The 61369-nt window shown below is 41.7% G+C and overlaps 2 protein-coding genes across 2 annotated transcripts; one reads left to right on the top strand and one right to left on the bottom strand.

Moving 5' to 3' along the window:
• The first annotated feature begins 6 nt into the window (after positions 1-6).
• Positions 7-15416, top strand: TFAP2E (transcription factor AP-2 epsilon). The gene is made up of 6 exons (XM_011357963.1): positions 7-136; positions 720-771; positions 10275-10497; positions 11852-11970; positions 12564-12705; positions 14490-15416. The coding sequence occupies exons 2-6, from the start codon at positions 723-725 to the stop codon at positions 14770-14772; spliced, it is 816 nt and encodes a 271-aa protein (XP_011356265.1). The 5' UTR covers positions 7-136; positions 720-722; the 3' UTR covers positions 14773-15416.
• Positions 15417-20987: 5571 nt separating this feature from the next.
• PSMB2 (proteasome subunit beta 2) lies at positions 20988-49032 on the bottom strand. The gene is made up of 6 exons (XM_011357964.2): positions 48818-49032; positions 44360-44482; positions 42061-42131; positions 24732-24894; positions 23229-23278; positions 20988-21220 (listed from the first exon to the last, which is right to left on the bottom strand). Exons 1-6 carry the CDS (start codon positions 48906-48908, stop codon positions 21113-21115), a joined length of 606 nt encoding a protein of 201 aa, XP_011356266.1. The 5' UTR covers positions 48909-49032; the 3' UTR covers positions 20988-21112.
• Between the last annotated feature and the right edge of the window lie 12337 nt (positions 49033-61369).

Raw genomic sequence — 61369 nt, forward strand, 5'->3', positions numbered from 1 at the left:
CCTCGACCCGCGCCGCGACTACGCCGCCGCTGTGCCCAGGCTCCTGCACAGCTTGGCCGACGGCGCGCACGGTCTAGCCGACGCGCCCCTCGGCCTCCCCGGGCTGGCGGCGCCGCCGGGCCTGGAGGACCTGCAGGTGAGGCCCGAACGTTCCGGGATGGGCCAGGAACGACCGCGGTGATTTAGGACTCTGGCTGGAGACAGAGTGACGAATGCAGGAACTCGACTTTTTCCCAACCTGCCACTTCTCACTCGTGACTCCGAGGATGTGTCCCACGACCTAGGTTAGATGCTCCCTGGCCATTAAGGCGTCCTGGCACTGAGTCCGTGCGCGGTGCCTGGATGGCAGCAAACCTCAGCGGGATAAATGGGCAGGGTCTAAGGCACTTCTCTCCCTCACCGCTGGGCCACGTAGGGCATTTGTGCCCAGTCCCAGGCTGTTGGGGCAGCCTGTGTCTGGAGCGAAGAGAGGCAGAGGAGTTGCCGGTCTACGGTTTACAATTCCCTTACTGCACGGTGAGGTACCCAGGGCCCAGATCGGCTGCACAAAAGGTGCGGAGCCTCGGCGAATCCTGGTCCCGCCCGTCGCCGCCCCGGGCAACGGTGGTGCGCGTTGGGTGGAGCAGACAGGACAGAGACCAGGGACAGACAGGAAGGGCTGGGAGAGCGACAGGAAACTAGATCCACAAGCGCCCTTACCACCCCGCTCCTATTTGCAGGCCATGGATGAGCCAGGAATGAGTCTTCTGGACCAGTCCGTGATCAAGAAAGGTAAGGAATGGCGTGTATCTGCCAGGGCAGAACCGGGCGAGATGGTGCAGGCCCTGGGCGCACAGATCAATTTCTTCTCCATGGAGCGTGCCTTGTGCATCGCCCGGCTCGGTAGCCGCCTGCACTCTTCCTTGCCCGGTAGAGGGGCAGTGAAGGCTGGGGATCCTGGTCGGTGCTTGGGCAGCTGCCCTCGTTGGTGAGTTGGCCTCAGAGCCTGCGGCCTGGGATGGTCCCGAGTCCATCAGGGCTCACTAGGCTGCCCGGGCCAGCCAAGCCGCTCAGGGACCAGGCCTCTCCCTACTGAGGAAAGGGCACTCTTGTGGATCTGGAGTTCATCTGCAGAACGAGTTAAACCACTTCCCTGTTTCCTAAGAGGTGGGAATGTGGGTGCTGTTCCCACGGATTTTGTTAAATGAGTTCCACTTTACAGAGCCTTACCATGTGCTAGCCTGACAAGCAGTTTCTGCCCCTTCCTTTCCAGCCTTGGGGACCTTGCGTTTCCCTGGAGAATTTTCTCTCCAAGCGGGAGCCTCCTTCGCATTTAGGATTAGTGGAGCTGGTGCGTGAATATCCTGTTAGGCCCTGTGCAGGACGGTGGGGGCCCACCTGCTCCTGGGTGTCTGTGTGAGTTCCGGGTCTTGTGCATGTCTGTGTGTTCCTTTGCTAAGTGTCTTTCTGGTATTTTGTGCTTCTGTTGCTGTGAGTGTGTGTGACACGTTTCTATTATGTTGGTGTACATTTCTGTGTTTTGGGGGGGTCTCTCTGTGTGTGAGGGCCTTCGTTGTGCCCCAGGATTTGTCCTTTGGTACTGATGATCCCTAAGCATGTGAAGGTTGCTCCTGTGTATTTTGGGGGTCGGGGGTGTTTGTGCCTTTGCAAACAGAGATTTAAGACCTGCCCTAGAGTGGATTTTCTAGCCTGAAGACTGAATTCTGGCTGTGCCAGGGAAAGGTGAGAAAAAGAGAGACAGAGACAGAGAGAGAGATCCCGAGGGGTCCAGACGTTGGGCAGGCAGGCTCCTTAGATTTGGGGCGGGTGCGCAGGAGGAATTCGGAGGCGCAGACAAGCCCTCGGTGCCTGGGGCAGGCGTGGCTCCTGTGGGATTTGGCTCCAATTGCTTTTTTTTCAACAATGAATTCAAGCCCGGGCTCTGTTTTCGCTCCACGTGTTCCCAGGGGAGTGGGGGTGGAGGTGTGCAGTTCAGAACCCAGCTCTTCGGGGTCGGCACTGCCTTTGGCTTAGTGGACTTTTTTGAACCCATGGGAAGGAAAAGCAGTTGGCAAAGAGCCTGCAACTGAGATGTATCCACCGAGAGATGTGATCATGGTCTCAATCTCCAGTTTCTGACTCCTGCCAGGACCCCAGGGGCTGGGGAGCCTAGGCTCACTGACTCCATGACCCTTTGGGGGAAGCAAGTCCCCTCCCTGCATTTGGGGACCTCTGCCCTGGGGAAGGGTGGAAAGATCACCTGGGGCTCTGAGTACCTTAAACCCCAATCCCCAAATCAGAGCCAGGACAGGAGACTGGTTACTAGGAGGGACTGGAATTGCCCCAAGCTGGTTTCTCTCAAGGGACATCAATTTCCGTAATTTCCAGATCCTGAATGTGCTCCAGAATCCCCAAAGGTGGTCCCAAGGAACACACCTGAGTGAGGCCAGGACTGCCGGGAGTGCTGCCCACTAGCTCCCTGGGGGGCAGATGTGGGTGCGGGTGCGGTGCGTCGCGGGTGCGGTGTGTCGCGGGCGCGGGCTCGCACACCAGTTGGATCACGGTGTCAGCCTGTTGGTACCCGAGTGCAGCGAGGTGAAGCGCCGGCGATCTGAGCTGGGGACTGCGCCCTGGACACCCTACCCTAGACATCAAGTCAAAGCCCAGAGCGCTGCGGAAAAGGTGGGGGATGAGAGCCGGTGGCTCCCTGCGGAAGGAAGCGCCTGGTTCCCGAGCCTAGAGCTTGGCCTTCTGCTGGCGCGACAGGCCTGTAGGGAGGAGAGCGGGTAGTGCCGGAGCTTTCAGGCTTTGCAAACGCGGAAGCAGAGCTGATCGCCGGAGGTCTCGACCTACGGGATGCATGGTGGACGACCGAGTGGAGCCTTTGTGGCTAAGCAGGTGGCCCAGCTGGAGCCCTGCTGGACTCTGGCCCCTCGCGGGCCGTGAATTAGCACCCTTCTTCACTCTCAGGCCCTTCAGAAGGCATCAGGAGCCCATGTCGAGTCCTGAAGTCCTCTGGCACCTGCCGGGGGCTGTGAGGAAACACCATTCGAGCCCAGGCCCTAGAATTCTGGAAAGTCACTCACTCTTGGCTATCTGAAACATCCAATTTCTCCAGCTCCTCCTGGCCCTAGAGGGAGGGGTGGCTGTGTCCCCTGCAGTTGGAATCCTGATTGCGAATAGCAGGCAGCCCCAGCCCTATCCCAGAAGCATCCTTCCTACCTCCAGGTGCTGCCAGGAAGGAGAGCCTGGAAGTTCTCTGAGCCCAGAACTCTTGTCCTGGAGGGGAAGGGAGTACCCTGCCCCACAACACTCTTCCAGGCCCGCCACCGCTTGCAGCCACGGTGTGGGTCAGGGGATGGCAGATGGGACCCACGCGGACCTGAGAGGAAGCAGGAGCCCTCCATTTTTTTTTTTTTTTTGCCCACATTTGTTACCTCCAGTTTTGCGACCTGCCCAAGGAGCACAGAAAGCAGGCGGAACTGATTGGGGAGACAGACCTGGACAGGAATAGTTTCCAACGGACAGAGGCAGCGAGTGGGTCTGTACATGTCCTGGTGGGAGCTCAGAAGAGGAGCCGAGAGAGCGCCTGAGGTTGGGAGGCTTCCTGGAGAAGAGACCTTAGAAAACAGCTCCATAGGCGCTCAAGGGGTGTTTGTTGAATGAATGATTGATGGATGGGTTTTGAAGTCTCATTGCATTGGGAGAGGGGGTGTAGAAAGGGTCTAGCTGCTTTCGCCACACTAGGTCCAGCATGTGCAAATGCCCTCACCTGTGGCAAAGCCTGGCAGGTTAAAAATGTTCCTGGGTTTCAGGTTAAACAGTCACATCTGGAAGAGTGTTTTGGGGATGAGAACTGAGATGCCCCTCCTTCCCTTGGAGGAGAGTGGGTTACCTTGTTGGGGGCAGGGAATCCCTCTCTGCTGGGCTCTGCCTCCAGTCTCAGAGCTTCTGGGGGGCGGGGGGAGGGTGGCGCTGATGTGAATCGCCATCCTCTCCTCTGCTGGAGAAGGAAAAGGGAGATGGGAGGGTCTGGGCTTTCAAGTGAATCTTCAAGCAGGGCCAGGCCTAGGGTGAGGTATTTGCCTTCGAGGCAAGATTTGGATAAATAATATATCCAAAAATATATATCTTAATGTGATATTTTAAAATAAAAAATAATGCAAAAAATCCATGATAAAAAATATATCAAAATTTTACGTGAAGACCTATCTGACCCTGTATTCTCACACCCCTGCCTCACTTGCCTCCCATGCAGGTCACTGTCTGCCCCATAAAGAGACGGAGCAGTGCCTATGCAGATAGAGTTGAAGGGTACCCGAGGGCAACAGAGAGCAGGGGAGTGAAGGGTAGGAGCTATATTTCAAAGAAAGCTGCTGTTAGTGAGAAGGAAACTGAACCAGCAGGCCCCACTGGGGGAGATGTGGAGACTCAAGTGGTCTGGGAAGGGGGTCACTATCCCTCCTGGGTACCTTCCCGGTGCTGTCCCCCAACCCCCAAGGCTTTAGACCAGTTGTACTCTAAGTGTGATCTAAGGAGCCATGTGCATCAGAATCCCATGGGGGGACTTGTTTGAAAATGCAGATTTCCTAGGCACCACCCTACATCTACTGAAGGAGAATCCCTGGAATGCCTTGGAGCACCCTGGAACTTGCGTTTTTAACGGATTTATAGAAGTAACATTTACATACTCAAATTCACCCATTGTTAAGACTATAATTTAATAATTTTTAGTAAATTTATAGAGTTGCATAATCAGATCCACAATCCATTTTAAGACATTTCCATCACCTCCCCAAAACTCCTTCATTCCCATTTGTAGTTAATCCCCCTTCCCACTCCAAGCCTTAGGCAACCACTGATCTGCTTTCTGTTTATAAATTTGCATATTCTGGATATGTTGTATAAATGGAATATATAAATATTCAGACTTTCACATCTAGCTTCTTTTACTTAGCAAAATGTTTCAGGGTTCATCCATGTTGTAGCATGTATCAGTAGTTCATTTTGTTTTTTTATTGTTGAGTAGTACTCCATTGTATGATGTAACACATTTTGTTTATTCATTCATCAATTGGTGGACACTGGGTTGTTTCCACATTTTAGGCTATTATGAACAATGCTGCTATGTTCATTCACATACATGTCTTTTGTGTGGACATATGTTTTCATTGCCCTTAGGTAAATTCCTAGGAGTGGAAATGCTGGATTTTATGGTAAATTTGTGTTTATTTTTTTAAGAAAATGCCTACCTGTTTTCTAAAGCAGCTGTTCTACTTTACATTCCCACTAGCAATGTGTGAGGGTTCCAGTTTCTCCATATCCACACTAACACTTGACAGGTCTATCATTTTTGTTACGACCTTCCTAGTTGTATCTCAGTATAGTTTTAATTTGCATTTCCTTAATGACTAATGATGTTGAGCACGTTTTTCATGTGCTTATTAGCCATTCACATATCATTTCTAGTAAAATGTCTATCTACATATTTTGATGATTTTCTAATTAGGTTATCTTATTAGTGAGTTATAAGTTCTTTATATATTCTGGATACACATCCTTAATCAGGTATGATTTGACAAAATTGTCTTCAAGTTTGATTGTCTTTTTATTTTCTTAATAGTGTCTTTTGAGGTATAAAAGTTTCAAATTTTGATGAAGTTAAATTTATCATTTTCTTTTATGGATCATGTTTTTGATATTGTAGCTAGGAACTCTTTGTCCAACCCAGGGTCACCAAGATTTTCCTTCTATGTTTTCTTCTAGAAGGAATTGCAATCTTACCAGTTTCCTGGGAGAGTCTGTTGTATACGCTCCAGATTCAGTGGTCAGACCGTATATCTACCCCCTACAGATAGAGTGTGTGAGAGTCTTGTCTAACAGGTTGAATAACTGGGAGCTTTTGTATCTGTAGGAGCACATAGTATATGTGAATGGCTTCTGCTTGTGTGACCAGGGGGACGCCATAAGTAGACCACTTTAGCTTCAAGAGTCACTGTGGTTTGGAAGACAAACACCAGTGTCCCTGCTTTGCAATCTGTGCTAGCTTAATTTCCATCTCCATGACTGTCCCTTCCCCAGACTACCTGCTTCCCTTACCTTGAGTTCCATCCCTCTTACCATTTTTGAGGGAAGAGGCCCTGAGGAAAAGGGGAAGGACAAATGGGGAAAACAAAAAAGCCGCTCATTCATATACACAAACATGTGTACACCTGTCACTTACCCATACTCAGCTGCACCTATGTTTGCATAAATCTGAGATACACTATATTTAAATTTATCGACAGGAGCAAAAACACTTGCAGATATCCCTATGCATGCTGCCACATTCCTGCAACACTCAAGGAGGGCAGAGATTGTCTGTGTGTATAGCTGGGGCTCAGTATTTGCTGAGTAAGTGTGCACATGCACAATCTCACCCTCATTATTCTATGACAGAGCATACAATTTTTGTGTAGTCATTTTCGTGACACACATATGCTCACCTTGTCTCTGTCTGCACACATACAAATAGCCTCACGCAGCTTTGGTCCTTCCCTCTCACACAGCCTGGCCTCAGGGGGCCCCAGGTTGTAATAGAAGTTGGACAGAAGAGGCTGCTGGAGGAGAGAAGAAATCTCTGTTCCTCTGACCGCTCCCTCTGGCTAGGAGTCATGGGAGGGAGGACAGTCTTTTTATTTTTAATTTAATTGTCGTTTTATTTTTTAAGTTAATTGTAAGGTATAATTGACATACAATATAGTTCACTCTCTTTTTAGATGTACATTTCTATGAATTTTGATAACTGTAAACATATATATAGTCATATAACCATGAAAACAATTAAGATATAGAATAGTTCTATCACGCCCAAAAAAATCTCCTCAAGGCAGAAAGACACGGGTAAAAACGAAACTCATGCGCAGGCCTGGGAGACACAGAGTGGGAGGCAGGGATGGCTTCTGCTGCTTGTCCAGTGTCAGTGTATCTGTGAGTCAGGACATCCTTGCTCCTTGCTCTGGGGGAGGGCTGGGTTTAGGGTAAGGTGAGTGAAGCAGGGTTGTGCAAGAGCAAGATCAGAGCCTGTGGCTGATTAAAATTTGGTATTTTGTCATCATGGAGTTTTTCATTGATTTTTATTTTTTAATATTTTATTAAAATACTATTTATCTTGATTACCGAGGGGTTTGTTGTTGTTGTTGTTGTTGTTGTTGTTGTTGTTGTTGGGTTTTTTGGTGCCTCCTTAAATTTTGCACCCAAGGCAAGTGCTTCACTAGCCTCACTCTACTTTTGGTCCTGTTCTGGGGACAGGGAACCGGTCTGGGGAAGGGTGTGTGTGCTGGTCATTCTCTCCACACCCCCACACCTCCACTTCTCCCACTCAACCCCCTTCCATGACCTGAATGCGGACCCAGGGAGAAAGGGCAGTTTCACTATTAGGTGCTAACAAAGGAATGAGGCTGCCCAGTGCCACCCCACCCCCCAAATCTGGACTGTGGGCCATTACTCTTTTTCTCATTTCAGGTTTCAAGGGCCCTTGCTTCACTCATTTATTCCACATTCACTGACACTCACTTGTGCGAAGACTCTGCCCTCAAGGCACTCCTAGTTGGTGGGGAAGATGGAGTTGGAAGCAGATGTGAAGGTTCAGTGTGTAAGGACAATGATGGAGGGTGAGAGGGAGCTGGGAGGGGGGGCCCAGGAAGCTTTGCACCTGGGATGGTACCTAAATGAGGCTTGAGAAGGAGGGAGCTCAGTGAAGTGGACAAGGGCCCCTGAAACAGGCAGCGAGCAGTAAAGGGGGCTCACAGAGCTCACACGCCCAGGCGGCGCTTCACACGTGGTCTGTTTGGTCAGCACTGGGTTTTTAAACATTTGGATCCGTTGCCAATGTTTAAAAACAGAGAGATTTCACACAGAAATCCAGAATCCTTGTCTCCCCAGGAAAAAAAAAAGAAAAAACAGGAGTTCTGACAATGTCGGTGTGTCCTGCATGATAACACCCAGTGAGTAGTGGCTTTACACAGGCCAGTGCCAGTCACCAGTCCCCCACGTCCTTCGGATTTATGTCTCCTGTTGTGCTCTGCCTGCTTTGAAGTCTAGAGCTGTGCTGTTGTTGTTCACTGGGGGAGCCACTAGCCACCTGGAGCTATTGGGCACTTGAAATGTGGCCAGTCTGAATTAAGATGGGCTGTAGCATAAAAATACATTGAATTTTGAAGAATAAGTACAAGAAAAGTATGTAAAATAGCTCATTAGTAATTTTTAAAATGTCGATTATGTTTCAGTGATATTGGGATAAATAAAATATTAAAATTAACCTTACATGTTTCTTTTTACTTTTTTTAAAAATGGGACTATGAGAAAAATGGAAATTTACATCTGTGGCTTGCAGTATATTTCTAGTGGTTAGTGTGGGTCCAGAGGCTAAAGGACAAATGGGGGATGAGGCAAGAGGGGTGGGCACAGCCAAACCACAGGGAGGAGAAGGGAGGGCATGATGATGATTAAGGATGTGAACTTTGGAGCCCACGACTGGAGGTCGAGACCCTTTTCTACTCCTTATTGCTGTGCCATCTTAACCTGTTTGAAGTTTTAGTTTCTTCATTTTGAAATGGGGCTGGATAATAGACCCACTCCACAGAGCTATTGACGTAAAGCACTTGATATATATATATATAGTCGGCACTCCCTGAAGGAGAGGCGATATTCCATCCAGCTCTGAAGCTGGAATGTGGTTCTCAGGGAACTGACCAGGCACTGACTGGTTTTAGGCTGGGGAGTGATACAGATGTTTCAGAAAGATCCCTCTGGAGCAAGGCAGGGAGACCAGAGCAGGGGCTGTGCTGACATTCATGTGAGAACTTAGTGAGCTATGTGTGCACACACGTGGGGAAGTAGCTGCATGCAAGGCATGTGGAGAAATGAGGGCCGTAGGACATGGTAATGGATGGATGTGGTGTGAGAGGGCAGTGTGGAGGGCACATCACTGAGGTTTCTGGCTGGGTGACCGGGTGGAGGGTAGGGATGAACATCCAGAGAGGCAGAAGCTGGAGGGGCTCTGCCAGGCCAGGGACAGGGTCAGCCAGCCTTGCCTTCCTCTGCATTTCCAAGGCCTAGCACAGTTCCTGGCACACAAGTGTTCAGCAAATATTTGCTGAATGGCTGATGAGCTAAGAATGTGCTGCCTTTGGGACCATAGTCCAGGGCTTGCGCCTGGTTCCAAATCTATCAGCTGTATAATGTCAGGTATACTACTTCATCAATCTGGGTTTCAGTTTCCTCATCTGTAAAATAAGAATAATAAATGTAGCTCCCTTGTGGGTTGTTCAGAGGATTCAGTGAGGTTGTTGGTGTCAGCACATAGTCTAGTGAGTGCTCAGTAACTGTTGGCCCCAGATGCCCACTTGATCTCCCCAACCAACACACACAGAAGGCCTGCCTTATCTACCACTTTTTTGAAAGAAGAGAAGCTCCAGGGAAAACAAATGCCTTAATTATTCTCCCTTTCCCCTGAGGCCGAGCAGGAGGGTGGAGGTTAGACTGCAGGAAGAACTCTTTTTTTAGAGCCACGAGTGGGTTGTAGAGAATCAGCTTCTCAGATTCCCTTCCCTGCCCTTCATAGATATTAGAAGATAATTAGAGAGCACTTCAGGGAGGGGGCTATTAAGTATGTCTCTTTCTTCCTAGTCTCCTAGAGCATCCCAGAATGACTTGGCAGGAAGGGGCCAGGGAAAGAGGCTTAATGGAGCCATAATGTCCTTGTCCCCGGGTTGTGAGAGTCCAAAGCCCCCAGGTCCCTCACTGATCTGGGGGTGGGGAAAACATGGGGATCACAGTGGACAGAGGTGAGCTGGGGACTCCTTGTGACTGTGCAGATCTGTTTACAGAGACCGGGAATCTTGCCTCCAGCTCAGACTCCATTTCCTCTCTGACTGCAGATGCCTAAACTCCAAGGCTCTGTTGAAGCTGTTTGAGTTTTCACAGAGAACTAGCCTGGCTTAGTGAAGGGAACATGGGTTCAAGAGCCAGACAGCCTTGGGTTCAATTTCCACCACCATTAGCTGAGTGAACTTGGGAGAGTCATGTTAACCTTGATGTGCCTCAGTTTCTTCCTTTGTAAAGCATGGATAGTAGAAACTTCCTCTGAATGGTGCTGGGACGTTGAGATGTGGCTGTGTGTGCCCAGGAAGTAGCATGGTGCCCTGAACACAGCTGGTACTTTATCAGTGTGCTCACTCCAGAGCTGGCTAGTGGTCTGTGGTCCGTGGCTCATTGTTCTCTCTCTCTCCCTTGCTCTTGCTTCTGCTCCACAGTCCCCATCCCTTCCAAAGCCAGCAGCCTCTCAGCCCTCTCACTGGCCAAAGACAGCCTGGTTGGCGGCATCACAAACCCCAGTGAGGTCTTCTGCTCCGTGCCAGGCCGGCTCTCACTGCTCAGCTCAACATCCAAGTACAAGGTGACAGTGGGGGAGGTCCAGCGGCGACTCTCGCCTCCTGAGTGCCTCAATGCCTCGCTCCTGGGAGGTGTCCTTCGCAGGTAGGAAGGCCTGCTCACACTCCCTACACAGTGCCTGGGCCAAAATCTGTGGTCATTTCAGATCTTCTTGGTGGATTGGTGAGGGGCCAGCCTCACTCCGGGCCATAGAGCCATCATCTAGCCTCAGATTCCCTGGGGGATTATGCTGCTCTGAGGGCATGCCCAGGCCCCAAGCAGCAACCCCAGGTCTGTGGGCTTGGGATAGGGGAGTGAAGGAAGAAGCCTGAGCACAAAGAAGGGTTGGAGGATTCATCCACACTGGGCAGGATAGACAAAGCTGGTCTGGAGAAGAGAGAGTGCCATCTTCACCCCCTCCCCCAGAAAAGGAACCCCAGGACCCAAAGCCCATTCCCTAAGGAGGTCTTTCTGATGTGTATATGTTTAGGTCCTTGGTTATCTTCATAGTTGTATATCTGTTTCTCTTTGTGCATGTCCTTTTGCCTGGGTAGGGTATTTGTGCTTCAGGGCTATGCGTTTTGATGGTCTGAGGATGGTGTGTGCATGTGTGCATGTGTGCGTGTTTGTGTGTATGTGGTGTAAGGGATGGCCAGGAGGATACGTTTCCATGAGTGTGAGTTTCCTGTGTTATTTTTAGTCGCTGTGTTGGCTAGAGTGTGTCCTACTCTGTATATATGATCGCATGTCTATCTGGAGCCAGACATATGTATGTTTACATGTCTGTGTCTCTGTGGTGCAGTTGCATTTGTGCAAGTGTTGGAGTATCTCCTTATTCCTGGTTTCTTTGAGCACCGCAGAAGGGCTTGTGTGAATCTGTGTCTGTACAATGTACCTGGGATCCTGACTTAGCGCGAACATGCGTCTCTGTGTCTCTGTGTCCTTATAAGTCCCTGGGTGTCTGAGGCTGTGTGTCTATGCATATGTGTGTCTCTACTGGGGTATGTGTTTATTCTTGGCCCTCAGTGTGTGTTCATCTATGTGTGTGTATCTATGTGTACCTGTGTCTCTTGTGCGTGTCTGCCTGTCCCAGAATCTCTGCGTAAAGGTCTATGTGTATGGCCTAGCTGGCATGCTAAGGTAGAAAAAAGGACCCCAAGTTTTGACCTATACTGTCCCACCCTGGACTGTTCCTGCTGTTGAGAGGATTAGGGAGAAATGAGGGGGGGCCCTGGGGCTGGATGCTAGGCCCTCTGCTCCCATTTTGGCTACAAAGCCAGTGAAGTTAGGAAGAGGTTAGGAAGAGGTTAGAACAAGGCTGAAAGAAGTCCCAGAGTGTCCCCAGGGCCAGGCCCAAGCCTCAGCAGGAGTTGGTGGAGGCAGCAAGGTCACTTAGCCTACATGCTTCTCTCTTGTCTTCATAGTGTGTGTCTGTCTGTCTCTCCCTGTGCATGTGAAGGGCCAAGTCCAAGAATGGGGGCCGGTGCCTGCGGGAACGGCTGGAGAAAATTGGGCTAAACTTGCCAGCTGGCCGTCGCAAGGCGGCCAACGTAACACTGCTGACTTCGCTGGTGGAGGGTAAGTGAGGCCTGAGGGTGGGCATTAGCGTGAGCACGAGGGGACCCGTGTCATTAGTATGACTGTGTGTGACTGCCTCTAATGCAGGAGGGTGTGTTTCGTCATGTATGTTACCTGTGTGTTATGTATAAGTGAGTGGTGTGTGTAATACGTGCATATAGTAGTTATGTGTATGTGTATCGCATGTGTGCATGTGCTTATGCAGTAGATAGAGTGTGTGTGAGCGTGTGTGTGTGTGTGCATGGGGGGAAGAGCGGCCAGTGTTTGGATGTGGTAAAAGGGTGAAGGCGTGAGAGTCCTTTCCCTGAAAATTGGAGACTCTGGGCTTGGTCATCTCGAGTCAGGCTCTGGGATATGTGGAGGGCTCAGCTCCCACCCCTGAGCTCAGGGCCCATCCCTGGTGGCCCCAAGAGAGGGCAATGAGATTGTGGCAGGAGTGGGGCTAAGGAGAGAAATCAGAGCAAGGCATCTATATAAGCAATATGAGACAGATGGCCCCTGGCCAGGGGTTCAGAGGTTCAAGTCAGTGCTCCAGGCTCAAAGGTACACCTGGCCACAGTGATGGCTTATCTCTCTACCTCTCCTCTCCCCAGGAGAGGCCATACACCTAGCCCGAGACTTTGGCTACGTCTGTGAGACCGAGTTCCCGGCCAAGGCAGCTGCTGACTACCTGTGCCGACAGCACGCTGACCCCGGGGAACTGCACAGCCGCAAGAACATGCTTCTGGCCGCAAAGTGAGTGAGAGTGCATGTGTGGGTGCTTTTGGACACCATGGTCAGGCTGTCATGGGTGCCATGAACAGGCACACGTAGGTGCAACGCACAGACACAGACACACACATGGGCACAAGTGGCACCACACATGGCATACCGAGGCTCCATGCTGTGCTGCCAGAGGGCACACAGGGACATATGTGAACATATCTGGATTCTATGAATCAGCAAAAATAGTGTCACAGACAGGCTTACACAGTCTGTGCCACACCCCTGTGGCATCACCAACCCCAGTCTCATCATGGGTCTGAGGTTCTGTGGTCTTACTCCCCTTGCCTGAGCCTTGGCCATCAGCCATTCTGCTCTAGTGACTTCCATCAGGGCACAAATGCCTACCTAGGCCCCAGGTTGACTCTCCCTTGTCCTTACTTCACACTTAACCGCTCTGCCAAGTCCCATCAGTGCCACCCTCACTACCATTCAAATGCTGCCACCTCAACTCTGGCCTCTTGATTTCACTCCTGGGCCTTCGCCCCAGCACCCCACAGTTCCCTCAGACTCTCTGCACATGCACTGACTGATCCCCTGCCCAAGAACCTTCAGTGGCTCCCACTGCTACTGCATTGATTTTCAAACAGATCTGTGGGGATGCCTTGAGGTCTATTTAAAAAACCAGCATTCTAATAAGATTTCATCTTTAGAAAGGATCCCAGAGAGAGAGAGAGGAAAGATTTTTTTAAAAAAATTGAAAATCACTGATCTGTATGGTAAAGTCCAGATTCCTTTAAGGGCCCCACAATCTACTGGCACAGACTATGCCTATTCCAACTGATCTACTTGCTCTCTCCTGCCCGCTCATCCTCGGGCTTGCTCTTCTGCTTAGAATACTATCCAGTCTCCCCATCTAATGCGAATCACAACCCCATCCTCCCTCCTTTGAGGCTTCTTCAAGTTCTCTAGGCAGAAGTGGAATCACAGACTCCAGGGACTGCCATGACTCATGGGACCTTTGAGGCTGCTCGTATGGTAGCTGGAGAAACATATCTAGGACAGGGCTCATCTCACTTATGAATCAGCTAACTCATCAAGCACTTCCTGGGTCCCAGTCATGTCTAAGGTGCTGACTGGGTTCCATGGTGATATAAAGACACGAGTGATTATTCTGCCTGAGCCATATGCAAGATGCACAAAGAAATGAATAATGGCCGCAGACTGGAGCTACATTCAAATCCCAGCTTAGCCACTTGAGTAGATCATCTAACCTATCCGAAACCAGTTTCTTCCTCACACGATGGGGATGATCATAGCAGTATAGATTTGTTGTGAGGATTAAGTGAGATGATGCACACAGTGTGCTTGGCACACGATCTAGACCCCAGTTTATGTTCACTACTAGCTATTATTTCAATTATTCAAGGCAGATTCTGGATTGTTCCCTAATAATTTCAAAGACAAAGCTCTGTGAGGCACTGGGTGTTTGGGATGGGAGTAGGAGTGGGAGAGGGGATCAAGGAGAGTCTCCTGGATAAGGTAGTGGGGCTGGACTTCCAGTGTGTGCAGGACGTCCACAGAAAGAGATCATAGGGTATTGGCATATACTGTTTACCAGCTATGTAATATGGGACAAGTCAGATAATGTCTCTGAACATTAGTTTTATTCTCTGTAAAATGGGTATGATTATCATTTGCAGATTATTGGCAGGATCAGAAATCATACATATATATAAAATGCCCAGCACATGGTGGGCCCTTCTCTGGGCTCAGAACTTTGTCCTCTAACCTCTGACCCTCTTATCCCCCATCAGGCAGATCTGCAAGGAGTTTGCGGACTTGATGGCTCAGGACCGCTCACCACTGGGCAACAGCCGCCCAGCCCTCATCCTGGATCCAGGAGTGCAGAGCTGCCTGACACACTTTAGCCTCATCACCCATGGCTTCGGCGGGCCAGCCATCTGTGCTGCCCTCACTGCCTTCCAGAACTACTTGCTGGAGTCACTCAAGGGGCTGGACAAGATGTTTCTAAGCAGTGCGGGCAGTGGGCATGGTGATACCAAGGCTTCGGAGAAGGATGCCAAGCATCATAAATAACCACTTCCCTGCCCCATTTTTAAAGGGCTCCCAAGGCCTGAAACGAGGTCATATAGCTCCTGGGGGCAGCTACATCGGAAAGGATTGCAAGGTGGGGTTGGAGTCAGGCCAGAAAGAGAACATTCTTCCAGAAACCCCTCAGTTAGGGATCTGGGTTGGAAAGGCGAGGGTGTCATCTCTGTGATGGTTTATTGCTAAAGGCCAAGGTGTCTGCCTCACGTGTGCAATTTTCTGACCCTGGATTGCTGAGAAGTGCTTGGACAGGAAATTGGCTTTGAAGAGCCTGGTTCCTGGGGCTGAGCCCCACCCGTTAGGATGCTCGGGCAGTGGTGGATGCCCCTAGGGTCCAAGGCCTTCTGGTTTTAGTGATGGCAGGAGAAAAACTTAAAAAACCAGAGATACTACTGAGGAGTTGGTGCCCTTCATCCCAGAATCTCCTACCCCGAGAAAAGGGGTGCTAGTAGGAAGCCCCAGTGTGCTCCTTGGACCCCTCCCACTCTTTGAAAAGTGGGGGGAAGGGGCCCTCAAGGAACAAAGAAGACAAAGCACAAATTTCAGAACTTGAATCCAGGCTGCACTTCACAGTCCTGTTACTGTCTGTCCTATTTATTTATGTGTGTTATAATTAAATTCGAAAGTTTAAAGATGTCTGGCGCAACTTATTTATCTCAATGAGTTGAGGACTCTTGTTGCACTGTTTTCTGCTCATGCACCAAGATGTCCAGCTGGACTGTGATGGAGAGGGTATTTTTGCTCACAAAGGGCTGGTTGGGGGTGGGAGGGAAAAAAGATGTCAGGGACCCTGAGGTTGTCGCTGGGATTTTGTATTTACTGTTATTTCTCTTGACCCTGCAGTTGATGTACCTTTCCCAACTCTCAGATTGCTCTCTCATTTCTCTTAATAAAACCTTTTCATTGGATGTGAAGCCCTCTCTGTCCTTCTTCAGTCCAGGCCTGGATTCACCTCCCAAGAAGCCCTGGGAATTAGGAAGGTTTGGAGTGGTCAGGAGCCTCTAAGGCAGAATCATAGGAGGGGGCTGTGGGCACCTGTGTGAGAGGGGGTGCGGTGCAGATGGTGGGTCTATCTGGCTTGTCAGTGTGGCTTTTAGTTGGGTGTATGTGAAGTGACTCTTGCGTGTGTATATTTAGTTGTGTGTGTGTGAAGTGACTCTTGCGTGTGTATATGTGTTATTGTGACTTGGTGGGCCCGTGTGTGAATGTGTCTGGTTGTTAGGCCTATGTGATGTGTTACCATTGGTGGTAGGTTTTTGTGTGTGTGTAAATGATGGTGACTGTGTGCATGCATGTGTGTGTGCGTGCGTGTGTGTGTGTGTCTAAAGGCAACACTAATCCAGCACTCTTATCTTCTAGTGGATTTCACTCTTCAGGCATCTTTTCTTTCCTGTATCATCAGTCCCACCCCCTTACTAAATAGTCTACTGGATCATTCCCCAAAGCACACGTATTCTAGGGTCTTACCTTACAAAACAAAATCCTTTCCCCATTTCTTTCCCTTACAGTTTAAGTTTTTGAAAGATTGTTACACCCTTAACTCTACTTCCTCACCTCCAATTTACTCTTCAACCCATTTCAATCTGGCTCCTATCCCCACCAGTCTATGGAAATCCACTCAGCAAGGTCATCAATGGCCACAATGACAAATCCAAAGGCCTTTTTTTTTTTTTTTTAACTTAGCAACATTTGCATTGTTGACCACTTGCTCTTTTCTGAAACACTCTCTTCTCTGTTACTCCCAACTTTTGGTTTCCTGATCTTACTGGTTCTAACTCTGGCTCTTTCTCCACTTGGCCTCTAACTGCTGGCCTTCCTTGGGGCCTTCTCCCTGAACTCCAGGTTTAGATGAACAACTGTCGGTCTGATGTCTCCACTGGATTGTCTAACAGGCATCTCAAACTTATGTCCAAAATGGAGTACCTGAATCAAGTACTCAAATCTTGACCTCCCCTACACTTCCCTTCTCAGTAAATGGCACCACCCTCTACTACCCAGTTGCTCAAGCCAGAAACTGGAAAGTCATATTTGATTCTGTCCCTATACTCAATCCATCAGAAACTCCATCTTCTTCTATCTCCTCTGCCACCACCCTAGTCCCCTGGACCACTGCAAGTCTTCCAACTGGTCTCTTTTTTCAGTGGTGCCCTTTCAAACTAAGGCCCTGCAAGGATCTGGACTTTGCCTACTTCTTCAACCGTATCTTAAAGTATTCTCTTCATACTCCCTTTATTCCAGCTATACTGGTTTCCTTTCTGTCCCTCAAATTACCACTTTATTTTATGCCTCAGGGCCACTGCACTCACTTCTCTTTACCCAGAATACTCTTCCCCCAGTTCTTTGCAGGTGTGCTGGCAGAGACAGATGCTGAGCATTCTCCAGAAGTTAAGGGAATATAGGGTCTAGGCATCATCTCCCAGGGTAAACGTCTAAAAATGTGATTTCTTTTCCCAAGAAGCTTCACTACCTCAACCCATTCATATGAAAGGAGGAATGTAGGAAAGCCTGGAAGTATGCTCTGCTTTAACCAAAGCTTTGGGCCCAGCAAAAGACATTCAACTACTAAAATTATTTTAGTCTATGGAGAGTCGAGAGGATTAAATGAGATAACAGACATACAGCATTTAAACAATGCCCAGCACAGAGTAACAAATCAACAAATGGTTGTAAATATCTCTAAAGTGAACAAGGAAGAAACTAGTTTATCATGATCTAGTTTCTCAGTGCTGGACAACTTTCCCTAAGTTGACCATGCAGTCCTCACCAAGTCCTATACTAGAGATAAGAAAATTATGGCTCAGAGCAACTTGCCAAAGGTCACAGAGTAGTATTCACACAGATCTGATTCACTCGTCCCTTCATTTCCATGGCACTCATGGCTCCTGCAGAGGCTCACAGGCCTGAGCCCAGCGAGGGGAAGCAGATCCTCCCAGCCTTTCAGGCCCCGAGGTTCTGCTCTAGTATAAGGTCAGGATCATAACAGTGCAGAGGCAACAGTATAGTGTGGAGACTATAAGTGGTATAAGAAGCTTCTAATGAGGTCTCAGCATTTAATTTTCTCAATAAGTTTTTTTCCCCCTATAGCAAAATAGTGTTTTAGCCTCTGACTACCTAGGTTTAGTCCTAATAAAAAGTAGATGATAATTAAAGAAAAAATACACATGGGTAATTTGCATGGCTTCTTTTTTGCAAAGCAAGTAGTTGCAAATTAAATGGAGCATATTAGGCTGGGTAATATGATTTTTGAAGTTTATACTCATTAAAAAAAAAAGACTTTCGTATTTTTAACAATCATAGTGCTCCAGGAGAAATAAGGTAAGAGCAGCCTTTGAAAACCTTCCTTCCCGCAAACCTCATGAAGGTGAGGCTGAGCTACGGGCCTTTCTTCTCTCAAACACATACACACACAGGAACTAAACGAGCAGCAGGCATTTAGAAAGGATCCCGACAATGTCCCTCTTCCTCCTGCTTGGGCACAGCTGCTGCTTCAGCTAAAGAACCAAGGCAAGGAGACAACACAAGAAGGACGCTGGGCTTTGGGCATGAACCAGGATTCAGGCAGAGCAGGCTCAGCCACTGTTGCTCAACTAGCAATACAGAGAGCTTCTCAAGCTACTTCGGCACCCTCTTCCATCTCTTAGAGGTTCCTTGTCAACCTCCCTAACATCTTTACTGGTCAGGGCTTAGCTTCCCTAATCTGAGGCAAAACAATTGCTCTCTTCTATCCCCTCTCGCCCCAAGCCTGGGAGGAATAAATTGTTTTCTGTCTTAATAACCTGAAAGCAGATGAAAACCAATTAGAAGACCACTCTGAGTAGTGTTTGGCTAGGAGTGTTATAGATTCAGTGCATTCACAGTGTTTTTCAAACTTCAGGAAATCAGTTTAGGTCATAGCTGGCATTAAACAAAATCTGGTAGAAAAAAGCATTAGAAAGTATCAGTGCACTGCATCATGACTCACACACACACATATACATATCTAGGAAGGGAGTTCCATGAAGCAATGCACATAGGTGTGAAGTCTAAATGTTGGCTGAAGCCATATAAATTCAGTTGGATCATGAGCTTTAAGAGGTTAAGGGGAAAGGGAAATTGGGGAGCTAGGGTGGAAGAGGACTATGAAATGCCTAGCATGTCAAACCAAAGAATTGGACTTTATAAGCAATGAGAAACCATGAGAAAGTTTTAAGTGAGGAGAGTTTTAAGGATGATCAAGTTGTCTTATAGAGAGAAAGGACCAAGGAGGGAAGAGATTAAACGTTGAGAAATTAGGAGGCTATTAAAAGTCCAAGAAAGAAATGATAGGGGATAAATCAGAATAATAGGAATGGAGATTATGAAAAGAGATTTAAGAAGTGAAACCACCAGAACTTGGTGACTATGTGAAGGTAGAGAAAGAAGGCAAAGAAAATGATGCCTACCTAAATGCAATGTGGTATCCTAGAACAGAAAAAAGACATAGTGGAAAACTGGTGAAACCTGAATAAAAGCTGGAGTTTAGTTAATACTAATGTACCAAGCAATGTTGGTTTCTCAGTTTTGACAAACGTAGTGTGGCTATGTAAGATGTTAACTTAAGGGGAAACCAGGTGAGGGGTATAAGGAAACTCCATTATCTTCGCAACTTTTCTGTAAAACCAAATTTTTTCCAAAACACATTTATTAAAAGTAAATGATACCTAGGTTTCTGGCTTGGGCACTTGGGAGCCAGGTGGCTCTGATATTCTAACATGGAATGCTGTAGAGGTCTGGAGCAGGGCAGATGGTAAGGCTCAGCATCAGACATGTTGAGTTTAATGTCCCTATGGCTGGAGGATGAGATACTTAGGAATAAGTTGATTTGAGGCTCAGGAAAGAGATCTGGGTTAGAGAAAAGACACTGGGAGTCAGAGTGGGCTGATGGGCTTGTCTAGATTGTCCTGGGGACACTTACATTCAAAGGCAGAGAACCATTTCATTCCTGGGGAGGCCCAGATGCAGAATAACTTGTTTACCAATGATGATATATTTACTGAGCACTTATGCATCCCAGGCCCTGTTCTGTATGCATTACCTCATAGAATCCTCATAACCACCTCCATGGGAAAGGTACAGTTTTGACCATTTTTCAGATGAGAAAATCATGAAGCAGGCCTGCCTATGCTTGGTAGTGGTACTCAACTAGAGCAGTTATCAGAATCACATGTGGAGCTTCAAAAAATAGATGCCTTAGAAAGAGATTTAGGAATCTAGCCCAAACCTACACATATTTATAGTGGTACTGGAGGTTGAACCAGCTGTGGTCATATGAATCATCTCTTTCCTCTCATTTACCCAATGAGTAACTTTCTTCTTATGGTATAAAGCATTTACCATTGGGGTGCTAAAAAGTGTCTGAGATTAAAATCTGATCAATACTGTTAATACAAATGTTCGGAACTGTAGGTAGTATCCTAGAGATATATCACTTCAGATAAACCGAAAACCTATCTTTATGTGTTATTAAGAGTAGTACAGAACTGGATAAAGTAGGGCTTACCTTACTATTGGAAATGTTAGAAATGCAATCTCAGGCCACACCTCAAACACCCAGAAACTACAGGGGTAGGACCCAGTAGGCTGTGTTCCAGTAAGCTTTCCAGAGGATTGGGATGTATGCAAAAGTGTGAGCGCCAGTGCTCCAAAGAAACTTCAATTCAGTGGTCCTCCATCATGTCTGAAGATGAGAATTACTTGCGAACCTTTAAAAAATACTGTGTCCCAAACCTACTCAGCTGGAATCTGGAAGTGAGTGCAGCCTTATTTTTAAAAGGCGACGAGTGTGTATACACACATGCACATTTTATACATGAATAGCATATCTTTTAAAGGACAAATAACAAATCAGTAGCTGAAGTTCCCTCTGGGAAGAGAAGCAGGTGATCAAATTATAGGAACAAGAGAAACATTTCTTACCATGTGTCTTTTACATTTTTCACTAAGTGCATGTATTACCTATTCACATTAATTTTTAAAATTTTAAGCTTATGGGCAAAAAGAACCACTGCTTTAGCGGGAATTAGACATGAGCAAGCTAGCTTTATGAAAGAGCTGAACGGGAAGAAAGCTGGGTGGTGAAATAGAATGTAGGGCTGTGGGCAGAAGAAAGACAGTCCTGGCAGATAATCCTCCCTCCATCTCCCTCCTGAGGTGATGTCAGGTAAACTGAGACTCAAACTAGAAAGTTCAATTTATTCATATTCAGTTTTATTCTGAATTAAGCATCTATCAAGAGTGCACGTCAAAAGAGTAGAAAATTAAGGACCCCATCAAAAAAAGTTCCCTGGCAAGTGGCAGAGAGTGCATAATGTTAGGAACCCCGTTTAGGGAAAGAAATGTTGTCCAGGTCATGGATGCCATTTTTGTCGATGATTCGAACACTGAAGGTTGGCAGATTCAGGATGAAGCGTTTCTGGAGCTGCAGAGAGACATGGAGGAAATCAGTGATCAAATATTCACTCAGCACCAACTATGGGCCAGGCTCTGTTTGAGGCACTGGGCACAAAAGCAGATAAAAATCCCTGCTTTTGTGGAGCTTACATCCTATTGGAGACCGTTGGTACTAGGACAATAAGGAAAGCTCAAACTGCAGCTGAAGGCTGACTGGAAGGTAGTGAGAACTGGGAGATGCAGCTGGGAGCTCGTCTCTGGTCAGTCAGCTGATGAAAAATGAGACACTCCAATGCTCTATTTCCCACAGTCTGCTACCAATTAGACTGGTAAACACAGACTTCTCTTTTAAAGTGGTTCAAGGTAATAAGCCAACAAAAGATTGCCCTAGGAATAAGCTTTGGACCAAAGCGAGGTGCTCCTAGGTCCCAACGATTTGCTCCAGTCACTCTCCCATGTTAGAAGGACTGTGTGATTGTGTATGTGTGTAGCTGGTGGTGTGGTGGGAAGGACTGTCAGCAAAACTGCTCTTGGAACAACCCCTGCTTCTGTCTTCTCCAATATAAGCTGCCCTGTCATTAAAGTAACATCTCTGCGCTCTCGTTGACTCCCTGCTTGAGAGGGTGTTCCGAAGGAGCTGTGGTCTACATGCATGGAAGCAGACAGCCCCACAAACCTGGCTGGAGATTACTAAGGAAGAGGCTGGAGGAAATCTTTGCTTCTGTGGCTACCCTTCCTGGATGCCTCACTTATACTCCAGAGAGAAGGCACAAAGCTCCCTACCTGCTCCTTTAGGAGCATATCCTGGAAATGTCCACCTCTCCAGGCCTAAGCCCTCCCACCTTTGACGTTCCCTGTCTCCTCCCAGCTCCTTTACTGCTGAGGACTGAGCAGCAACAACCCATTCACTTCCAGAGACTTCTCTGGCTGACACTTATGTTCAGAAACAAGCTCCAAGATCAAGAAAAGGTGACCATAAGAAAATATGGGTTTCTAAAATGATCATCTTTTGGATCTATGAGGAATAACCTCAAAGCACTTGTATTCCAGTGGCTTCTTCCTGGCAGCCCCTTGCAATACTTGGGGCTGCCAGACTAATACGGCCTCTCAGCTAAATGGTTAAGAAAAGCACATGAGTTTATTTTCAGCTTCTGCTTTGGAAAGGGGATTTACAAACAAGAGGAAGAAGGGGGCACTGTGGACTGAAAATGATGGGCCTGTGTAGAGGTAAACTGACATTACGTCCAAAGCTCCCCCTGCTCTCATCCTCCTACTCTCTGACTAGACCATAAATTCAAGTTAATCCTTAGGCCACAAGAACAGTAAAAGGATAAAAAAAGGCTAAGGGAGCTTTCTTTTCCTCCTCACCCTCAAATCATACCCCAAAGCCTCTGACTTTTAGTAGTACTAGAATGGGTGGGGTCCATGTTCTTGGCCTCATAAACTAAAGGATTCTCTCCCCTTCCACCTGAAGCTTCCTAGTTGCTTTCTATAGCCTCCTGAATTCTCAGGGGAGGCTTTCTCTCCTGGACTCATGTACTGTTAAGGTAACAGACAGTATGGCAACTCTAGGTGTCACAAGAATATAGCAGGTATAAAGTCTAGGGCAGCAGTTCTTAAAGTATGGCCCAGTTACCACCTGCAGCAAAATCACCTGATGGAACTGATGGTTAAAATATCTTAAGGCTCTACATCAGAACATGTGAATCAGAAGGCAGCAGGGAGGCGGGTGCTGAATATGTTTTTGGTTTTTAAACAAGAATCAGATGATTCTTATACATGCTAAAATTTGAGAACGACTAGTCTGCATGAACCAAAAAGAAATTAAATTGTAAAACTGACATTGATGATGAGGTGACCCATGAGAGGAAAAATAAGCTCTATCTCTGGTAGCAACTTTACATCTGGTTAGTGGGTATTTATTACACGTTCTGGCAAGGATCAGAAAAAATGCAACCGAGGAACTAGAACAATATTGGCAAACAGAGACAAAACATTCTTTTCAGTCCTTTCAGGATCCCATGGGGGCTACTCACCTCCTCTAGACATTTCCTTAGAAGCTCCACTGCCCTCTCACGTGAGATAGCTGAAAAAGAACACAGAGGCCAAGCACTCAAAGGTCTGCCATTAAATCCAACTCTCTGCCACAACTTTTAAGTTTCAAACTTCTTCAGGTCAGTGTGTCACACAAACGGAAAAGACAAAAAAAAAAAAAAAAAAGTCTAGCCTTTTAGCTTGCAATAAACTTATTCCATATGCAGTCGAGGGTGCCCCAGACCCAATGCTCTGGCAGCCACAAGCCATTGCAAATTGATTTGCTACAGAGAAGGGTAAGCATGACGGAATTCTGCCTCCCATGGCCAGGGCCTGCCTCTAGAGAAGTCCAGCGGCCTGCCTCTTTTTTTATAGCCCATCCCCCCACCCACCCCCACCCGGACCAGGGCTTAAACCAGTTCCATCTGCCCTGGCCAGCTGCAAATCAGGGAAAGGGAGGACAGAGATGGAGTTTCAGCCTCATTTTCCCAGCTGGGTCTTAGTTTAACAATGGAAAGAGAATTCATAGGATAAGGCTGAGCCTCTCACAAAATAGAAGCCAAAGGAACTGTCCATGGGCATGGCAAACGGGGATGACATATTATGCAGTTAGGCTTCAGGGGTGGTTGGTGGTTATTTTGGTGGGCAAAATGAGCTCTATTATCGACAGATGCCAAATCAAGAAAACAGTCACTAGGAGGCCAGGCTAATTCTTTTCAGGATGTGGCCTGGAGCTCTGGCAAAGCTGAGGTTGAGCAAGAGGGCAGCACCAAAAAAGGAATGAACAAGCCAGAATTTTACTATACTGACAGGGAAGAATGGAATGTAAGAGAGAAGTGGTCATCTGTGCTGCATCTAAGGACTGTAAAAGCTAAGACTCCCAAATATCTAGTGCTCACAGTGGCTAAAGTTGAGGTTGGGACTGGGGTTAGAAGATAGAACTTAGCAGAAAAGCATCCCTGTGCCAAGCTGGCAGTTTACGGACAAGTAGAGAGCAAGCTTTGTCTTGCAGGAGGGGGCAGTCATTGGGTGATAAGAACCAAGGAAAAGGTCTAGATTTGTGGTCTTCAAAAGCTTTGCCTTTAAACAAAGAAGTCCTTAGTTGTCACGCTGGGGACCTGTTCACCCTCACAAGCTCAAAACAAGCACACAAACCACTTGGTTTACTTGTTCATTCTCAATAGCTGATAATAAGCATGCAGGCAGAGCAAAATAAGTGAAAAAATTGACCATTTGTAACTGAACAATTATCGTTTTACTCACTACTCAACCCCCATTTAAAACAAAATAAAACACAAATGCAGTATCTCATTTTGCCTGGCAAAAGAGGGACTTTTATCAGCTTTTGAATAACCCACAGGAGAGAACAACTTCCAGAGAGTACTTGCATGTGCTTCTTAGGCTCCAGCCTTTATTCAAGTCCTGGCCACCCAACTCCAAAGGGTAGTGCACAAAACTGGGGAGCAGCTGAGGATGGGACTCTCCTACTGAATGCTAGAACTTACTTGGTGTATAGTATCGATCCAGGATACTGAGTGTCAGGAAGGCACCATAGCCATGGGCTGCAAATGGGGCCTTGGCCAAGGCTGCCAGGTAGTCCATGTAGTAGAGCGCTGGACCCTCATGCTCATCATAGCCAGCCAGGAGAAGGTTGACATGATATGGGGTCTGAGAAAGAAAGATGTTGACAAAGTGATCGTCAAAGCAGTAATACCAACACCTCTTCCCACAGCATATGGGAACATTCCAACTCTTGATGAATAAGAAAATAGCAGCAGCTAAGTCAAGCATGATGAAAGTAAAAATTTAGAGAAATCTAAAGAACCTAGAATGTGGTGAGAGGTAATGGGAGGTCGGCTTGCTTTCTTTGAACAGAAGACCACTTGGAGCACTTTAAGGTATATGAAAAAGCTTTCTTCTTAAAGCCTATGGACCAGAACCTGTTACAAATGCATTTCAAAGGCAAAGCATGGGTGCTCTTATGTCTCTTCAAACTGCTGAAACCAAAAAAAACACAATTCTGAGAGTGTCAGGCCACAGACTAAAGAAAGCAGCAGCTCCATCCAAAATAAACAGGCTCAGTCTGAGCACCTGAACCAAAATCTTAAGTGGTTAACAGTATGCCCCACTATTAAGGAAACAACTCAGGGTGGGAAAGGATAGTAGGTCTCAAATATCTAAGTAAAATTACTAAACTGTTAATGCAGATAATAATGATGGAACTCCATGAATACTAAATCTACACAGAACTGTAGATTTAGGTGAAATGCTAACATTTTCCTAATATAACTAGGTTTCCCTAAGATAACTCAGAAGTAATTTTTATAAATGAGACAAATAAAAAGTAAATATAACTTGGATTTATAGGTGGTCTTCGTTTTATCTGCAAATCTAAGAATACAAGTTCCTACAGAGAACCTTGACTAAGTCTGCCTTGCTCTTTAACTCCAAATGGATGATTTTTTTTTTATACCAGCTGGGCCATTTTCCATATTAAATTCAGTCTGTCTATGCCCCCGGGCATCAGCAGTGAGATTCCCATTTTACATGGCTTCCCTTTTCTCTGCAAAATGTGTTTTCCCTCTTGCATTTGCCTGACTGGATGGGTATTGAGCAGGCCTTGCCCAAGGTTATGTTACCATCCCTAAACTTAAGTATTCAATTTAGTGCACATGAAATGAAATCAAATACCTTTATGCCCCCTGTTACAGAGCATAAAGTAATAACAGCTAATGGTCTTAAAAGTGACATCTTACATTCTTTGAGCACTGATTAACATGGGCACTTAGCAGCCTGAAGAAACTCATGTTAGAAGAACACATGAAAATATTATACTTCCCTGGAATTCCAAGCCAGCTGTGCTAAGTAACATCTCCTAAAGATTACAGAGTAGCCCTAACCTGCAAACAAGTTTCTGCCTTGGGGATAAGATGGTGGATATTCTTAGAAGAGTAAGAATTGACCAGCAATAGTCAAGTCTTCTGAGAAAATAATTACCTGCCTATCACATTTCTCAGTGGGTAGTGTGCTACACTCTGCCAGGCTCTGGAATTCTCTGGGGCATTCTGTGACTACAGTCTTAGTAAGTCTAACCCTAGGAAAGACATTTAACCCCTATGAGCTTCTGTTTTCTCATGTGTAAAACTAGCTTAATTAATCTTTACCCTTTCTATCTTCTAGGGACTATGGTGAGAAAAAATAACAGAGGCGAGGCATCCCCAACTCTGAAAGAAAAGATGCTAAGTTCCCTATTATATTATCTAGACTCCAGTTTCCTTCGGATAGCTTACCATTTTAAATGACAACAAAACTTTCAAAATTAGATACAGATAAAAAATATACAGTATAACTGATAGTATTTTTTAATGTGAAAACAGTACTGTAATATCAGGCAAACATAAAAAATCTTGGTGTTCTTATAGTTAAAATTAGAATAGCTAAAAGGATGGGGAGAGAGGGAGGGAAAGAAGAAGAGAGAGAGAGGAAAACAGAGATAGGGAGAGAGAGCGAAGGAGAGAGGGAAGGAAGGACAGAGAGAGAAAGAAGGAGGGAGGGATGAGGAGAGAAAGGGTATCCTAACTGGTCTCCCTCCCCAAGAGATTTAAAAATACAGACTCCTATCTATCACAAAAATAAGTTCATTTTTTTGCTAAAAGGATAACTCTACTCTTCTTTATCCACTGGCTAAAACACCCATTGCATGGTTAACGAAAACAATTTTATCAAGTTGCAATGGTATATTAAGAATCCACCCAAATATCCAGAGACCTAACCAGCAGAACCCAGATATGTTCTACTTCAATGAGGATCTTGCCCATAGTATAAGATCAAACTGTTTAATATAATTAATGTGATTTTAAAAGCCACCACCAAAAGATTTTACATGAAACTATGTCAACAGAATTCCAAAAGTAAACTGTCTTGCTTAATTGGTCTATATAATATCATTTATTTATGCTTAAGCATCTGACACACACACTTGTCAAAGTTGGTATTCAGAAGCTACAACACGTGGTATAGAAGATAACTCACAAATTATTGTGTGACTTCGAATTACCAACTTCGCATGTGTGAGATGCTTAAGCATAAATAAATGGTGTTATCTAGACTAATTAAATCAATACATCTGTGTAACAACTTGCAGTTTCTGAAATTCTTCTGACAATGCTCCATCAAAGATCTCTGGCTCACAATAGTTTTTTAAAATTTTAAATAAAGTCTTGTGTACTGTCACTCTCTCACTCTAAGAATCATGGCATTCAAAATGACTAAGCCATAGTTACAGGTTTCTTGACTGTTACATTCCTTTATAGTCTCAATTCATTAGTGTTTTCTTAGATTGAGACAAATGTCTGGCTTGTTCAATGATGTATAAGCATATAGTACATGCAAAAAAATATTTGCTGAATAATAATCATACCAGAATGCATTATATGTTTTTATATGTGGCTAATGCCTAGTGTCATAAGATTAAGAAAACCATTAAACAAATGCCAAAAAGTTATAGGCCCTACTTTTGAGAACTGGTTCAAGTTTTAAATCAACCGCCAGTTTCTCTTTGAGTATATACATATTGCTGCTTTTTGCTAGACTCCTGGGTCCTTCTCTTTGACCTCCCTTTAGACATGGGTTGCTAAGTAAAAAAAAAAAAATTAGGATACAGGTTAGGTGTTTAGAATTAAATAAAGGGAGACAATAGCATAAATATCTCAGGAAGAAACAGCTGGGCTACACTGCAGAGTTAGACCTGAGTTTGAAATTTGGCTCTATTACCAGATGTGTGGCTTTAGAAAAGTTAGTCACTTAACCTCTCTCAATTTTAGTGTTCTCAGTGAAAACATGCAATAATACCTACTACAAAAGGGCTGCAGTGCAGATTCACAGAGATATACATATAAATAATAAGCACGGTACCTAAAACATAGTAAAGGCTCAGAAAATGCTAAAATTATTACTAGAGAAACACCATCATCTATGAAGTTCAGAGTGCCCATGAAATAAATAGGGCAAGTACTCAGGAGAAGCCCATCTATTCCTGGCACTGAAATACAAGATAAATTCCTCCTAAATGTCTTCATAAAGGAATACGAAGAGATGTTTACATAAGTGCCTGGCACACTGCCTGACACGTGGTAAAATGCAGTAAATGATAGTTTCCTCCTCTCTCCTTCCCAGACTCTTTCTGGGGCCCTACGGTGATGGGGTTTATTGTTGCAAACGTTCACACATGAACACTTAGAATATATCTGCTTTATAGCCAACCCACTCTAACCTATCTTGAGATTGACAAAAGCATGAAGACAGATTTTCTGGAAGCCTGAAAAAACAAACCAAAAACAAATCCTATATCCAGATTTGGAGAGTAAATTACCATTAAGTAGCTTCATGCTGTTTCTATCCTTACAGATATGTCCATCCTGAATGCTGAATAGCTTTCCAGCTATTTTTTCATCTTATTCCCCAACCATGATCAGTATAACATGTGAGAATTTGCCAATTATTCTGGGGAAATGGGAACACTAATCAATCATGACCAAATTTCCAGGAATCCTCTTTTACCAAGTAATCCTTATTCTGTGCATGATATAATTTAGTCTTTGCCTGTGTCCCCTATTCTAATTGTTTAGATAGCAAATCTAGGGAATAAATAAAGTTATGAGGTCACCACGGGGAGGGGGAGTATCTTATTTATCTAGGTATCTTCCACAGCAGAGGCCAGGACTGAATATCATTCTGAACTAACATAAACATCCAAATAACCAGTAAATGAATCCAAACATTTAGTTGAGACACTCTGTCCAATGGCCTTGAGGATCACCAACAACTGTTTGCAGTCAAATGCCAACAACGCTTAGTTTTAAAGTTGTATCTAATTGATGTGCAAAGGAAAAAATTTAAATGAACCATCCAGGGAACTCAAAATGAATTTTAGCTTCTAAAATAAGGTACCACCAAAATTTTGCCTCTTTTTACAAGAGGGAAAAAAAAGAACCTAGACAAATGTGGTTATCTTTTCTTCCCTTAAAAAATACACAACATAAGCTTATTTTTAAAGCAGAAAGCTTTAAGTCATTTTGAGATTTCCTCATTTATAGAACAGGGATAATAACAGTGTACATCATTATAGAGCTGTGGCAAGGTTTAAATAAATGTGAAGTACTCAATGTAATGCTGTTACTAATAATATAGATTAGTTATTATCACCACCATCGCTACCACCTCCATCATTTTTAGGATCCTACTACTACATTATTTAACAGATCTGACTAGATAATAAGAAGATCAAGATGTACCACAAAGAGCCAATAAAATTATCTACCTTTTTTGGCTTCTAAAAGGGATAAAATTAAGGCCAGGGAATTAGCCAATGAGCGTATCTTTTATGTACTTCTCCCTGGGATTGAAATGGACTTCCTAAGTACCTCTGAGCCCTACGGAATTGAGTTCAGTTCTACTTCGTACATTTGAGCTCAGTTCCCTTGTACATCCGGGAATGAGAGATGTACATGGCACACATACACAAACTTCCCTTAAGTTAGATGGAGTGTTGCCCTCCCTCCAACTCTTGCACATACAACTCCTTGTATATTTCCTCTCTCATGAAAAAGAAACACCGTAGTGATTAAGAAAAGTGTGAAATTCCATAAATTTTACAGCTAAAGAGAACAGTTGTGATAAATACACTGAAACAACAAAATCAGTGACGAGAGTTTGGGCGGTGACAAGCAGCGGTGTGACATCTGGCGGAAGCCAAAGTCACAGCAAGGGGGAGAGAGGTGGGCGTGAGGAAGCATCCTGCGGAGCGTGGACACAGAAAAAGAGAGGAAATGACAGTCTTCTTTTGGAGCCAGGCCAGCCTTTGCCACCTCTAATTGAATAGGATGATGTCGCTATGAGAGAGATGCCTTGGTGGTACAGTTTCTTTTGCGATGTGCTGCACCTTGGTACATTAAGCAGTGTGTGAAGCACACTTCCATTCCTGGAGGGTCAGTAATTTGGAAGGAGATGCAGAACCACCAATGAGACAAAGGAGTTTGTCTAGTGATGACAGTGTTTTAATGGATTTCTAAATACGCTAACCAGAGACTAGGCTTTGAAGGAAACAGTGCCTGCTATTTCTTTTAGTCCAGTTGATTGTCAAAGCTGCCTAAAATTTCATCTTTGGCATTGAGAGTATTTCACAAAAATGCAGTTATAGAGTTAGCAGAGATCTAAAAGCTCAATTAGTTTATCGAACATTCCTTTTACAAACGTGGGACTCAGGTTCAAAGAGGAGACAGTGACTTGCCCTAAACCACACCGCTAATTAGCGTCAGAATCAGGACCAGAATCCAGGCTTCCTGATTCCAAGTTTTGTGTGCTTTTCTAGGAAACCATGCTGCCTCCACAAAATGGAAATTAGTGTGAAAATATGATTCAGTATGTAAATGTCAGTTTCACACTCAAATATTTCAGAATGTACTATTTTGCATACCAGCATCTATTGTTCTCTATTTCACATATCACATCTCATATGACCAATAATATTTTAAGTTTCAAAAGGGCAGGTTTAACATCAGACCATTATGATTCCTCTAAAGGGTCTAAATCTATGTAAGACATGTAGTAAGTACTCAAAAAATACGTGTGATAACAGATACCAACACCTTAACTGATTTACCAATGCCCAAATTTTCAACTTCATTAACAAATAAAATGGATCAATTATTATTTTCTTACACTGTGCTCTGAACTCTGAATCAAGAGCTTGTTCACAGAAAATAAAATTTAGAAATCAAATGGAAAACATTCACTTAAAAAAAAAGAGCTAGTTTCCAATAACCAACATAATTTACTAGCTAGCTCCTTTGGGTGGGTTTGGTGGTATAACTTGCAATGTTCAATATTTTAAACAAAAACTATCTCAAAAGATTTCAGCAACTTGCCACTGTCCTCATGATCTAAGAACCCTTTCCAGCTCTAAAAGATTATGGTTCTATGAATGAGGATGAGGCTAGGGAAGAACTATCCATCCCTAATGCATGAGCAATATAGAATCATTTGTATCCTCATTTTAATCCTCTTTGACACAGGCCTTTTTAAGGAAATCATCCATTTCTTTTTCTAATAACAATGGTGACTATGCCTTAATTATAAATGTACACAATTTACAAAAGTTATCAACTAAGTCCTGCGAAAGTTCTCGAGACTACAACACAGGATAATTATGAAGTGGGAGGGTGCCCCAATCAATTTCACTTTGCATTTAGAATGTGAATATATTATAAATTCAGTAAATGCTATTTAGCCTTAACTCTGTGAGAAGAATTGTGCCAGGTGATGAAGATGAAAACCTGAATCTGGAAGGAGCTCACAAGGTAGATAGGGGTAGGAAGGATTCCAGATGGAGGAAACAGCCTATGTGAAGGCAAATAAACATAGAGAAACATGGAATGTCTGGGTATTGGAGATTATGGGACACATGTACCTAGTGAATTAGGAAATTTTAGCAGGAAGCAGAGAGTAGGAAATGGAATGATAGGAACTGGAATGATACTGTCATTGACTTCGTAGACTAAAGAATATGAACTTCAGTATATAAACCATGGACGAGCCAGTAAAAACCACTCCCATTCTCCTGTCAATCCAATCCAAGCCTTTTTCTCATCTCGGAACATTGCAGAAGCAGTAGGAACAGCAGGGGAACTGTAGAATATGAGATATATTTGCAAAGTAGAACTGACAGAATTATTAACTAGCAGACTACAAGATGAGGGAGAGAGTTGTTAAGAGAAACCTCAATAAGGGGAAAGGTGGCAGAATAAATGTAATTTTAGATCCAGTGAGCTTAAGTTGAGCTGTCTAGAGGCAGCTGGAAAGAAAAATTAGTATATAGCTGAGATCATGAAATTGAATAAAGAGCCAGCGAGTCGGGAGGCTTTATTTACACAAACACACATTCTATGCTTACCTGTGGAAGACAGTGAAGAAAACAATTGTGACAGGACAACATTGCAGAGGTATTTCTAGGTTCCCATGAGAGCACAAAGAAGTTGAGGGTGACGTGTATGTGTTGGGAAATACAGAACAAGTTTCCCTGAAGATTGCTGAACTGAGTCTTAACCAGCAATTAAGAGTTAGCCATTTGGAAATGTGGAAGTACATTCAGGGGAAAATGACCAGCAAAGTAGTGAAGTAGGCAAAGGCAGAGATACAAGAGAGAACCATAGAAAGCTAGGGGAAGTACAAGTGATTCAGTATGAAGAGGAGAATGTGACTGAGAAAGGGATGAGAGGGAGGTCAGGAAACACAGCAAGAGAAGAAGTGAAAGAAGAGAGATAAAGCAGAGAGGCTAATCTCTAAGACTGTGAACTTGAAAGTTTAAGAGAGTAGTTCTGGGGAGCTGCGGAGAAACTGGACTTTTTTCTCCTTCATGATCACAAGCTGGGACCAGTCCTATTATCTACTGTTGCCATTGGGGAAGGGGAGGAGCTAGGAAGTTGAAAGGTGAAAACAGTTTCCTTTTAATCCTGTGGCTGAAAAAAGTATGAATTTAAACTGCTCAGAATACTAAACTGAGCTTCACAACAGGGATGTTAAACTGACTGCCTGATTTTCTTGCTCTCCTCTTTCACATTTATCTTTTGTAGCACTAAAAAACAAACTGGACAATGTTTATAAATTCTCACACTAAACTGAGAAATAAGGAAGCAGGTGTGCCTCAAAAGAAGCAAATCTTTGATTTTCAGAAGCCCAAGACAAAATAAAACATTACTTTGAAAGTGAGACTGTCTAACCGAGATTTCCTTTTCCTTTTCTCTGAAAGGGTGGTATACCTGTCTGGTGTTGGTAGACGCAAAATCATAATATAAAAATTGTCTTCATTTTCTGTTAATAATGATTACCTCATGTCCAAATGTTTCTGCTTAACACACTGGCAAAAATTCTTATAACAGTTGAGATCTTATACACTCAGGAATGTTACTGCTAAATTTAGAACAAACATTTTAAACTATAAAATCAAAATACCTTTTAAATTGTTGTTTGAATAAACTATGATTTTTAGTGCTGTAAGTCATAAGATAGGCATGTGCGTTTGTGAAAAAAGCAATAAAGATCTGAGATCAAATGTGGCTTTATCACTTTATATTTGTGTTACCTGAGACAGTCACTTAGTCTGGGAGCCTCAAGTACCCTATCTGAATGTAAGGATAGTAGTACTGCTTGCCTGACAGCTGTGAGGAATGAAAAGTTGTTCACTGTGTTAAAGTTCCTGGAAGAAGGCCTAGTAAGTAGTAGGTGCCCAATAAATGTCAACTGCATCTGAATTTCAGGAGGAGAAAATTTAAATATATTGTGTATTTCAGTTTTTAGCAAAACTAGATTTTAAAGTCCCTCTTCAATAATTCCAAAATTTCTATATATTTTACTTCTCTAACGCCACCACTAATTCCAAGTTTGAATGATTCTCCTATTAAAGTGTAATCATAGTAATTAGAAGTTTAGAAATTTAATGAGTTGAAATGCAACATAGCACAGATGCCTTATTATACCAACTAGTTAACACAGTATTTGTTTTCTACATTAATTTTACTTGCTAATCAAAAATACTGCTTTCTCCCAAATAACATCAAAATAAAATTGCTGACTGTGCAATGGTAAAACCAACAACACCATGTCTGCAACAAGACCACTTGAATTCTTTTTTTTAATGAGCTGGCAGTTTCTAGGGAAAATTTAAGACTCCATATACCTTTAAGTCAGTTCTCAAAAATTCAATGCAGAAGCCATGCTTTGTACACAAGCACATATTAAGTTGTACATCCTAAGCATGTCCATAAGTATCTATTCATGTTGAACATCAGAGCTGATTCATTTCCCTGAGTTAATAAGTCTGCTAGAAAAGACTATTTAGGACTAGATATGGTTGTATATGTTTTTAGGGGTCCATAGCAACTAATAGAGAGTACTCAGGAAATCCTGCGAAGCAGACTATTTAGGAGCCCTTCTATTAGAACATAGTGCTCCCCATTAGCAGCCTAGGTCCAACACGTTACTCCTACCTCTTCAATGGACATAGACGCTCCTCATTGGTCTCCCTGCTTCTTTCTCCAAATGCTCAACCAAAAAGCAGCCAATGGTCTAACCAAATCTCATCTGATCATGTTAACCCCCTCTTAGCCAATGAGCTTCCAGAGAACTCCACTGCTTTTAGGATAAAGATTTTTCATTAAAGTTTTCATAATGTGGACTACCTCTCTAGTTTCAATCTCTTACCAGTCCTCTAAAAACCTCACCTGTATTTAATAAACTACTTTGGACTATATACATATAGTCCACTTTATACACTTTAGAAAGTATATATACACTTTAGAAAGTATATATAAAGTGTGTGTGTGTGTATATATACATATATATACACACACACACACACACACACACACTTTAGATTGTGGACTCTATATATATATAGTAAAACTATATAAAGATACTTATATTTGTTTTTCAATCAGTAAGCCCTAACTTATATACAGTACTCCACTAATTAAAACGGATAAAAAATTAGGAGTAGGAGGCTTAGAGAACTATTTGTCGCTGCTCAGAACATCATCAGAAAACCACTGGGCCTAACCTAACATATGCTCTCACACACCTCCTTGGTCTGCACTTCCAGTGCTCCCTTGTTTCATCTTTGCCTTAATGACAGCTGGTCCTTCAAGGTTCAAGTTAGGCTCTGTTCCCAGAGCACCTATCTGTATGGCTACTGCAGCACTTGTCACTCTGCAGTGCAATTGACTGCTTACTTCCCTATTTCTCCATTTGAAGGCACACACTGAGCTTTGCATCTCTGCTTCCTCAGCCCCAAAGACAATGCAGGCTATAGATCTGCTAAATGAATATCAGCGCCTATGGCACTTCTCAGCTGTAGGAAATAGCACAAATTAAGAGTCATTAGAAAGGTAAATATGGAATTCTGGAGGGTTATTTCAGTTTATAAATATTCCTCAATATTTATATAAATTATATAATTAAATTATATAAATCATATAATAATTAGATTATTATTATTATTTCCTCTCCTTTCTTTTTTCTTTCCAATCTAGTTAATCCGATTTGCTCTGTTGTCTATACTCAAGAGTAACGGTAAATCTGAACCTGTTTTTTTCATTTTTAACTTTTCAAAAAAATGTGCTTTCCTGCCCTTTTAGCCTTTTCCTTAAACTTTTTTTTAGTGAAATAATACATATACATAAAAGTGCATAAGATATACGTGTAAAGCTTAATGAATAAAGTGAATACATATGTAACTACTTCCCAAGTCAAGAAATAGAACAATCAACTATTTCTCCATCCAAAGACTTCCCACTGTCTTCCATTTTAGATTACTGTTTTTAAGGAGAGAAATAAAGAAAAATCTCATGGAGGTTTTGGGATCAGCCCCTAGATTCATATCGCTACATGATCTTGTGACAGGGCAGATAAAGAGGCACTAAGATGCCAGGGTATATGTGTATGTGTATCTGTGAGTATGTGTGAGGACAGGCCCACACATGCCAGGGCACTGGTTTAAAGCAATCTTAAAAGTTGGGGGAAATTGGCACTTCTGATGGGAAACATTTTCAGAATAAAGGGATATTTTTACCTAGCAGACACAGTACTCTGCTGCTCATGACTTAAACCAAACCTTGATAGGAAACCACATAATTTTCAAGACATAGTTTTAAAACAATACAAATTTAAACCAATTACCTATACTGCTTCACCGCCATTGTGGGTAGGAAAGATGCTTTAAGTGAAAAGTTGGCATTATGAGGTTGTACAATCCCAGCCACCCAATAGGCTTATTCCATTCAGCCAGAACAGGGGTTCTCTCTGCTCACAGCAGGCATCCAACAGGGTAGCACATATATGCTCTCTGAGTGAGAAAGCAACACCTTCTCACATACAACCCCCTGGAGAGAGACAGGGACGGGGACGGGGCGGGGGGAGGACTTTACACCTGCAAAACTCCTAACTCTATCAGCACTAGGGCTGGGAAAAACAGCACATATTTTTTAAAAAGAAGGAAATAAAAGGTTTCCTGATAAAGCCAGTAACTTTCAAAGAAGAATCTTCTTAAGCCATTTTTTCTTAGACTAGTAAGTATGATTCAACATCTAACTCTTTGTCTTCCTAATAAACTTAGTCAAGCTCTAATGACTGTATAAGCAAACAGCTTAAAAGGGCGGCTGTCAGAATTCTTAGTCTTCTTGGTAGAAAAACACTATATGCACAAAGTATTGTCATATTAATTAAGGCATCTCAATTTCAGGCACATCTGTCTCTGGGTCTTTGGATAATCAAAATGACCACTAAAAATAGAAGGGCAGTATCTCCAATGGAGCAGACAATGGCCCACCCCCAATCCTAAGAGACTCCTTGTGAGATGTAACCTGGGATGCACATGTGTTTTGAAATGCCACTGAGTACCCATATAAATGTATCCATATGTTTTCAGGTTTTACTTTATGTCCTATTAAGGCTAGGAGACAAAAATAATTAACGGACACATAACTCTTGGCCCATTGTGAAAATCCAGTTAGCTGACTAGTTAACTGAGGTCTGGTGGGAAAGAAAATTGCTCTCCAGGTCTAAAAGAACTGCACTTGCACTAAATTCCATGAGTTTTATGCTGAACATCTTGATTTTTTTTTCAACTCCCCTATCACCAAAAGCCAGTTCTGCCAAGATGCCCAGGCTGGGTAGCAGCAGTGTCAAAGGCTGCCATTTGCTCCAAGGCACTGCCATCTGCGGCAGCACAACATTTTGTCTCCGGAAAATAAACACATCTGCCTTTGCCAGTGTCCTCCCACTGTGCCACCCATCTGGAGCAGGTGAGCTGGAAGGCAAGCCAGAGCATGGGTGAGACAGGGGCAAAGGGGATATGAGGCCTCAAGGGAGATGGCACATGGAGGAAGAAGGCAGTGCCGTGTCATGTCACATCCTGCTAACCACATTTGCCAGAAAGCATGTGAAATTACCCTTGTTAGTGATATTTTAATCACATGTAACAAATGGTTGGTTGTGTTTAGGAGGTTTAGGAGATAAGACCTGCAAAGTCAAGGTTTCACCTGGGCCATCTGTTCATAAGGGTCACATGACCTCACTAATACCAATAAACAGATGATATCTTTGTGCCAGCCACCAAAAGCAAAAAAACAATAACTCTAGTGGTCAGAATAGAAGGCTCAAAGCAACGGGATTCTTTTAGGACAGGAACATACTATACATGCCTACTATTAACGAGAATTATACCCAAAATTCTTTCATACATATTCCTTCCCTTTCACTGAAAAAAAAAAAAAAAAATTCAAGTCTGGCTATGGTCTTGACATTAAATTTTTAAATCATACTGTTTGGGGGGGGCGGGGGCGGGGAAATTATTCAATCAAATTCTCTCTTTCTCCCAAGGTTTTTCAACTAGCTCACAGGAGAGCTGGTGCTAACCTCCTGGAACAGGGCTCTTTCAACTATATCATTCATTTTCAACCTTTGGTGGGATGGGGACAGTGAAGCCACTTTTTCAAACAAAATCATACACAGAATCCCAATATATAAAGTAGACAAAAGCTAAGTTGACCTATATGAAGTAGATCTAAAGTTGTGCCATCCTGACCTTGCTTGCTGAGTTTCCTGAGGCAGCTTCATGGAATAAAGTTTGAAAACCACTATACCAGTCTAGATGATATTTTCCCAACTCACTATTTCTATTGTTTATTTGCTAAGTAAGCATTTACAAGTATAGCCCGATAAAAAGGTAAATTACCAAAAGCCAAGCTCTTCAGAAGAGGTTCTATGAAAATACTTTGGCCAGTGAGGAGCAGTAGTAAAGCCCTGGGGATTACACACCACGGAAGTCAGCACTTTCCTCTAAGCCTTGCCACACGCTCCACATTCCACAACGATAACAGATTCAGCTGATTCATACCTCAATCTCTACATATGTAAAAACAATAACAGAAAATTTCAGGGCATTCAGATGGGCTACACCAAATGTACCACATAATTCATTTCAGGCAAGAAATAGCCCCCACTGCTTATCACTCTCCCTTCCATAGCCCAGTAATCAAAGCATAAGGAGAATTTAAACAAGCCTTGTGTAAACTATGCCTGTAAGTCATCACAAAATTTTCAAAATAATCCTGTTAAAAATCCAAATAGTAGTTCCTAAATGATGGAATCACTTATTAAATACTATTTTCCAGGGAGATATCATTCACTCACTCAAAATACATTTTGTCAAACCAATGGTTAATTCTCAGTTCTCTTCATTTGCCACATTTGATCATGCCTTCCGTAATAGATAAAGAAAGTGAGGCTCAGCAAATATAAGTAACTTATTCAAAAATCATACAAACTAGTACATATCAGAGAAGAGACTGGAACTGATATATGACTCCAAAACCCATGCTCAAAAAAGCCTCATAAATATTTGAAATTGTGTGTCAAACCCATAGCAAAAGCCTAATAAGCCCTTTTTCTGCTCTGTAGGGTAGAACCAGAAGCCGATCAACTTAAATGTACACATGCATTTAAATAAAAACTAAAATAAAGGCTCTTGATTTTTCCCATGTGTCTTTTTCCATCTCTTCTTGCTGATCTCATATATTTAATTCTCACATGGAGAAGTAAAATCCGTTCATTAAGAATACTTTAATAAAATTCTCTTCCAGTGTATAAATGCACAATAACATTTTCATTGTGTATTTATACACTGGAAGAGAATTTATGGTCTATATGGATCTAACTGAATGACATTTATTCAGCAAATCTTTATTGAACATCTACAATGGGTACACATTTAAACCTTATCTATATAATCCTATGTGAAGAGCTTGACATTTTAATAGAACTGAACATTTCATGCTTCCCAAAATTACTCCAGTAATTAATAAAGGAAAAGGTATGAAAGAGTATGGTATTTGAAGTGAGAATTTTACTTCAGCCTTTAACAAGCGATATGAGTGCCTCTGGTATACTTGGACACATAAGAGAAATACTACTCTTTATCAACCAGCCTTATTATCCTTGTAAGAAAATGGATAAACCAGCCTTATTATCCTTGTAAGTAAACTTGTTTCATGGTGTCATAATAAGCATTAAATAGGCCACATATATAACTATCTAAAATAGCACTGTCCAAGAGAACTTTCTATGATGACAAAAATGTTCTATATCTTCAATGTCCAATATGATAGCCATTAGCCACATGAGCACTTGAAACATAGCTAATGTAACTGAGGAACCAAATTTTTTACAGAAATAAAATTTATTTCTCATTCAAAGTCCAGGAGACTCTCACCCAGGAACTGAATTTGATAATTTTATTTAATTTTAATTACTTTAAATTTAAATAGTCACATATGACTAGTGACTACTTTACTGGACTGTGTTGATCTAGAACAAAGCCTAGCACATAACAGATAACTGACATTGGTTTATTTCTATGTTCTCTATCATTGTCAGTAATTTTTTATATCCCCCTCTTTACTAGATCAGTTCAACTAAAATAAAATAACTAATATCCCCCTCTTTACTAGAAGATCAGTTCAACTAAAATAACTAGAATCTCCTATAGGAAACTAACTTATAGCTATTAAATTGCTTCTTCACCCAAACAGCAATAGGAGCATAAAAACAAAAGTCATTTATTAATTAGCTGTATGCTCCATACACTGTGCTAACAACTTTGCATGATTACCTTATTTATTCTTTATGATAATTCAATGAAGTAGATGTTATTATTTTGTAAGTAGGGAAATTAAGCTTAGAATTTGTCCAAAGACACACAGTTAGCAAGTCAGTAAACAAAGATTTAAACCCAGGCAGTCTAATTCCAGAGACTGTGCATAAGGACCATGTTAAGCTGCCTGCATTTTAAAGAACCAGTTTACATAAAATTATGTACTCCACAATAAATAAATGTCCTCCCAACCAAACGCGCGTGCGCACACGAGCGCGCGCGCGCACGCACACACACACACACACACACACACACACACACAGAGCAAATTGGAAATCAAACAATTTGAGCTTTAGACACAGTGTTATGCATGCTAACCCAAAGTAAGTCTCATGTACTAACTGGTATAACTGTAAATGTACCAAATCCAGTGACTACACTTATCAGTAAGGCTGAAAAACCACCACCACCTTTCTCTCTAGAATAAAATGACTAAAATATAAACTCCTATTTTAGAACAAATAGCCTATTTTGATAAAAGGGTCAGGGAGCAGAGACTGGACCTAGAAGCACAAGGCATAGGTAGTCAATATTTACTAGAGCCCCATGTCACTGGGATATGTATTTGTTAAGACATCAAACATTTCTGCTACAAGAAGATTAACTGGATTCATTACATTTGCATGAAGCACACTGCCACTCTTATCTCAATTCTAAAAGGAACTTATGACAGCATTTATGACAAAGTGTTTATTGTGCCCAAAGCTGGAATTCTTATTCCAGTTCTGCCTGACAAGTCAAGAGGCATATTTTACACAGCAAGCCATAGCATACTCTTTACTGAATTCCACAAGAACTTCTGACCCATTTTCTTCTCTCATGAAGACGAAGACGTGAAAAAGAAAAGGCCATTAACTTTTTACCCAGATCAAAACAAAGTATGTAAATCTGTCTCCTCCAAATCCATCATGTCTCTGGTTTCTCTTCAAAATTCATGATCCTTCATATTGCACAAGCTCTTTGGCCAAAGCTAGCATTGAGAAGTTCTCAATCCAGTATTACCAGTCACTAAAAATAAACTTCCTTAAAGATCTGTAATAAGTAACTTTTTAGGAAAACACTTGTACTTGTTTAGAGTTCCATCATACATCAGCTTACGGAAGTACAGATGAAGCTAAAACCATAATAAAAAATACGAATAGCACCAATGTTCTAGAAACATTACTAAAAAGACCAAGGAGCTGATGTAAGATAGAAGAGTCAGGTAATTATGGAACCATTTATGTAGCTTTGCCTGACCTGGTACATGACCTGAAGCTAGTCTCTTTGCCACTTTATGCCTTTCAATCCTTATTAGTGATAGAGAATTAACTACTATATATCTCAGTCAAATAGTGAGTACATTAAATTAATAAACAAAATGCTTTGGGCAAAAGTCAAATGAATGTTAAATATTATGAAATATTAAGCATTCATTTTCTTAGCACTCCTGTGGGGTTAGGAAGTTATCTAGATTTCATAGATGTGTAAACAGGCACAGGAGGTAGGTCACATGGTAAGCTTCCATTTACTTAGTCCCTGTGGGAAGGGAATAATATACAACTTTAGCAATCATATGAACCCTCTTGGCATATCTTACACAATCTTTAATACATTCAATCCTTAACTTAATGTTGCATCTTTTAACATACCATCAACGGAACAAACACAGCTCTGAATAAGTGAGGAAAAATAATTCTATGTGCTTTGGCAAGAACAGTCATAGAAAGATACAGATAATCTCAAGATGAAATTTGCATTATTATTTTCAAGATTTCACCTCCACTAACATGTAGAGTCCTTCAACCACAGGAATTAAGAAACATGGTTTCTATGAAAACACTCTGAAAATAATTTTTAAAGGCTGTCACAGGCTTTCATGATGGTGTGTCCCATCCAAGTTCCCTGGAATGTATATTTGCCCTTTGGGCTTTTTAGCAACTGTTCAGAAAGAGAAAACAAATCCAAAGAAACTAAAGAATGAGAAGGGCTAAGGAAGGCCAAAATGAGGGCAAAAATACTACTCATGTGTAATGGAATATAAAAAGAAGCACAGAAGATTTTTTGCTCTTATCTAAGGCTGTATTTCTTACCCGACTCCGAAGACAGTCAGCCAGGTTTCGGCGTGTGAAATTAGCTGCTGCTGTAGGAGACAATTCATAACCTGGTACAAGAGATAAAGGGTCACATTTAAGTGAAGCAGAAGGAATAACAATACCCCAAATCATTCCACCACTCCTCTTCTTACAGCCTACCATCCTCTGTATACTCAAGAATATTTAAAGAACAAGGAGTACAATCTTATTTCTTGTCCTTTTCCCCATATAACAGTTGTGAAATGGCTCGTTAGTACTGACAATAATTCCTGGTCACATAACAGAACCAAGGTGAGATCTAACCATTCTGTGGTAAGAATAAATTCACAGCCTTAAGTTATTCATTCATCAACAGACTGTAGTTTCCTCTGTATAATGAAAGGGGTACAAATACAAAGGTGTTGAAAAAAAAAAGAAAGAGGTCTTGAGATGCCAATTTTTTTTAGTTTATTTTAAAAAGATAAAGGGAAAAGAGAGGCTGGGAGTTAGGATCGTCTCAGAGTTATATTTTACAAAGTTTTCTTTTTTAAAAAAGTAACTTTATTAAGAAGTGTAATAGGATTTTCAAAAGTCCAAGCCACCGAAAATAAATTTTCTACCATTAAACATTTTTAAAAAGAGTATCTCAAATGTAAAACCTTTAAAAAAAAGTTGTAATGCCAACAAAAATACAGTCCAAAGGAATGGCATCAGGTGTGAATTTCATAGTGCACTCACTTCGGAACGTAACTCTCAGTAAAATGGGACTAGTACCGAAAGACACAAGAATGACTCACAACTCAGCAGGCTCACACATAAAATGCCAATTTAGAAAGACACATCGCATGTAGTTATTCCCTATAACATTTTAAACACCAGTGTCACGTAAGATTTAGATTAAAATTCTAACAAATATTTATTGAACAGCTACTATATTTCAGGGTCTATGTTAGGTGCTTTCACATATGTTAATGAATTTCATCCTCATGTCAAGTCTCTTAGTAAATATTAAATCATAATGGAAGCAAATTTAGACAAGCAGATATACTTTCCAATTCTCCACCTAATCCTGTAAATACAATTAAGGATTTGACAGTTATTTTAAAGGCGGAAAAGTCTGATGCCTGACCACCCACAGATACATTTTTCTTTCTTTCTCTTATTTTAGCTCAGTTCCTAAACTTTAATATGCATAGGAATTACTGCATAAAGTTACATACACAAAACTATACTTGACAGGTAATTATAATGCATCCTTCACTTGCCATGTAGGCAAAAGTAGAACCATTAAAAAATAATTCTTGAAATTTTCCAAGCTGCTTAAACCTAAGTACATGTGCTTTAGGTTCCTGACTGGTGGAGAATGAGCCCTGTTCATCTTTGAATTCTCTATGGTACTAGGCAGAGTGTTTAACACAGATGAGGCCCTCAAAAATATTTATGGAATTGAATAAATAATCCTAAATTTGCTGCCTAAAAAACCATATGAATGAATCATATCTAGTCATTTTACATATACAATTATATTCAAATTAAGTTCCTTCACAGGTCCACATTATACCAGTGCTGTGTATAACAGTGTTATTAAACTGTGAAATAAGTAAATGAAAATAAGGTTCTTTCTGCTAGACTGTCACTATAAAAATCCTAGATCAGAGGGCTAATAGCTAATATTATTTGATTAAGGGGCTTTCCCAGTGGATAAGAGTTCATGAGCCCCAGAGAGAACTCACAAAATATCTCACAAAAAACTAATTATCTTCCTACACAAGAACTTACCAGCAAGGCAAGGCAGAACTCTTTTATGACAGTAATGCAATTACTCAGAGGTTTAAGTTTACAAAGCATTTTCATACATATTATTCATTAACATTATTATAATTCCATTTTAGAGATAAGGAAAATAAAAGGGCCAGAGAAGATAAGTGACTTGTCGTACCAAAAAAAAAAAAAAGTAAAACCAGGTTAACTTAGGTCTTTTAGTTCTGAGATTCAGATATACTTTAGCTCAAATCATATCCTCTGAAATATCTAAGATTTAAAAAGTCCGATAGTACCACACCCATCTCTAAGATGGTGTTAGTTTTATCCCCCAAGTATCAGTGTTATAATGGTTCTCTTCTCTGCTCTGAGAATTTTGTAGAAAATCTTTAGGATCAGAAAGAGGGTCTAGAGATAAGGTTTCAAAAATAAGAAGACTCAAACAAAAATATGACCACCTTGGTCTGCTCATGTGGATAACCACCAATAGAGAATATTCTTTTCAGTTCAAGGTTAAAGACAAACCAACTAAAAATACATTCTAAATGTTACCCACCATTTCGCATCTTATAAAGTTGCACATTTTTCTGAATATATTCTGCAAACTGTACAGTGTCTCCAGCCTCTCCAACACATAGGAGTAAGATTTTCTCACTCATCTTAAACATCTTGTCATGATCTGCTCAAAGAAAAAATCAGTGTTAGAAATTACCTTCTCATAAATTTACAATTATATAGGTAACTACAAACAGGTTTATCAATTACTATATATAATAATTTGACTAATCACTGTTTTTAGAAGATTTTAATGGGCAACTGCATTAATTACTCTCTTCATTCTCTATGTTAAACCCATCGGCATATTTAACGTCAATTTCAGTTGGAGAATATATATGAAAGCTAACAATTGAGAACACTGTTAAAAATATTTAAAGGCCTTTGAAATGCAAGGAACAAAACCAAAAAAACTGAAGAAATCAAGACATTACCTTTAGGCTCATGAGTACAAAGCCCTGAAATGTCTCTATTAATACAAACGCTAGTTATTATGTTTATACACATACAAAAGCACATATGAAAAAGATTGGTGCTACAATTAAAATTAAGGTGCCATCTCAAGAAAGAAATCAATTGAGAATACAAATCACCTTAAAAAGTAAACCACCTCCATTTCCAAAGCAAAAAGAAAATTAAAATGGTTGCCAAAGTGAAAATTCTAAGGAACATGTAACACTAAGCTATTTAAAAACTCCTCAAAAATCCCAACATGCTAATCTTATCTAGCTGAACCAGACTCACTCAGATTAGACAGATAATTAAGTAATATGACTACAATTAGTGCCTAAGGAAGAACATTCCATATTCAGTTTGCAGCTTCAGAAAAAGCCTAAATCTTCCTATCTTACTCTTGCTTTCACTTTTCATTTTTCAAATAGTGCTGAATAATCTTCCCTGGGAGACATGTTTCCTGCATGAAAGCTTCTGAAATGTCAAAATCCCTTAATAGGATTTAAAAAACAAAATGCTATAGTCAAACATTTTACAAGTGTTTGTGAGTTGCAGATACCAGGAACACGGCTTAGACTTTGAAAACACACACACACACACACACAAACACACACACACACACACAGCCAGTAGATAGTTTCAAATTGCCTTGAAACTCCTAAACGAACAAGCTTATTTGTTATAGACTACAAGAGATTTAAAGATTGTTAGTTTGCACACTTGTTTAAGAAAGAAAAAAAAAATTACTTACAGTTATATTACCTATGCAAAGAAAAAGGACCAGAAGAGTATTAGATGCCACTGGCATCTAAGTTTTTGCCAGTGGCAAGAGTATGGGCAATTTGTATTTCCTTCTTTTTGCTTATTAGTAGTTCCTAAAATGTCTATACTTATTAATACACATCATTTTTGTAGGAAAGCATTACTTAATAAGTTTGCATTATTTTCATGAGAAGAAAAGCTGATCTTATTATGTCCCATTTAGAAGAAATGCTAAAATTCTAGGCAGTAAACTGTTCAACTTTGAAATAAACTTAATACAAGGCCAAAAGTGGCTTTTAAACATCTATTGCATGTCCAGTGAGTAATGAGGGGGCATATAAAAACAAAAGTGATAGATGATAATGTCTCCCTGAGTTGTGCAGGAAACAGCTTGTGTAGTTCTAGGGAATTTCTGATCCTTGACAAAGAACTTAGAAGATCCACATACAAGAAACAAATGGACAACAAAATGAACATCAGTGAACAAGTCTATGGAAAACCAGCTAGATTAGAACCCAACAGACCTTAGTCATAATCTGGGCTCAATACTCTGAATCTGGGTAAATTATTTGCCCTCTCTAAGCCCCGGTTGCCAAGTATGTTCATAGTAAAGCTATGACTTACTGCTACCTAACTCATAGATGGAAAAAACTGTACATGTTCAATATTATTAGACTCAGCGTTAGACGATATAATTCAGATTATACATGCTATATAAATACAGAAAAGAAGAGCATTCTGTGTGGGCTGGAGAATTCCGAACAATTCTCTACAGGCCAGGAGACAAGAGACAAGAAATGAGGCATATAACTAACTAAAATGAAGAGTTGTGATACTTTAATACACAAGCAATCTCTGGGAAATATCTTCTCTATTTTTGTATTAAATATCTTACAAAGTGACAAACTAACACACTGATTGGAAGTATCATTCTCATTTTATACTTGGAAAAAATGAATCCCAAAAGGTTACTCATTTTCAGCATTCTCACCTATCCTAAACAAGTTCCTTCACGAAATGAAAGGTAGGAAAAAGTCCTTATACAGTCCCAAAGTTCCTATCACAAAAATTTTTATACCAGAAAAGACGATAGGAAAAACTAAATACTGAGTTAAGTGCAATTATTTCCAACCATTTTTCAAGAACTAACTCAAATTCATCTTTCTTCCATACCACAGTGATCTTTCTTTTCTCTGAATACCCTTAAGATTTACCTTTGAAATCATCAATTTAAAAACTATCCTAATACTTACTAGTGATACTTCTTTTATCATACAAAATCATTCTGTAGTATTTATTTCCTTGGTTTCTTAATGTCTTAGACCACTCTATGGATTATACATAATACGCTGCATCCCTTATAACACCCAGAAGCACTGTGTACATAAGTAGGCTTAAAGAACATTCTACTTTTCAAAGTGAATTAACATACTTTATTGTGATGAAACAGAACAACTGTAAAGGTACTGACTTGGTTATTGCTCTATTTGGGCACCACTTCATGCTAAAATCACTTAAATGTCAAAGGTCTTAGTTTCAAAATAATGGACAGATTATTTTGTTTTTACTCTCAAAATAATTTTACTCCTTTGGAAAGCATGATTTACAAACAGAACTTCTACAAACTAATCATGGAATTTCGTATAGTAATTTGACTTACAAAACAATCCATATCACAATACAGATGTTTAACAAATCACTTTCAAGTCTACTTCTTCTTCAGAAAGAAAAGAACTCAAGCAAAGTCCCTCAGAGTTCTTTCCAAGTGATGACAACCTGACAACCAGATCGCTGACAAAAGCAGTGGCGGATACTTTTTTCCCTTTGTTCGCATACTTCAGGAAACCCCAGATTTAATCATTTTTCTTTCTTTAAACCCCAGATGAACTATTATCTGCCCTCGAAGCTTTCCCTAATCTCTACAACCAGAATCTCTTCTTCCTTTGGATTATCTAAAAACAATCTCTTCTTCCTCTGCAGTACCTGAGAAGTTTGACTGTACTTTTCAGAAGCAGCATAATTTTCTAGCTTGTGTTATAAGTATTGGTACACATGTATGAGTCTCTTGTTAAATTGTATTCTTTTAAGATACAAGCCATATCTTATTCTTCTTTGCATCCCTTCAGCATTTAGCACTGTAAAAGTTACCTAAGTGCCCAAAATCTATTTATCAAGTGAACATTAGGTCACCAGCACCAAAGAATAGTATTTTTTCAACAGTAACATGTCTATAGACAATCCTGAAAACACACTCTTGGATTCCACAGATCAATAATCAAAAATCTTTAAACAATTATTTACTGAGTCCTGACTATAAGGAAACAGTATGAACAGTTATGGGCAAAAGATATGGATTCAAACTGCATAGGTTTGAATCTGGGTTCTGCCACTGTGGCCTTAGGTAAGTTTCTTAACCTCTATAAACTAACCTCAAAACTAACACCTATAAACTGGCGATATAATAATGCCTACTGCAAAAGGTTAAATGAATAATGTAAATTGCCTAAAACAACACCTATACATAGTGTTTAGTATTATTATTACTAAGTATCTGTCACTGTGCTAAGCAATGGCAAATTTTTTTTCACTAAATCCTTCCAACGAGCTTGTGAGATTAGTATTACTAACCTGATGTAACGGATGAGGAAATTAGGGCACTGCAAAATAACTTGCACAAACTCATAAAGCAAATTTAAAATAAAAAAACAAAAAACAGGGCTCTAGTCTCCCAACTCCACTAACTACTTAAATGTAAGAAAAACGAAACACCAACGCCCTGGAAAACAAAGATGAGAGCTGAAACACGGGAGAATACAGGCAGCGAAGGAGAAATGCCAAGTTTCTGGTCGCACAGTCTCACTCTCCCCAGGAGCCCACCTTATGCTGCCAGTAAACTAACCACATTAGTAACAACAGGAAATTCATCAGAGATTCTGTGGTGCCCGGCAGACGCTTAAATACCTAAAAACTTAATTCCCTTAGGCAACTCTCGCCTAGCAAGCTTTTAACGAAGGCCGGAGCAGAGCACTGACCTGGGAGCCTTGGGAGGAGCGAATATTAAGGCCCTAAACTTGCCTGCCTGTCTCCTAATTCTAAAAAATAAGCAAGTGTAGATCGAGGCAGGAGGGGTCCCACCTCCCTGACCTCCCTGGTACCAACCCAACATCCTACCACCATCACCACGAACTTTTTCCCGGCTGCCCCTACACCCAGGCCCAACCCGGCCTCCCCTGGTTCCTCTCACCGTCCTTCATCTGGACAATATTGTTAGCGGCCACCCGGTCAGAGGCGACAAGGACATAGTCGGGGCCCTGAATGCCGATGAGATACTCCATGGTGGCGGGAAGACGGGGACTGTAGTTTCCGAAGAGTCAAGGATTCGCCGGCTTCTCGGCCGCACCGGTGAGACAGCACCGCGGACTGCAGTTTTGCTCGACGCAGGCCGCGCGACGGCCCCGGCCACTGGCGCTCTCAGATGACGTACAACTGTCGCGAGAGGTTGCAAAGCGGATGTGCGTTTGTTGTATTAAGCTCCCTGTTTGTTTCTTGGCGTGTCTGGTCTGTAGCAGTGCAGGCACTTCTGAGCGTTCACGTTATGTAACGCCCAATTTCGATATTTATAAACTGAGAGTTAAAAACTTGCTTGAGGATGAAATCATGTACTATATCTAAAGTCCCGAGGACATGTAAATGCCAAAAAGGCGTGTGTCCCTAGATGGCTGTTTGCTCGGTAAAATATCTGCAGAAACTCATTCCTTACAAGCCAAACTGGAGAAAATAAATTTGACCAGAGCCCTTCTTACATGTTTCACAAAAATAAAATATGAGTGAGTTAAATTTATAAGCGTAAAGACTAAAGATATCAAAACAATGGAAGAAAAAAGAATAATTTGATCACTTTCTGAAGGGACACGTGTTTCTAAGTATGACAGCAAACCCAGAAACAGTATAGGAAAAGATTGACAATTCGGCTACATAAAGTCTCTATATGGTGAAAGTCATCATAATGTTCAAACATAAATATAAATTGAGAAGTATTTCAATATATGAAATAGTTAATATCTGTAACTTAAAAGGCATTCTTACAAACCAGTGGAGGAAAGATAACATGATTTTTTAATGGCCAAAGGTTAAGGACATGCAATTCACAAAAGAAGCAATACAAATAGCAAATAAACATGAAAAGATCTGCAACCTCAATGGTAATTAAGAATATGGAATATGGAATACTAATATGGAATACTAAAATTATAAATTCTTGGTAAGATTATAAATTGGTCATGACCTTTTTAAGAGGACAATTGGATATCTATTAAAATTAAACGTACATAACTTCTTATATGTGTCCTAAACAAATATATGTATAAATATCCAAATATTTGTATGCAGAGATATTCACTGTAGCACTGCAATGGCAAAAGGAGGGGACCAACTGAAATGTCCATAAGTGGAGAATTTATTGTATAAATTATGATACACTCATGCAATGGAATATTATTCAGCCATTAAAAAGAATAAAATGAATCTAAATATACTTATATATTCCTTGTGGCTCAGAAATGTTAAATGAAAATGAAAATGCATTCCTATATGTAGAATGATGCCATTTTGTTTTATATATATATATATTAATAAGAATGGAAAAATATATTTACATATGTTTCAACCTCAAATTATATTCAGTTGTTACCTCTGGTAAGAGAGATGGGAAAGGAGGTCTCTCACCTTTTATTTTATATATATCTATATTGTTTGAATGTTTCACAATGCTCCTATATTACTTATTTTTAAAAAATAAGACAGCATAGCCATCACTTTATATCTTCCAACCATTCTGGAAAAAACTGAAATAATCCAGGATTACTTTCTGACATCCACAATTCAGTCTCCATACTAGCCATACTAGCTTCCTGAAAAATGGAAACAGAATTGCAATTTTATTTCAAACACAACTGTGCAATTCATTTGCTTCTGCAGAAATGTATAATTCTTACTCTATTCTGAATGTTTCTTCCAGCTCTCTGCCCATGAAGGAACACAGACCCTGAGGAGTTTGGGGCAGCCCATCTATCATGGGATGGATACTAGGGGCAAGGAGGTCATTAAGTCAACTATCCCACTATGAACACAGATGCATCCATCATCCTAGAAATCCTTTTCTTAAACATTACTGGGAAAGAAGTCTCTCAAGCCTTTGTCTCTCCCTTTCTCTCTCTCCCTCCCTCCTCCTCCCCATCTCTGCCATTGTGTGTGTTCTGTGTTTTTTAATTGCAAAAAGTGCATATTTATACTACACACATACATATATACACACATACAAATAATATAGAAGAAATGAAGCATTAAATACTTCTCCTTCCACCAGATGTCTGTATCCTTCCAGATCTTTTTTCCTTCATACCTACCAATATTCATTCATTCATTCATGAAGGCTGCAGAATTCTAAATTAGAATATCCGCAATCTTTTTTTTTTTTAAAGAACCCAACAATCTTTTAAGCTGGCTAGTCTCTCTTCCTCTCCAAGACTCTTGAAATCTCCTCTAGATAAGTCACACCAGAGAATTTCTTAACTTCTTCTTTATATAGAAGAAAGTGGATTTTCAAGACCTAACTTGTGTTATCTCACTAAAAGTCAAAGAGAATTCCTCCTCCACTTAAAGGCTTAGAATAACTGAGTCTCAGAATTAGAAAAAAATGTCTGTGCTTGTTCCAGAAACAGCATGATGTAGCCAACTTTTCCTGTAAAGACCAGATAGTAAATATTTTTGTCTTTTCAGACCATACAGTATCTGTCACACTGTTTAATGATACCACTGTAAGAGCAAAAGCCACCATAATCAGCACATAAATAAGTGACCATGGCTATATTCTAATAAAACAAAACCATGTGAGGGGGAGAGACAGTGGTAGATTTGGCCCATGGGCCATAGTTTCCCAATCCCTAATGTAGCAGGAGGACTGTAAATCAACACCTAACTCTGGTCCCATCTCTACTTTTTCCAATCTTGGTGCAAAATTTATTAAACTTCAATTTCCTTATTCATAAAAGAGATATTCAGAAGAGAGATTTGTTTTGTATTTCTTTTGAGATAGGAAGGGGATGCAGGTTTTGGTTGGTTCCATCAATATAAGGAACCATATCCTGATTCTTCATGAACCCTGAGGAGTTTGGCAGGAACTTATAAAAGAATAACTGTACTGTATCTAGAAAATATGGCTATAATATGATAAGCTACCTGCCTTGCCAAGACTCCCAAGCCCAAGGTGACATGGAAATATCAGTACAGCCCACACTCAAAGGACTCTGTGAGCTTAGACAATAGTGTAGGGACAACGTTAGGCTGGAGATCAGAAGCTCACCCCTAAATATTCAGAAATGTTAATGTATTTGATACTGTCAATGCCCTGCCCATAGCCCTATTACCTACCTGTGGTAGCTGCTATTCCCCAGTTGCTAAAAATGTTGTTTGGTAACAGCTCACAACTGTCCCTTTAGTCGGAGAATTTCCCTCAACCATGTGGGAGGCATTCTTGCCTGAGAGGTTCTGTACCCATACTTGCCCCCAGCCAATGACTGAGTGACACAAGGGGGAAAAAATCAGTTCCTTCAATTTAAAGTAGGATAGTTTGTCCTCCAGAATCTCCCTGTGGATCAGCCTAAAGCTAGTCTACAGCCAAGACCACATTCTTGCTTAGCTTTTTCCCCTTGCCTTATCTCGCTTCTGTTACTCCCTTTTTCCTGAGAGTACTCCCCCAGAAATAAGTGACTTGAATAAGCATCTTCATTTTGGCTCTGCTTTTAGGAAACTTAATCCAAAATATTTGGTACCAAAAGTGATCCTAGAAATTTATGAGATGTAGCAAAAGTAGTTTTAAGAGAGAAGTTCATAGCTATCCAGGCCTACCTTAAGAAACAAGAAAATTTTCTAAATAAACAACCTAACTGAAAATCTAAAGGAGCTAGAAAAAGAACAAACAAAACCCAAAGTAAACAGAAGAAAGGAAATAACTAAGATCAGAGTGGAAACAAACAAAATAGAAAGTTTTAAAAACAATAGAAAAACATCAATAAAACTAAGAGCTGGTTCTTTGAAAAGATAAGCAAAATTGACAAACCTTTAGGCAAACTTGTCAAGGAAAAAAGAGAGCCCAAATGAATAAAATCGCAAATGAAAGACAAATTACAACTGATGCCACAGAAAAACAAGGAATCATTAAAGAATACTACAAAAAATTATATGGCAACAAATTCAATAACCTAGAAGAAATGAAAATATTCCTAAAAGTATATAATTTTTTAAGACTTTACCAGGAAGAAACTGAAATTTTAAACATTGTGACTACTAACAATGAAATTGAACCATGGTCTCCTAACAATAAAAGTCCAGGACCAGATGAGTTCACAGGTGAATTCTACCAAATATTTTAAGAATTAATACCTATCCTTCTTAAACTATTTCAAAAAATTAAAGAGGAAGGAACACTTTCAAACTCATCACATGAAGCCAGCATTACCCTGATACCAAAACCAGACAAAGATAATACAGAAAAAGAAAATTACAGGTCACTATCCTTGATGAATAGCGATGCAAAAATTCTCAACAAAATATTATCCAAATGGATTCAACAATACATTAAAAGGATTATACACAAAGTGGGATTTTCCCAGGGAGGCAAGGATGGTTCAACATCCATAAATCATGATACATTAACAAATAAAGAATAAAAATCATATGATCATCTCAATAGATGCAGAAAAACCATTTGACAAAATTTAACATCCTCTTATGATAAAACTCTCAACAAAGTGGGTATAGAAGGAACATACTTCAACATAATAAAGGCTATATGTGACAAACCAACAGCTAATATCATACTCAACAGTGAAAAGCGGAAAGCTTTTACTCTTAGATCAGAAATAAGAATGCCCACTATCACCACTTCTATTCAACATAGTATTGGAAGTCTTAGCCACAGCAATTAGACAAGAAAAAGAAATAAAAACTTGTATTTGGAAATAAAATAAGCCTGAGTTTGAATCCTGGCTCTACCATTTACCAATTGGCAGATCTCGACCAATATGCTCATCTTCTTTGAGTTTCGTTTTCTGTAAAATGGGGAATGAACATGAAAGTTCATTCTACTTATCTTGTAGAGTTGTTGTGAGGATGAAATGAGATAAAACAAAGTGCTTTGCCTAATGCCTGGTCTAAGTATGCATTCAATAAATATTATTGTTGTTGTTGTTATTATTATTATTATTATTATTATTATTTTCATCATCTTCGAAGTCATTTATTCAAGCTCCAGAGCTGTTCAGTAGTTGTGCAAAGGGCCAATCAATACCCAGTAAGAACTGTCCATCAGAGGCATCCACCACTGTGGGAAGTTCATTACAGGAGTGGTTGGGCCAGAAGGGAATCAGGCCAGACAGAAGGCAGGGTACCAAACCAAAGTGTAGAAGGGGGAAGGGAGTCCATCAAACTCTCACCTGGAAAGGCAAAGCAGGGGAGAAGGCCAGGGATAGATGAGGGTGTGTTTGGGGTAGCCAGAGAAAGATTAAAGCACAAATGGGTAAACTCTGCAGATTTGGAATAAATATCCTGAAAGCCAATATCCTTCCTGGTCCAAGGTACCCCAAGGCGATAGAAGCAAAGTCTTAGAGAAAATGAGCCAGGTAAGATTTAAAAAATCTTCTCAAATTTCACATTGCCTCTCCTGCTTCCCTACTACTGACCTGCAACAAAGAAGTTTGGCTTTAAGTTAGAAGGCTTTAGAATGAGGCCAGTCCTGGGGAAATAGGTTAAATTGGAAACCACAGACCTAGAAATTGGGCAAACTCTGCAACTGAGTCTTGCCCTCCAAGCTTTAGCTTCTCCACCCAGAAAGGAAGCCTTCTCCTGGAAAAATCTCCCATTTCCCATCCCCCCCAATCATCCCAGGGTGGGGCTTGCCTAAAACACACACACCATGGCTGGCTGGTGTTTTTGCATCCCAGAGGCTATTAGACAAATGGCAGCTTCCTGCTCCTTTTATTACCCTTAGGGACTAGGGTGGTCACATCTGCTGATGGCCAAAAACACAGCTCTGCTTCAGTAGAATTGAAGTGATTCATGATCAGAGATCTGTTGCTGTCTGAAACTGACTGCACCAAGCACATTACTGTCTGAAACTGACTGCACCAAGCACATTACTGGCAAATAATGCTATTTATCTGGAATTCTTTCAACTTCTCACCCAGAGGCAGGGGAATGGACCTAATGACTTTTCAAGAATTCTAGCGGCCCAATAAACCTGTAATCATTTGACATAGTGAGTCTGGGGTTCTTTAGGAAAATTCATAGAGGAGTGCACAAACATCATTTGTGCCATCTGACTTTTGGTTCCCAAGGAGATTATACAGAACCAGGAAGTCTGCTGTGACTCCTCCCAGGGTTTGGGACTATAAAGGAATTCAGGACCATGTTAAACCTTGCCTTATCTGTCCCCTTCTCATTCCCACCCCAAATCCAACTTCCACCTGGAGTCCACCCTTAAGTATCCTACCACCCCTTAAGGCTCTGATCAAAGGAACGTTTGATGAGCCTTGTTAATTAGTGTCCTTTAATCTGGTGGTCCACTGTCTATAGCACTCCTCCTCGACATCCTCACTCCCCGATATATCTAGGGCTTTGGACTGTAGAGACAAGAGTGAGATACAAATGCTTCCTGACCCAGACACCCAGAACTGACGTTTGGACTCTTGAGACTCCAGGCTGAAAGCCCATCCTGAGCCTGGTCCTCCTTGCTGCTCATCTTCTAAGATCATTTGCTTCCCTGATGTTTCTCCTGCCATGAGGAAGTGTGGCAGGCCAGCTTGCTGCTAGCACCTGCCACACTGTAACATAACACCAACACTAATAGCAGAAATAATCACAGTGACAACAACGGCTTGGTCTACATGCAGAAGGTACTTGTCATCTCTCCAGGAGCCTCCTGGCCTGGGGCTTGACTGTGACAATGTATCTGGCCCCTGGCCTATACTGTCACAGTCACACACCAGATTCATCTGAATGGCTGACGTTATCATTACTGTCATCACCATTCTTGATAACTATTCATTTATTTCTGGAAAACACATTTACTGAGGACAAAGTGCATGCCAGATTCTGTGCAAGATTCCAAAGGACTTACAAAGTTTAACACCTTCAAGGAATAGTCCACAGGGAGAGGGATCAACAAATAATTCTAACACAGGATTATACAGACTGTTGTTGATGGATATATTCCCAGTGCCTAGAAAGTGATAAGCCATAGTGAATGTTCTATAAATGTTTCAATGAATATTGAATGAATGAGTTAATGGATGAACGAATGAATAAACAAAGGGCCATGGGATCTGAGAGTGGAGAAAAGAGTAATATTGTTGGAAAGAAGTCAAGGAAGGCTTCCAGAGGAGGTGACATTTGAGCTGAATTCTGAAAGATGAAGAGGTAGCACAGTGTACTGGTTAAGAGCATGGAGGCTGGATTCAGAGTGCCTGGGTTTGAATACCAACTCTGTGTAGCTTTGGGCATGTTACTTAACTTCTCTGTGCCTCATTTCCCCTATCTGTAAAATGGGTTAATAGCAGTACCTCCCTTATGAAGTCATTGTAAAGATTCCATGAGTTAATATTTGTAAAGTGCTTAGAATGTGGCACTAGTACTATATGCATAGTACCACATGATACTACTTAAATGTTTTATAAATAAAAACAACTAGCTAGGAACTTATCAAGCTGACGGAGTGGAAAATTAATGATGTAAAAAAGAGCATTCCAAACAATGTAATAGTATTGAGGTTTCCAACAGGATGGCATCCTCAAGGAAAAGTGAGAAGGCAGTTGGGAACAGGTGGTTTGCCAGGGGATCTTAGATATCAGGGTAAGAGGCGTGGTGAATCTTTACTTTTTTAAATAAACTTTTTACTTTGGAATAATTTTAGATTTACAGAAAACTTACAAAGCAGTGCTGACAGTTCCAAGAAATCCTTCACTCAATTTTCCGTAATGGTAACATCTTAAAAGGAGCCATTGCTTTTATTTATTTATTTGCTTACTCACTTTTTACCTTTTTTAAAAATCTCTTTAACCTTTGTGTGGAGCGCTCATTTTCAATAGATCGCAGTGAGAGAGCTGCTCTGCTGTGTAGGAAACTCCAGCCCAGCAGTAGGTTATGAATGGTTGAGCACCAAGTTTCCCAGGAACTTGCATTGTGTGTCAGGTGAAGGGGGTGGGCCCCTTTCCAGCTGCTCCTCATTTCCCAGGACGATGCGAGGGAGCCATTGCTTTTAAAGCAAGGGCATGACATAGTCAAGTATGTATTTTAGCAAAGTTGTTGAAGCCACTGTGAGGAGGGAGAGAGACTTTGCCCCAGCAAACCAAAGAGAGGGGCTGATAGCATCATCCAGTGGGAAATAGTACGGTTAGGACAGGGGCTGGTGAGGAGGGCATGGATATGAGAAAAGTTCTGAACCAGGGTAGCTGGCTATGAATGCTCTGGAAAAGGAGTAACTGAGAGCATGGTCAGGAGATGCAGGCCCTGAGCTGCATGGCCCTCTGTTTGAAATATTCTCCAAGCAGCTATCCATGTGAGTAATCAGGCAGGAATCTCTCTGGAGAGCTCAGCAGGCTGGCAGGTCTGGGGAAATTCGGACAGCTGTGCAGAACCCATGGTGGGACAGTAGTGGCCTGGGCTCCTTTGCAGTACCTGCGTCCAGGTTCTGTGCACTACTCTAGCTTCAGAGGTACCTGGTAAGGCTTTTTATTCCTAGTGACTGTTTAGATCTGCTTAGCTTCCTGGCCCTCACTTGAGAAAACTGGCCCAGATGAGACCAGGACAACTGATAAAGATTCACCCCTGATCATATCAGGAGAACAAGGACTAGAGAGCTGTTTTGTCTCCTTAACATAACTGAAGAGAAGAGAAAACCTCTCCTAGGCCTGTTTCAACAGAGCTTTCCTCCCAGAATTGTCAGACCTTCAAGATAGGGCTTGAGATGAAAGGAAAGGTCCAGATTTGAGAAAAGAACCTATTCTTCTAGGAGCAACAGCCTGTGCTTTATATTAGCTATGTTTTGCAGTGTTTTCCAACTTTATATTCTCTAGGTATAATTGGGATCCTCACAGAGACCCTGCAGAGCTGAAATTTTTATCCCCATTACACAGATGAGAAAATTGGGGTTAGAAGAGATGAAGTGACTTGTCCAAGTTCACAAAGTTGGATGCCGATCTGAGGCCTGTTGGACTCCCAGACCAGAGTTCCACTGTAGTGCTCCACCTGGCAATGGTTTGGGGAGCGAGAATGTATCTGGGGAGAATATATAGAAGGCCAAAGCTTGCAAGTGTCTGGAGGTGCAGAGAGTTAACCAGCTTTTCAGCCTCTCAAGGACAGATAGCCTGATGAGGCTGATTGGGGACTGTAGAGAATGAGGAATCGATCTGCTATTCCATGTGAAAATGGATTGTAGCCCCAGCCTGTGTGTGTCAATGGAGCTGATTAGCACTTGCGTGAGTCTCCAGCCACAAGCATCGATTGGCAGGTGAGAATCGTTCTGGGAGCAGCAGGGAGCCAGTCCTAGCCCACCTCCATCCCCACCAGCTCCTTCCCTCCACAAAGGTTTTCCTCCCCCTCCCTGCCATCTGAAGTCTCCAAACCTCCTCCAACTCCTGGGCCTAATGGGTGCTCAAAACTTCTCTAGCTGCTCCTGACCAAAAGAGGAGGGCATAACTGGTACCCACCTCATTTGACCATGCTAGGTGCAGCTGGTAGAAGGACAGTTGGCCTTTCGAAAAGGCATTGCCTGCTTGGACGGTCCAGAGTGAGTGAGTAGGTGCAGGGTTGGCTTGGAGCTTACACTATGCAGTGGACAAAACAGGGGCTCTGCTCCATATTGACCATGTGACCTTTTGCAAATCATTTACCCCTCTATGCTCCAGTTTCCCTTTGTGTATGTGTGATGGTTAATTTTAGGTGTCAACTTAATGGAGCTAAGGGATGCCCAGATAACTGGTAAATATATCTGAGTGTGTCTGGGAGGGCGTTTTCAGAAGATATTAGTATTTGAATCAGTAGTAAAGAAGATCTACCTTCACCAAATGTGGGTGGGCATCATTCCATTTGTTGATGGGCCCGAGTAGAACAAAAAGACAGAGAAAAGGTGGGTTCTCTGTCTGTCTGTCTGTCTGTCTGTCTGTCTCTCTCTCTCTCTCTCTCTCTCTCTTTTTCTCTCTCTCCACTTGTACAGAGACATTCATTATCTCCTGCCTTTGGATATCAGAGCTCCTTGTTCTCAGGTCTTCAAACTCAGGCTGAATTATACCACCAGCTTTTCTAGTTCTCTAGCTTGCAAATAACATACTGTGGTACTTCTCAGCCTCCATAACCATGTGAGACAATTACTATAATAAATCTCCTCTTATATTTGTGTGTGTATGTGTGTATATATATATATATGTGTGTGTGTGTGTGTATATATATATATATATGTATAGATATATGTATAGATATATATATATAGATAGATTCTGTTCTCTGGAGAACCCTGACTAATACAGTATGGAATTAAAAATAGCTTTCTCACTGGATTGTTTGGATTAAATAAGGAAGAATGTGTGAAAGTATTTTTGCAGTCCCTGGCACACAGTAAGAACTAAAGATGTTAGTTGGAAATTGACTCTCAACTCTCCTCAAGAGGCACACTCTCTGGAAAGCCTTTTTTAGGTTGATCCCACTTCTATCTCTCTTTTCATCATTTGAGTGTCATGTGCAGGTGACAGCAAGCACCTCAGTGTTTTCTGTGACCTGGAGAAGTTCTGCATCTAAGGAAGCTTAGCCCGTAGTATTGGATTACCTTTGGAGGAGTGAACTGTCAATTTCCAGCAAGGAACTAGACAGACTCAGATTTATCAGATGCCCACAGTCCTTCTGGACTTAGAGGTTCTGTCCTAGGCTTGTCACATGGTATCTAGAGATGCCCTGGACATTCTCGTGACTGTCAGGCTGTGACCTCTTGCATTACCCCCAATTGTACTTAGTCCACCATTCCTCGATTTGTTTTTTCTCTTGTCCCTCCAAATATGGAGCTCTGTGCAGTTGGCAGTGGTCTTGATTCCCTGTCTTGATCTTGCTAGACTTTTCTTGAGGGATCTGGACTTGTCTACTGATAATGGCTTTCTGCCCCAAGTAATTTAGGCCTTCTGTTACCAGAGCTTGGCCTCACCCTTGCCTGAGTGGGGCACTGCAGGATCATTGAAGGTCCCTGATGCTACAGTCAGAGGGGAGCATCTTCTTGAGTCCTCAAATTTGGAGCGTGTGACTAAGAGTTATGCTCTGATAATGATCCCTAGGGCTGTAGTGACAAATAAGGATTGTGCTCAGGACCCTGGACAGAATCCACTAGGCCCGGTTTGCCTGGGGTGCATTCAGTGGCCCTGACTCCATGCATAAGCAGTGAACAGGGGCACAGGATCAGCACCATGGACAGACACCACAGTCTGTGTTATCCTTGAAGTTTAGCCTTTAAGAACCGGGATTAATTTGCAACGACATGGATGGTCCTAGACGTTATTATGCTGAGTGAAATAAGTCAGACAGAGAAATATAAATACTATATGATTTCACTTATATGCTGAATCTAAGGAACAAAAAGAACAAACTAATCAAAAACAGTCTCACAAATATAGAGGACAATCTGGTGAGGCCAGAGGGGAGGGACGTTGAGGGTCTGGGAGAAAGGGGTGAAGAGTTAAAGAAGTACAAATTAGTAGTTGATAGATGGTCATGGAGAAGGGGAGCATGGCATAGGGGATGCAGTAGCATTAATGTAATGTCTAGGTGGAGAGCCAGAAGAGAGAAAGAGCAATTAGGGGGATTGTCTTATAAACTATATAAATGTCTAACCAATGTACGGTGTACCTGAAACTAATAATAAAGTAAAATTTATGGAAAAGAACCCAGATTAGTCAAGATTCTTCTGACTACGAGAAATGAAAATCTACTTCAGACTAGCCTAAGCTAGTCTTTGGATGGGCCCGATGAATGAGATGGGCCCTTTGGTGGCACTGAATGCCAAGACTTGATGCAACAAGCAATGGTAAATTATTGGCTCATCTCTTTTATCTAAAAACAAGATGTGGTGTCTTTAATAAATGTAAAGCTATCTATTTCTTCTCGAATAATTCAGGAAGATTGTATTTTTATCCAAGTTGTCAAATTTATTGGCATAAAGTTGTTCATGGAATTCCCTTATTATTCTTTTAATTTTTGTAGAATCTATAGTCATAATCTCCTTCTGGTTCCTGATATTGATATTGGTAATGTGAATATTCTCTCTACTTTTCCTGAGTAGTCTGACTAAAGGTTTATAAATTTTATTGATTTCTCATTATTCCTGCCACTGCCTCCATTGTGTCAGTTTAGAACATTATCATTTCATTGTGGCAGCCTCCTAAGAGGCCTTTATACTTCAGCCTTCCACTCCAGTACACACTGCATTCTGCTGCCAAATAAAGCTTCTTAAAAGGTTTCTTTCACTTAAAGACTTTCAATGGCTCTACATTGCTTCTGAATAATTCTCAGGCCCCTGTACTTGACATTCAAGGTCCTCTCCACCCTCTGAAAAGCTTGCATATCTCTGAGTCATCCCCTACTACTCATCTGCACAATTATTCTTCTTTTCCAGCCAAGCAGGTCCATTTATCATTCCCATTAAATCTAGGTGATTTCTCAGCTCTGTGCTTCTACAACTCTTCAGTTGTTGGCTGCTGAGTTGACT

This window comes from Pteropus vampyrus, unplaced genomic scaffold, assembly GCF_000151845.1.
Source record: "Pteropus vampyrus isolate Shadow unplaced genomic scaffold, Pvam_2.0 Scaffold36, whole genome shotgun sequence".
In the NCBI taxonomy this organism is placed as follows: domain Eukaryota; kingdom Metazoa; phylum Chordata; class Mammalia; order Chiroptera; family Pteropodidae; genus Pteropus; species Pteropus vampyrus.

Excerpts from the sequence above, each read along its gene's own strand:
- TFAP2E (XM_011357963.1), top strand. The coding sequence starts at position 723 with ATGGATGAGCCAGGAATGAGTCTTCTGGACCAGTCCGTGATCAAGAAA. Across the intron at positions 11,971-12,563 it reads GCTGACTTCGCTGGTGGAGG|GAGAGGCCATACACCTAGCC; the intron begins GTAAGTGAGGCC and ends TCCTCTCCCCAG. Across the intron at positions 12,706-14,489 it reads AACATGCTTCTGGCCGCAAA|GCAGATCTGCAAGGAGTTTG; the intron begins GTGAGTGAGAGT and ends ATCCCCCATCAG.
- PSMB2 (XM_011357964.2), bottom strand. The coding sequence starts at position 48,908 with ATGGAGTATCTCATCGGCATTCAGGGCCCCGACTATGTCCTTGTCGCC. Across the intron at positions 44,483-48,817 it reads TATTGTCCAGATGAAGGACG|ATCATGACAAGATGTTTAAG; the intron begins GTGAGAGGAACC and ends TTCTTTGAGCAG. Across the intron at positions 42,132-44,359 it reads ACTTTATAAGATGCGAAATG|GTTATGAATTGTCTCCTACA; the intron begins GTGGGTAACATT and ends CTCTTGTACCAG.